Raw genomic sequence first — 72,089 nt, 5'->3', positions numbered from 1 at the left:
ATAGGGCGTACACACGGAGCCGTTGGACCCCCCAGAGCGTTGCGTATGCCGTTCTATGCACCTTGGGACCCGTTATCGTTTCCTCAGTCGTTTAGTGCCGTATTCGGTCGTCCTCGTGTGGCCGAACGGTCTATATGACACTAAACAGTAACGCAAACGACCGTTTTCGTCCTCGTGTGGCCGCAGCCTCAGTGTGGGATGAGTGAGGATGACTAAAGAGTCCCAGTCCACTCCTCACTGCCAGTTTGCTCCACGGCAATAGAAGTGAAAGCAATGATTTTTTTTGGTGCTTTGGCTTATGCTGGGGTAACTGAGTACTCTCCAGTAAAAAAAACTCACAGACCAATGTCTGGTTCGCCTTTTAATGCAGGTTCACAGATGAGTGATCACATTAGAGCTTTAAATCACTCATATAATTACATATCACTTAATTATAATAACTATGCTGGTACGAGTGTGTGGTTTTACAGCTGTGAGGTTATTACAGTACAGGGTCAATGCCTCTGATTTGCGATGTAACAGCACTGAAAAGCTGACATTGACTACCAACTATTAAATAAAATATTTCATGAGGCAGTTTTGCTCTAGTTCTTTATGTCAACAATAGGCACATTTAAATTCAACCTATAAGCTCTATCCAAACAGTTTGCCTCTGTTTTTGCTCACGTGTATTGCTCATTAACAGAGTAATTAATATCAAACAACTCAGGGAAGTAAATTGCTGGAATTATATCAGCGTAGATGCATTTTATTAGATAACATTGCAGGAAAGGTGAATGATGTTAACCTTTTCTCTTATCAGCTTTTCAGGGACAAATCAAAGGCAGCTTTCTGTATCTTTGAAACCAATCACTGATAAATACCACCAACTTCCACATTGTTGTGATATTGAACTAGAATCTCATTGTGTCTTATAGAAAATGTAAAGGCTCAAGTTGAATAAATGATGGGATAAATATTCCAAATATTATTTTACAACCCCTAATTTGACGACCAAGGCTTGACTTACATATTAAAAAAGACATCAAGGCAAAGGTGAGATTGTGAAATGCCAAACATATCATAAAACTGTTACGTGTGAACTCTTCAATAGCTGTTATAAAACTGCTTTTGGGTGATTGATGCTGTTTTAATGGTCTAATGCTGGCAGCAGAACTTAACGGACGTCAGCAGTTATTTTGCTTCGTTGATATTATCTAAGACTCAGAGTGATGATATAGCAATGATCAGCGAAGAGGATGGACAGATGTACCAGCAAGCTCACACAAAGTGTGATTTCTGAATAAGCACATTCTGGTGGGAAAGACACACGGCCAATTATAATATGTCTGTTTTGGTTTCAGTAACTAAAAGCTCAGTCTCCCAAACTGTTGACAGTAAAGTGGCAAAAGTGGTACATTGTGACCTGGTGTCTTTTACTTTTCTGCAGGGGCAGATCTAGACAAATATTCATGGGGGGGCAAGAGGGTGGCAGGAGATTTTGAGGGGTGGCATCCCCTGACAGAAGTATATGCTGCTTTAAATCGCAATCATATCAATCAATTAGGGGTGTAACGGTACACGTACCCATACTGAAATTATTCGGTACGGGCCCTTCGGTTCGGTACACGTGTGTACCGAACGAATATAGCGTTAAACGTACAAAATTGAGAACATGAACAACGTTCTGGAAGTAATCTCAGGTATATATCATAGAGCGACCAAGTCATTTCATTGGACGAGAGGCATACTATGAGAGCTGGTCACAGGGATGCGTTCAAATGTAGTCAGTAATTTGAGGAACTGTCGAAATGGCGAATGCATATAAAGTTGAGCTGAAAATCCTCCAGCATCATTGAAGTCTCCGGTTTGGGAACATTTTGGTTTCGCAGTTACGTACAAGGATGACGGACAAAGACAGGTGGACCGAACCAAAGCTGTTTGTCGGCATTGTTCAACTAACATTGGTTACGCGGCTGGCAATACATCACACTCATTTGAAAAGGCATCACCCGAATGTGAATATCACCGGTACCAAAAGAAAAAAGACTGAAGTGCAAACCCAACTCCCGCTAGCATGTAAGCCTCCACCACTCGCAGAAAGTTCAGACCGAGCCAAAGCTATTACAAACGCCAAATATCCTTATGTTGCCATGTTAGCAAAGCGCTACCTGGCTGTATCTGCTGCCACTGTCCCTAGAGAGGGTGTTCTCCACAGCAGGAGACATTGCTAGTGCCAGCAGATCTGCCATTTCAGCAAGCAATGTGGACAAGTTCATCTTTCTTTAAAGGAATGGTCCACTCATTAGATAATTAATCAAAACTTCAGTATTTAGTGAAACGTTATGTTTAAACCATACCCTGACGAAATCAGCGATATTCCCCGGTAAATAATGATTTTATAGCTCTTTTTTATCAAGACCTGTATATTCCGTCTGGCCGCCGCCATGTTTGCCATTTTCAGTAGTCACGTGATGGTCGTGACGTCATCCATGCGTTCACTTTGTCAACACACGGAAATATGGTGGAGTATTTCAGTTCGGACTCGTCAGCAGAGGAACAAGTTTTGACCAATGTGAAGAGATTGGATGGGGGAATTCAGCCATACATATCAGTATGACAATACGACACCCTCTGTCCTAAGACCCTCACATCGTACAAGGAAAAACTTCCGAAGAAAACCCACAGTTTAAAGGAAACATGGGAGAAACCTCAGGGAGAGCAACAGAGGAGGGATCCCTCTCCCAGGACGGACAGACGTGCAATAGATGCCGTGTGTAAATTGAAAAGATAATACATTTGCAACATAGGTAGTACAAATGTTTGGAAATGCATGTGTGTATAATGGGAAGATGATATAAGATACTATATGTATGCATGTAGTACCACCCTTGCTAGCGATTCCCTCTCTAGTTTAGCATACTCAGCTTCGTTGTCCCTGGCCATAGAATCACGATTTTATGGGGCCGGAAAAAACTGGGGTGAAATACACACTAGCCGGTACTACGCTATATGGAAAGGCCACCAAAAACTGTCCTGGCCTGGACGCTAAAGGACGTTAAAACGGGGCTAGCCGCTGCAATGGAAATGCGCTATAACATACCTTATTCTTACTCCGAGCACTACTTCTGCTCCTCCGTCGCTTCACACTTGCAGAGGGCGATTTCTCAACTGGCCGAACTGGTGTCCTGGTCGGTGATGACACCAGAAAGACCGATGGTACTGCATCTCCATTGAGTAATGGTTGTTCTTTAAATCCCATGTTATGTTTGATCATACTCTCAGAGTAGTCGTCCGGAAATGTGAAATGTTCGCTGCATACATGAGCCTGTAAATCTCTCGGTTCGGGCCGGCCACATTTCGCTAGCCACTGCCTCCGAATGTACTTCTTATGCTTACCTTTTGGCAACAGATGGAACCGAGCATTCCGTGGATTGTTCCTATCCGAATTATGGCAATATTTCGCGATACAGTGAGGCATATTTGAATAGAGAAACTACAGTAAATAACATGGAGATCAACGTGTCTTCGAAAACCAAACGCATGGATTACGTCACGTCCGGGAAATGGCGGCGCCCACAGTGTTGATGTTATTTCGGTATATAATCAGTTTAAAATCACTGATAATGTCATCGGATTAAAAAAAAAAAGAGAGAGACTGGCAGAGACTGGTCTGTTTTATCGGATGATAATTTAAAAAAAATGAGTGTCATGAGCATACCATTCCTTTAAACAACATGAAAATACAATGACAAGCAAGTCCTAATGTCAAGCTGGCTGCTTAGGTAGTACAGTTCAAATACAGATTATTTCAGTTCATCGAAATGCTGCACCTTAATGTTTATTTTATTACATTTTGTATTTATTTGAATACATTAGTCACAGTTTAATAATAATTAAAAAAAAATATGTAATGTTTTGTGATAATTTTTTCTGCTGTACCGAAAACGTACTGAACCGAACCGTGACCTAAAAACGAGGTACGTACCGAACCGAAATGTTTGTGAACCGTTACACCCCTACAATCAATGTTAACTTGGAAAGCCACAATATTAATATTTTAACTCAATCACATAGGTGATATTATTGTGGCACATCAGTAAAGCCTTACATATAAGGTGGCAGACGTAATTTAATGAATTTTAACTGAACAATAACTGAATGAGTTTGTCTCACTCTTAGACCAGCAGGGGTACCAAATCTCAACACACTCTCACTCCCTAAGCGTCCAATAGCGACGTTTGGTCAGTGTCCGTGGCGTCCAATTGTGACGCTCCTAGGCTCCTTCAGCGTCATAAAGGGACGCAAATAGCTTTCAACTGATTGCAATGTATTCCCATCTGCGTCGGGATTTGACGCTCATGGAAGCACGGCATTCGTTTATGCCGGCTGCCCTTAAAGGCAATGTGAGCATCCATTCCCATTGGATAACGGAGAATTTTACACCCGGAAGTAAGTACTCCTCTTACTGTCGATTGATTTTACAGTGATATCTGCACTACTCATCGACTAAAAAACACCAGATTATCCTTGTTAATTACACAACATTGATTGGTTTAAATTGTGTGCAATGCTTTTGTATTTTTCCCCTTCGATTCGGAGAAACAAATATGTTTTCTGAGTAAAGGATGGCAGAAGACACTACACTACCCAGAATCCCCAGCTATCGTTTGGCCTACACCATGTGCTCTGTTTGACAAACCCCGTTTTTTTCACCATTAATTCCGATGGCTGGCGTCTATGTCACGTGATCTTCAAATTTCTCCCTGCAGAAAAAGAAAACATGGCCGAAATTCGTTTTATTCTCGGTAGAAAATGCCTATTTTAAAGTTAGTTTGGCCATTAAAATGCGTTTTGATGTCATTTGATGCGAGAAATATGAGTTGTTATTTCAGATTATGTGTGCAGTGGATGTACATGATCTTTAGTTTGCTAGTTATTACGAAGATTACTTCAGGAAATCGCGACGTTTTCATTGTTACCAAGGTGGTTGCTAGGGACGCTGCTATCGATATTATTTCTGTTATGTTGTGTAACTGTTTAATGGTGTTATCTTTATTGCTACCCCCTTCGCCGTCAATGTATAGTGTTGGTCCACAGCCTAAACATATTAGTTTAACAAAATCCGCATCTAAAGATAGCCTACGTTATTTCCCCCCTGTGCAATTCCAGTCTCACATCTCAGAGCACATCGTCATTAACAAATACCGGAAACAGACCAAAATAATAATAATACCTTATTCCGAGTGTGCTTGCTTTTCTCTTTGAAAGTCATCACATAACGGCATTGTAATACACGGTTCGGCTGCATTACATATTACATATCTGCCGTAGTTCTGTATTTATAGCCCTGATGAGAAGACAAACATGAGGAACTGAAAACGTGACGTGGATCATAAATATATCAGCCATTAAACAACATCTTACATTTCTTTTCACACAATACGTCTCCTTGCCGTATCAACACTAATTCGGCTCACTTTTATATTTGATCCAATTGGTAGATAGGCTGTATTTACACCATAAAGGTGCACAGCTGATATAAAGGGACACCTGGTGGTTAAAGCATGTTATTGAATTTCAATATTTTTATTATTAGATATTAATACGATCCCTATAAAGTATATTCATTACTCGTTATTCTCTACTAATTGTTAATTAAAGACTGTATATAATGACTATTTTGCACATCCCTTTCAAGATTTTCTAAGGTTTATTGACATATCATATAGGCCTACACAACTGTGGTGTAGTTCTGCACTGAATGAAAAACTTGGGTTGCAGGTTCCTCAATAGTGCATTACAAGACATCTATCAATATTTGTGCATACCTCCAGCAATGTTAACTATGTTGAAGCACTTATTTTAACTGATATTATACATAATGTATTATACTCTGAGGCCTTTGAGGCGGTGGCCCCAAGGCTTTGGAACAAACTCCCCCAAATAATAAAAACCTCGGCCTCAATAGAGATTTTTAAGGGGCGGTTAAAGACCCACCTCTTCCGACAGGCCTTTGGGTCGTCGGAGGAGGTGAGTTAGTGGCTGTCTTCTTTTTTTCTTATGGGTGTTTTGTCGTATGTTTTATCCTATGTGTTACCTGCTGCCGTTTTATGCCTTTTATTCTACATTTTATAGTTGGACTGTGAATTGTGTCCTGTGTACTGTACTGTAAAGCACTTTGTACATCCGTGTTGAGAAGGGTGCTATATAAATAAAGTTTTACTTACTTACTTACTTACTCTTATAAGATGTATGTAGATATTTCATCTCCGGCCTTGTCAGGTATTGAACAATCAATAAATAAAGAACACAGACTTGTTGAATATAAAACACAGAATTTATGTGATTATACTAAATGATTTACAAATAAACACCACTGCATATTTAACTGTTACACATGCTGATGTAACGCAAATGTTCCAACTTGGGATCAATAAAGTATATCTTATCTTAAGCTGATCGATGGCTACTGCCATATTTGCAAAATGTGCCTCTGAACCTTGACAAGTGCATGTTTCAGGCTTATCAATTAATGTAATGTAATGTTATCACAGGGGTCACACCAGGGCCGTATTCATGGAGTCTACATTGGGGGGGACCAAAAATTCAATAAAAATTTGAATACTAATTTCCTGCCATTCTAAAGGAAAATACATAAAAAATCACTAACATATTGGATACTTTAAAACCTGTTAAACCCCATGCCCCTGCCCGTGGGGGCAAAACACAACAATAGTCACGAAACTGTGTCTCAGGCATGGGTGTAGGAAGCATCCTCAATGTGGGTGGGACAATTTGACGGGGGGTGTGGGCGGGGGGGGACCTAACCTCCTCTAGGGGGGTCTGGGGGCATGCTCCCCCGGTAAGATTTGTTTTTAAATGTTGAAGTTAAAAGCATCAATCTAGTGCACTTTGAGAGCAACATTAGGGACTAAATCTATGGATACATCTCAACAACACCCATTTGAAACAGAACTGAACAGATTTACTTTTTCTTTATGCATATTTTACAAATCACTCCCTTTTTAAACTGTAGTATGAGTTGGAATGATTTCGTTATTCTGTTATTCTCTTATTTTGTATAACTATAATGATCATATAAAGGTGTGCCTTGTAAATACTTGTTTTGCATCAATCTTGATACAGGGTACTTATTATATGTTGTACTTTGGATTCCTAAAGCTTTTAGTCTACTATCCCATCATTCAAGAGTGGTTTTCACAATAAGTAATGGTTTATTTTTTGCACGGACACTATCATTTACATTTTTTTACTATTTTCAATCTGAATTTACTTTAAAAACATCTATATTGATTCTGACTTTTTCTACATCCAACTCACAGGTTTATCATTGCTTTGAGAAAAAAGATTATTAGTTTAACCATTTTAGAAGTGAAGATATAGTCAATTGTTCTGGGAATGTCATTTTCAAACCTGAGACCTGAAAAACAGGCTTGGGGCTTAACTGGTTAAAATGTTTTACCATAATGTCTAATTGTGCATTGTATTACATCGCCCTATTTTATCTAGTTTAGCTTTTCTTGTTTTGTTGTTTGTAATGGCAGAGATTAGGGATGAATAAAGTACAACTATAACCATAATCACATTAAAGCATTTCAATCCATAGAAAGGTCTGTGCCACGCAATTTCAATAGAAACAGGAACACTTTATTGCCCTTTTGTTTTACAGCCACGACTCGCACTAGCTGCTTGCCGCTCATTCAAAATCAAAAAGACCCCCAACTTCCTCCCAGACACCCGCCCAAAAAGCCCAACCCTCAAGTAAAGGACCCAAAAGCCTTTTTGCGCTTATCGTTGGCACTGATAAAAGACTGGCATATTCCTTCAAGGTCCAGTCTGTCCAGTTTCTTCTGGTGCACATGACATATGGCCACATTATTCAGCCTTGTTTGACTCATCGATGATCTAAGCCATGTCTTAAGCCTCCTCAGGGCACTAAAACTCCTCTCAGCCTCTGCAGAAGAGGCAGGGACGACCAACAGAAGCCTTACTAAAGCTTCCACCTGACCGAAGAGACCTCTCACCTCTGGCACCATTTCCCGAATAATGCTAGCAACATCTGAGCTTGTTTCATAGGTGTAATTAGCCTCAAACATGGCCAGCTGCACCTGCAGTAGTCTTGAATTCAATTCAGGATACTCTTCTACCACCTTGTCCATGTCTCCGTGTAGCAGCACATTTTCAAGCTGCTGCAGCTTGTGGAATCCAGCTTGTTCAAACCTCTCTATGAATTGAGTATTCACTGTGTCCAAGGCATTGTAGAATTGGACTCTGTACAAGGACTGGGCATCGGGATGGATATGGGCTGCAGCCTGACCCGTGTAACGCTTTGTAGGTTTGCGGACATGAGGGATCTGAATTGGTTGTAGGTCCAACTTTGTTGACACAGCAGTTGCTTTCGAGAACAATACATCAAAATGCTCCTCCGTTCGTTTGACCTGCATGCTTGTTTTGACATGGTCTACAGCCTCCAACATGCCTGAAACGGTCTGTTTCCTAAGCTGCAGGGAGGTGTTCAGGCACTCCAAATCCCCCATCAGGTCTTCAGCCATTAAAAGGCCGAGCACAGTGTTCCCTTTAAGAAATGTTCCATGAAGACCATTGGCCTTGGCTGAAGTTTCAGGTGAGCTGCATGATGCCATTTCTTCAAGGGCCATCAGCACTGACTCATACTGCTTGAGAACTGAGCGGATGGCAGGGGTACGTACAGTCCACCTGGTGGGACAGAGAGGCTTCAATGAGGTGAAAGTTGAACCATGCTCTGATTTTGCGATATTCTGGAAAATTAACTTGAACTTGCCAGATTGATTAAAGAAGCCCCCCAATTCATGGACCAGACCCATTGCATCTCTTACTAGTGGAGAGGCTCCACAGGCATCCTGCGTAATTAAGTTCACGCAGTGGGGACCACAGTGACAATACACAGCCAGCGGTTGTTCTTTCCTTAAAATGGCTTGTACTCCCTGCAATCGTCCAGCCATGTTTGCGGCACCATCATAAGTTTGTCCTCGGAGTTGAGACAGAGGAAGCTGTAGGCGCGTCATCACATCACATGCCATCTTGGCTATATTTTGCCCTGTTGTTGATGACACTTGGTAGATTCCCAGGAATTCTTCCTTTGGTTGTAGATCTGCATCTACAGAGCGCACACATATTGACTCCTGCTCAACTCCTGATATATCTTGGGTGCCATCAATGATAATTGCGAACTGGACCACTGGCATTGATGTTATTTCCGACACAATTTCTTTGACGATTGTATTGGCCATCACCTTCAACAGTTCGTTCTGCAATTCCGGACTGGTGAAATCGAGGGGACCTTTTAGCCAGGAGGTCAGCTCTGCATCGCCCGTTGCCTTGTACTTTAGAAGCTGGCTTAGATTCCCACTCTCCTTCTGATCACCTCGAAAAGCTAGACCTTGCCGCGCCAAGTACCTCACACCCTCAACAATCTTCATCAGATTTCTTCTTGCTTGTTGCTGCCGTCTTTCAAGCTCACGTGAAAGTTGCACATTAACAGGCTCTGGCTCCTGAATCCTAGTCATCACAGCTAATTTGTGACACTGGCTGTGTTTATGCACACTAAATTTCTCCAGTGCCTTCTTCCAATTGTTAAAACCAGTCTTGACAAATGCTGAATCTGCTTTTGACGCAAGCTTAGACTTTTGTGCTGCAAAGTATTTAGCACAATAGAAACAGAGGACCCCTTTTACAGAGGACCCCTTTTACAGAGGGGCTGTAATGGAGCCATGTATGATCTTCAAACCACTTCTCCTGAAAGTAGAGTATTCTATTTGATAGGGTTTGACTGGGTATGACTTTCACATTTGGATGATTTGGGCAAAGTCCAAGCTCCTCCCCTTCCTTTCCTGTACCTTCATTTTCGCCTGCCTGGCTGCTCTCTCTCCCTGCTTGATGGTATTATCTGAAATACATATGAGGATGATCTCATTTTAAATTAACATTAACATTAGACTGCTATGTTGTCATTATTCTGTCTTAACCATCAATATAGCTCCTTTCTGACTTACCTCCATGTCACCAGCGCACACTCTCCCTGTCTGGTCGCCATGCTCACATTCTCTCTCTCTTTACTCTGAACACACCAGAGTGAACATGGAAGAAATATCAGTAAACTATTGACTAGAAAGACTGTTGATACACATTATACATATGGGGGGACACAGGAGTCTGTACATTAAAGTGGACCTATCATGCTATATTTGAATAATATAGTGTAGGACCATACCTATATAAGGCATATTTATACTTTTTTTTCTCAAAATACCAAACAGATCATGCATTTTAGCCATTCCTCATTTCGCTCAAATTAACACTGAGCCTGACATTTTGGATTCAGTGAGAACAGCACCATCTTTTGGCCTTTTAAATGTACTACAGCTTCTACAGCGCTTTAGAACGGCAAAGCACGTGGCTATCTCCTCCTGATTGGTGTAGTTGGCCCAATAGCCGTAGCGCCACCGTCCTGACATTAGGACAGTTCTCAATCTGGATCCGTTTTTTTCAGATCCGTTGTTGCAACCCCTTTTTTAGAGATTTGGGCACAGAGGAAAATAGAGAGGGTTGTGTTTTCTGACTCTTGGTGAGTTCCTTGACACACCGGGGACACATTCATGTTTAAAAGACGTACAAAGGTGCATATTGCATGATAGGTCCCCTTTAACATTAGACTGCTATGTTGTCATTATTCTGTCTTAACCATCAATATAGCTCCTTTCTGACTTACCTCCATGTCACCAGCGCACACTCTCCCTGTCTGGTCGCCATGCTCACATTCTCTCTCTCCCTCTCTCTCTTTACTCTGAACACACCAGAGTGAACATGGAAGAAATATTATCAGTAAACAAGCTATCTGACTGGAAACAATACTCACTTTCTCACTGCTCTTAACTTACTTTTTTTCTTTTCTGAGGCTGCCCAAAAAACTGTCTAATGTCACTGCCACCCTTCCTCTTGCTCATGCTTACAGCTTGACCTCGGCGATCTGCAGTTGCTGATGTGATGAATACGGGTCAGCAGCGCTGGATATAAGATCATTAAACATGTTTATTAGCAATTCTGAGCGTTCTAAACCCAGCACAAGCTATGATGCACACTGCAAACCTCCTGCGTGTGAGTATCTTTTAAATGCTTCTGACGATTATGAAATACTATTTCATAATAATTGTAGAATATTTATTATTTAATTAATTCTGGCACCTTTGGTATTCCATAGGTGTCTCACATCACAGTTTTAAATCTTTCCACACCCTACAAATTACAAAATAAAATAGAAATAATCCACATGAATAAATATCTATTGGATTACATCCAAAACGACACCGTCATTTTCCACATAGCTGACACTAGCCCGCCAAACCCTGGCTAACAACTGAAACCAGCTAGCCCACAGCTAGTTAGCTACTATTCCTGAAAAGTTCGGTTTTAACATCAGAACTACAAGTTACTTACACAAAGAAGCTAAACGGAGGGTTCATTAACATTACCATTACGAAATAAAATAATATAGATTACTTTAGGGCTAACTAGAAAAGATACCAGAACTGATGGAGGGCAAATTAAAACATGACTGACCTGCTTGGAGCATCAAGCTAACTGAAGGTGGACGCAGACGTGCAACAGGGAAATACACCCCCGGGTACAAAATAAGGAACCAATTTACATATGAAAAGAAATATCATTTTGGTGAAGTTCACAATAACAGAAAATATAGATTTTCAAGTATACAAATAACCAAAATAAAGAAATTATAGAATAGCAATTTTATTTTAATTTTAAAAATCAAAAAATTTAAACTTTTTTTTTTGTTGCTATTTATTGGGGGGGACATTTTGAGTGTATCTGAATATTGGGGGGGATGTGTCCCCCCCAATATATATGGTGAATACGGCCCTGGGTCACACACATAAGACCAGCTGTTAAATAAAGCTCTTCTGACCTTAGCTGGCATGTGGGTATATATATTAATACTGCCCATAATGGGCACAAGCAATTTTCACCCATTTATTAATTATTTGTTTTAAATGTGAGTGTTTCCTGTCCCCTAAACCTCCAGGGATGTACACAGTTTAATACTGGCAACTTCTTATTATGGGAAATACGAAAACGTCTTTTAAAACTACAACTCCCAGTAGAGACGTGCCATAGAGAACATGTTGCGAAACAGAATAGCCAGCATGTGTAGTTCTGGGGACGGGGTGGGGGAGGGGGGACGCGGTGGACACGTTCAAATCCAGTTTTGGACAGTCTGCCGTGGTTCCATCCCATTTCAAGTGCTGTTCGAGAATCGGCTTAACCCTCGGAGCACACTCTCCAATCACAGAGCTTGAGGACTATCACGGGGTTTGTCAAGAGCACATGGTGTAGTCCAAACGATAGCTGGGGATTCTGGGTAGTGTAGTGTCTTCTTCCATCCTTTACTCCTGGGAATGGACGCTCACATTACCTTTAAGGGCAGTCGACATAAACGAATGCCGTGCTTCCATGAGCGTCAAATCCCGACGCAGATGGGAATACATTGCAATCAGTTGAAAGCTATTTGCTCCCTTTATGACGCTGAAGGAGCCTAGGAGCGTCACAATTGGACGCCACGGACACTGACCAAAGTCGCTATTGGAGGCTTAGGGAGTGAGAGTGTGTTGCAAATCTATGCAGACTGCTGCAATACGTTTTTCATTAATTAACTGTCTCATCGATGTTTGTCTGAATGAATATGATACTATTAACAATCATATTATTCCTATCAGCTGTCAATCACTGTTAATAAATAATAATAATAGATTTAATTTGTTAGCGTTTTTACAGGTGCTCAAAGACGCTTTACAGATATAGTGAAGAACTGTTATGATTCACATATTCATTTATTATTGAATAAACTATATTTTTTGGAGGAGTTAATAATGAATGTTCATCAAGATGCTTGCTCACCCTCCTCCAAATTTGAAAAACAAGTAATGATATCATTATTGATATACAGTTACAACCTTGACTTTACATCAGAAAGAACAAACATTAAAGAAGTGACTAACTGCATCAGTTAGGGTTAACAAACGTGTATTCAGCTAAAACATATACATCGCTGCAGTTATTATCCAGTGGAAGGTCCTTACCTACTGGCCTAGTTAAATCAAAGTGGTTACTTTCTGTTGGCTGGGCAGTGTAGTTTTACACACCGTCTTATTTTACTTTTTCAGGACTTAAAACAGTTTTTTGGGGGCAGACCCCCTCAAAGAAAAAAATATATACACGCATACAAGGTCATCATCTTAACAGTTTGTTATTCTCATTGAGTCATCCGTGAGCAGAGCATCAAGTTGGCATGTCTATTACAGCTGAATGCGGCGATTACTATTTTACTATTTATTACTATCAGCAAAACGCCTCACAAACTTATTAAGATCAACAGCTGTAGTGTATGGGGGTTATTCCCTATCTTTATTCAAGAGCGTGGTATTTAAATTTGAGAGCATACTTTATGTATTTATTTCCCTCAAACTCTGTCCTCGCACTCAAATAGTGCCTGCTTGCACTTAGATTTGCTCTGCTTGTGCTCAAACTGTACGCTTGCACTCAGATATATTGCTGCTCAGAATTATTCTGTGCGCGCTCGAAACTTTTTCTGCTCTCAGAATTATTCTGTGCGCGCTCGAAACTTTTGTGCAACAATCCTGTCAAAATCCCTCAACCAATAGGAGGCCAGGTGTCTTTGCGGGTGCGTTCGCTTTACTTATTACAGCGTCCCGTCAGGGCGGTTACTCTTTGGTTTATAAACTCCAGCCCTCCACGGCTTTATAACATGTACTTCACTTGTTTGATTTACAACTTTTTTTGGGGGGGGGGGGGGGGGGAGCACAGTTAGTATATATATATATATATATATATATATATATATATATATATATATATATACCAGCACCTTACATAATAGCTACGTTCAGTGGCGTACTGGGACTAAAAATCAGCCCGGGAATCTCGACCGGCCCTCGTTATCGCTAGTAAATTGTCAACGGGGGGAGGGGGCAGCGCCATGAGAGCTCTGGGAGGGGGGATTGCAAGTGAATTTTCCGACCGGCCCACTTCTTCCTCCAGACTGTTGTTCTGCTCCAGCACTGTTGTGCTACGGCTTGGTTCGGCCCGACGCGAAGCGGAGTGTCGACAACCATATTGTATAGATATTCGTATATCACGGCCTGAAGTGAGCTATTGCATTTATAAAACGGTTACCACGTGTGGCTGGCAATGTGAAAGAAAAATACACACTCCAATTTAAATAGTTTTTATTATTAAATAATGATGTTCAAAATAAAATAGTCCCTCCGTTGCCTTCTGCATAAAACATAGTGCGAGGTGGTTGCTATGCAACAACACTAACAGCTAGAGAACATATTAGACAGACAACATTGTCGTCGTTTAGGTGCTTTTTTTTTTCTGGAGATAGGCACTTCTCAATCCACTCCTCCATAGTAAGGCCACCCCGGAGGTCGAAGTTAACCTTAAATGTTTCCATTTTAAGCTTTGTTAGTTAGTTAGTTTCGTGACGGACGTAACGTAACAGTTGTAACGGTTCTCAGACGCGGAGGGATACTGACTTGTGAAAAGTAACTACAATTATACCCGGGATATACGCTCATTATATCACGACTAAGAAACATCAGATTGCTTGATTTGAATTGTCCGTTTTATAAACATGTACTAACTGTGTTCCCCCCCCCCCAAAAAAAGTTGTAAATCAAACAAGTGAAGTACATGCTATGTTATAAAGCCGTGGAGGGCTGGAGTTTATAAACCAAAGAGTAACCGCCCTGACGGGACGCTGTAATAAGTAAAGCGAACGCACTCGCAAGGACACCTGGCCTCCTATTGGTTGAGGGATTTTGACAGGATTGTTGCACAAAAGTTTCGAGCTCGCACAGAATAATTCTGAGAGCAGAAAAAGTTTCGAGCGCGCACAGAATAATTCTGAGCAGCAATATATCTGAGTGCAAGCGTACAGTTTGAGCACAAGCAGAGCAAATCTAAGTGCAAGCAGGCACTATTTGAGTGCGAGGGCACTATTTGAGTGTGAGGGCAGAGTTTGAGGGAAATAAATACATAAAGTATGCTCTCAAATTTAAATACCACGCTCTTGAATAATAACCCCCATAGGCAGGGAGCTCTGCTCTGAACACCTGAACGGCCCGTTCTAACAGCTGTTCACCAGCGGTCCAGTCTGTGCCACAGTGACTCCGGACAACACAGTTAATATTAACGAACGCACCCGTAGGTAATGTAGCTGCTGAGCTAGACACTCATCGTGGAGCAGCAGAGCCTTATTATACATCCATGAGCAGAGCCGACAGGCAGGAAGACTCGAGCACACAGCTCACGCTTCATTATAATATATAAAAAAAGAACACCATGCGTGTCATGATGGCACATAGCAGTTTGCGGCCGCAGATTACTCCAGGTCCCAGACCCCCCCTATACCCCAAACATATTTTTATTGCAGATCTACATGAATCACACAAACGACCTATTTTGGATTCAAAACGGCGAATTTCGCCGAAAGGTGACAAGTTTGCATCCCTAGATGGATCAGGTACCAAAAAAAAGAAAATATTTTTTCCTGAAACTTTCCGAATCTCTTGACACATGTTTATGTATACTATAAAGACATGAAAAAGTGGATTTTGCTTAAAGGTGACCTTTAAAGTTTGATGATAGAAGAAAAACGAGTACAGACAGAAGTTATACCCCATCTCATCATCCTTTATTTTTGTTCACGAGCAAGCATCAACTTCACTACAATTTGCCTTTCAACGTGTAGAAAAGTGAGAGCAGCTCCAACAAGCACAAAGGAAGCATTCAACCGTTCTGAAAACATTGTCACCTTTCATTTTGAGCACATTTTAAAAAGAAAAGAAAAAAATATATATCTGGAGTGTTGTGGACGTGTGAAACAGACAATCTGATAATCAGTAGTGTGTTTCTTGTCGCACAACCCCACATGGAACGTACACAAACTTGTGGTTCATGCAAAGTAAATTCCCCTTAAATCTGAGTGTTATTACAGTATGGCTGCATTTCAGTTTGTTAGGCAGTGACATTCAAGTCAACCAAGTTACACTTAACGCGAGGGCTGATCGGAAAGCGTTAAACCCAGAAAACTGGACATGGTGGCATCACCGTGTGTCAGTGTGCACATATCAGTGACCCATGGTATTGTACTTTAGAATTGTAGATGAAATGTGGACATTAAGTGTTTGACGAAATGAGACAGAGAATTGAGACAGGCTTATACTCTGGTTCTTGTGAATTTCATGCTGCCCTCAAAATCATTTCCCAACCACTCAGGCAATAGGACACTGTTCAAAATGACCTTCCACTATATGCAAATAGACCAGTTTACAGTATACTCATGTATGCTGCCAAAGCAATTTCATAATGTACTGTACATCTTTTTAAAGGTGGACTCTGTCAATGATTTAGTACAATTTCTATAGAAGATACAATATGGATCTACTTCCTCTACACAACATGGACACATGACATCTATGTAAAACATTTTTTCACTTTAATAAACCTAGCAGTGGACTATTGTTACAACAAACGGAAACAAAATATAATCCCCAGCTCTGTAAGAAATCTAGCATTAAACAAATACAAATAAAAAACAAAAATGGCCACAAATAAAAAGAGCACAAATGAGTGTTTCTTTTGTTAGACCTGCTAATTGCGCTATGATCGGAAAAAGGCACTCCCATCTCTGCCGGCTCTGACCTGGCCACCTTTTTATCTAAAGTCCAAGTCATCATGGAGGGGAGACTGTTACTACATTTCCAACACAGACCTTTTAAAATTATAAATTATTTCAGCTTAAGAAAAATAACTGTGTGACTCAAACCCTCAACAGAAGCCGGGAAACCGTCTTTAAGAAAAAGAGCCTTGAATGAGTTCAATTGTGGCCTCCAAAAATAGATTTGCATGCAAAATACGAGACTCAAATCACAAACATATTTCAGGCGGATAATGCCACGTTCCATTCACTTTGAAGCTCCCAAATTTGTTCCGCTTTAGTTAATGCAGGTTTGGGAAAGGTTAACATTTTAACTTGGAAAACAAACACTAAGCGTGAGGGAATATTTGTATCTGGTTGTGTGAAAGATGTATACAACAGTGATGGACAATAGTGTCTGAGAGGAGATACAGGTTGCACATAGTTTCCCAATCAATTGTATAAGCTTTATACTAATACCAGAAGGAAAACAAGTTTACCAAATGTAAACAAATATCTGTAAACAACTCTACAGTACAGTTTCATGTACGATAAAATCTGGTGGTCTATGACCAAAATAATTCCTTTTAAGATTCAAACAAGAAGATCAATTTTAAAATATTTTCCTTTTGTAGTTTATGCATTTCAGGTGTAAGTCCTAAGATAAAGACTGTACAGATTTTGCTATAGGAAACCGGTTTATTATATCAGGTTAAGAAGCCGTGAAGAGACGTGAAAAATAAAATTGCAACAACTTCCTGAAATGTACTTTCATTTAATTTCTCCCCTCCAAATAAAAGCCAGTGACTGCACCACACATCCAAGCTGCACTAAAGCTCAGTCTCTGCTCTTTCAGGAGTTTAAAGGTTTATTTCCTCCCTACTTCCGTCAGTGCAGCAGGACAGGGTTACAGACACAGCTTTTATAGCAGCTGAGTCCAAATACACGGGCAGATAAATGTTTGTACCCATATTTAAAACCGCCCACAGTACCTGCTGGCCTTGTGTTTGTACCGTTTTACACTACATGTCCATTTGTACATTAGCTTTTCTCCAAGTATTATTACTCTGAACAAAAACAAAATCCCTTCTGTACAACAGTGAGATCTTTTGGGAATGAAATACACTGACGCCCGGAGTAGAGCATTGCTACCTGTGCAAGCAAAGCAGGGCAATGTATGAAGCTAAAACCATCCACCAGTCCTGCCTACCAGAAACAGAAATAAATGATTTTTCTCTTTGCAAAAAAAGACAAAATGGCCACCACTTTGTCATGGAAACCTCCGCTCAACAGTCCTGGGTTTCTCATCAAGAAGCAGACATTTTTTTTATACAAGCATGATGGAACAGCTTTCGCGGAAATTTAGCGACATGCTACAGCCTGTGTGACACAAATATTCTACATTACGAACTGCGTCATTTTAGATATTGGACCCCATTGAGTAGGCCTTCACTAACACATCGACTAATTACATGGTTTCTTTATATTTACAAAATCTTTAAAAAGCAATGTATTTCTCTACACATATGACTTCTCAAATATGCTCATGCATTAAAAGAATTTTAAAAAAGAAAAGAAAATGCGTTCTGCTCGTTGAAAGCATTGTTTTGTTTCGCTGCGGACTACAAGTCAAGAGAACTCAGGTCAAGCTTATACGTGAGATTAGCGGCGAACAAATCTAAAAGCATTATGCAAAGAATATACATTAGGGGGGAAAAAAGTCTCCATATGATCGCTTTACGTCTGAGAGAAAACAAAAAAAGTGCAGGGTTGGCTTCCTCACACAGTTCAGAACAAATGTAGGCCAAGCTTTCCTGGGAATTAAAATATAATAAATACAAAAATAAACAGTAAAAATCAGCAATCCGTGATGACTAAACTACACTGAGTACCACCACTAAGATAACAAAAGGAAAGCCTTGACCATATATACGCAGAAGGGAATTTTTCTTTAGCTTTTCTTTTTTCACATCATGGCTCCTTGTAGGGGGGGGTGTGTGGATGTGAGTGTGTGTGTGTGTGTGTGTGTGTGTGTGTGTGTGTGTGTGTGTGTGTGTGTGTGTGTGTGTGTGTGTGTGTGTGTGTGTGTGTGTGTGTGTGTGTGTGTGTGTGTGTGTGTGTGTGTGTGTGTTTAGTAGGTGAGGGTGGAGTCGTCCCACTCCAGCTGCTGCTGTCTGCTGGCCGCCTGCTGGTCCTCCGGCTCTGCCCCCTCCTCGTCTTCGCTGCTCTCTGACTCAGCACTCGTGATGTCATCTTCCTCCTCTCCGTCCTCGCTCTCCTCCTCCTCTTCCTCCTCCTCCTCGCTGCTGTGCTGGTCCTCGTAAGTCTGTGTTGAAGACAGAGGAAGAGGGTGGGGTTGTTAGTGAAGAGACACGAGAATAGATATATTTATAGATCAAAACCGCTGCCTGCCTGGATGTAGATTCACACATTTAGACCAGTACCAACTGACTTAGTAACACATCCTAACATCCTGCTGTAAATGTGTCGAATATGCAATTCTTAGAAAGTAATTGAGGCAATTATTTTAATAAAATATTAAAACCCCTCTTATTAAAACCCTCTTCCCTCTCTTGATTTGAAGTGAAATTATCCCAGGCAGTCTAAAGGCTATCATTTTTTTCTGACAGTGCTAAAAACACAATCCATCAAACATGTCAGGGCAGGGGTAGACATTAAGGGTAAAAAGCCACTGGCCCTCCGGGCCGGTGGAATTGTATTATCACTGGCCCCACCATTGTAACCACTGGCCCGGAGCATTCGTCCACCAAAAAAAAATCGACTAATGAAGAAAATTAACACATTTGTTGCAATAGTAGCCTAATGTATGCACTAACTACATTACTACTTGTACTACAACATTTGAACAATAAGTTTTTCCTCTTTTTCCTCAATTGTTCATATTTGGTTTATTAAAATAATGATATTGTGGTCATTGTTAAAAAATGTCTGCTATTATTATGAGTATTATTATTTGTATAATGCACTTTCTGCCATCCTGTCATTAGGAGTTAGACTTTATATATACAGTCTATGAGTTAGACATGTAATGGCTATGTAATTGATTTGATTAGAACCTTCATTATCCTAAACTGCTGGGACATTTCGCCAATACCTTTATATTGTCTACTCTTCACTTACTTGTCAGCATAAGTCGGCATTAATGTACAGAGCCGACAGAAGACCTTGGTTATACTGGCATCATATTGAGAGGTGCAGCCAGTGACGCGTCCTAAAACCAGGAAGTAAGCTGCTGGTTCCCTCGACAAAAAGCAATGGGATTTCTCCACAGGGTTTTGGAAAATAGCTGGAAATATATGCACGTTTTGTTCAGCCGGATAATCTCCACATGTCTACCCTACTTTTAGAATTTTCGAATCATAAATCTAAATCGATAGATTATAAAAGGGTTTTAGGACGCGTCACTGCACCACTAGAAGCCAACTCCATCGATCAAGCTGGCTGAAACTTTCTCTCCCTCTTCTTCTCATACTCCCTGTCACTCTCCTTTAACTCCTCTGGTGACTTTCTTTTATTTGAATATTGTTTTTTGCCCGGCTACCGCTGGTATTAAAAACATTTTGGCGAATGGTTAGGTGGCACGATAGTCTGTAGTGAAGGAGCGCGCTCACGGGAGCCTGCTCGCTCTGTGCTCCGCAGCAAACAGCCGTTTGCTTTTCACCCAACAACGACAACCGACTCACAAAACGCTATGTTGTAGCGTTAATAAATGAAACAATTTAACCAAATTGCTAGTCAAAATACCAATACCACAGGAAACATTTTTAAAGCAATATTTTTAGTGGCCCGAGTGGGCAAGTGGAAAGTACGTTATGCTGGTGTCTAAATAGTGCTTCCGGGCCAGCGGGCCATTTATAATGTCGAGCCCTGCAGGGTGTCCCGCCTTTTCCCCAAGTGCATTCACGTTGACCTGATGTAATACCATCATTATTTTTAAACAGTTTTTTTATTTTTTTTTCATAACCATAACTTGTTTTCTTGTATTAACTGATAACTGTATACTACAACTAGCCGTCTAAGAACGGCACATAAATATCAGTAATAAAACATATGCATTTGATCTCAACCTGACTGCTTTGTGATGCTTAGGACAAAAGAAAGAACATTTCTTATGCTAAATTCAGCATTTCTGGTTCTCACTAAACACTGTGTAAGATACCTTTGGATTTTTCTCATCATTTACTGCAGTTGAAAAAGGCTAGATTCCCCACAGCAGAGTTTAATTTGGGGTTCAAATGTGCGAGTCTCACTAAACAGGGATGTGATGCTCTGTTCTACTGCAACCAGTGATGTGATTCAGGCTGACAGTTCAATTTCCCTAAAGCAGCTGTAAATACTGCAGACGCATTTCTCTAGATTAGAAGACAGTAGTCAAAGAGTACCACGACTATTTTTGGAAAATAGTTGGCGATACTGCATTTTGTTTTCAACGGCTTTAAGCTGTGAACGGAGCCTTCATCTTCTCAGGATAAAGAACCAGACAAAAATGCAAAGTGAAAGCGAGGGTTAGAGGGAACGAATCTAAATGACAATGTGTCATCATTCTATCCATTACATTGTGCCTCAAAGTCTACTTCTTAATGACCAAAACACGTACTACTGCAACTTTTATTAGCGAGATAATGCTCCATAAATATCTTCGACAAAGTCTCTTCCCCCATGCCCACAGGGCTGCCAATCACAAAAGCTCAGATGAAACTAGGCCACAGTCACAGCATCAGCCCGAGCATTAGCAGGTAGAAAGCTGTAACCCGACCACATTTTGTTGAGAAGTGAAATACTCTTCTCCTTTGCTCAGGCTAATTACCAGATTTTTTTTAATGTGTTTGGAAAATACTGAATGTACTCTTCCAATATCAGAGTAGCACATGATAATAAAAGCCCTACGTAGCTGTGTACGTAACAGGATGTATGATTACCTAGTTCAGAGCGTCAGGACACACTGTTTTAGGCATATGATAGCAATGTGACAACGATTAACATGACGATTCAGCCTCTAGAGGGATAGGCACATGACTGTCATGTTTATTGCTTACGCAGGCCTTAGCTAATCTGAACTAAACATTGAATACTGCTTTGAACCGGTATTCTGCATTCTGCATTGTGACTGTAACACTCTCTTGTATATAAGCATGTCAAGGACACTATTCGGGGAACTATTTGTCCAACGCAGCTCTGTGTGACTACTAAGGATAATAAATACATGTATCCTGATATTGAAGACCAAGCCGGTGACGAGTGATATTTTTCCTAACAGAATGTATTTGTACCTCCATGGGGTTGACGGTGATGGTGAGGGCTGAGTCGTCCCAGTCCATCTCGTTCTCCTTGCCGCTCTCCTGGTCCCTCATGGTGCCCTGGTGTGCGGCTCGGACGCGGAACACGCCCAGGATGATCATAAACACCAGGAAGCTAACGCACACCACGATGACAATGGTGGCTGCGCTGGGAACGACTGTGATGAAGCAAACACACAGAATAAAAAGGTTAGATCATTTTTATTTGCACATGAAAACCCTGTTACAGCTCAATGTGTGGAGTCACGTCTCTGAGGAGTGTTTTAAGGGCTTCAGTTTCCCAGTGAGTCAGCCCTGATGCTAATGACTTCTTACTAAACTGCGGATGAATGCTTTCGGCAGCTCTAGGTGTGTGTCTGTCTTCCATTAAAACGCTTTTTTTCTGTCTCCCTCCAACCTTCTCCACTTTACCCCATATTAGCAGGACGGGGCCTCTCTGTGTGGCAGGCTTAGTGATCCTGACAGCCCAGAGGATTAGCCGGGAAATAAAAGGTTGTGCTCAGACCACCGCGTGTGCAGATGTCACAGACAGCACTCAAGTGTAATCCCTTAACTTGTGCCATAAAAAAAGGCAAATAACCAGTGTTTTCCTACGTGCCCTATTTCTGGTTAATAGATTGTAATCCATCCGTGAGCAAAGCTTGTTACACCAGAGGCCAAATGTGTTTCCTACAGCAACAACAAAGAGAAAAGATTACTAGTTGATTATTACGTTTGTTATTCATTTAAACGTATGAGTGGAATGCTGTTATAAGGTGACGGTTCAGTCAGCAATAGTGATCAAGTTCAACTATTATTTAACAAGATGTTGTTGTTTTCAGTCAAGATGTAAAGGATTTCTACATGTTGCAGCAGAATTTGTTAAGTGGCACTGAAACGGAAATTAATTTGTTTTTGTCTTCTTGAAAGGGAGGATCATTTCAACAAAATGGATGCATTAGGAGAGGTAAATAAAACGGTGGAAACAGTGTTGTTTGTATAATGCAAAGGACAAAGGCAGAAATGTTCTGTATTGTATTCTGAACCCTAACGTTTCCCATGTTGCAGTACCTGAGGCCTGGTGAGCGTTGACCAGGTTGTGCCCGGACAGATCCAGAGAGGCGTGATGCACAGGGTTGATGAAGTTGGGCTGCACCATGGCGTTGTTGGCCTGCTCCACTGGATTAGCTGTGTGGATTACATTAACCTAGAAAGAATACAAACACAATCTTTCACAAAAAGTTGCCGACAAATCTCCATTCGAGATGTAGCTCGAGCCAAATTAATGCTTTTTGGAACATTAGCGGTGCATGAGGTGGAAGAAGTATTTAGTATTCATTCAACTTGTATGTATAAGTAGCTTTACTATAATGTAAAATAGTCCGTTACAAGTCAAAGTCCCGCATTTACAACGTATTACATCAAGTTATACTTGAAGTAGAAAAAGTAAAAGCACTCATTGTGCACAATGGCCCATTTCAGAATCATCTAAACATGATTACACTGAATTATAATTGATGCATTTATCTGTTCAATACTTAAACTGTTGAAGAAAAATTAACTGACACAATATCTGCCTCCAAACTGTAGGAAATGGAAACAGTTAAGTGCGACTCCGTCAAAATTGTACTTAATTAGAGTACTTGAATGTGCTTAGTAATTTTCCATCACTGCTGCTTGCACTCCTCTTTGTGAATGCGTCACTGTTTTGTGACGTAGCTAACGCATGCTCAGTCGTACCTCGACCTTGAAGTCGTTGCTGATGTAGCGGCCGTTGAGTTCAGAGCAGACCAGTTTGAATTTCCTGTCAAAGAGAGCCTCTGTGTGCCAGTTCTTGTAACGGATGAGATGCAGGACCTGCTCGTAGTTTGCCATGGTGTTCACACCTGAAACACCCAGAGGAGAGCTCGTGTCAAAGAGAAATACGATCAGCAGTCATCAGAACGTCTCAGAAAAAGCTCTGTTAAGGAGTAGAGAATTGTTGCAGGGAAGCATGTTTCTAAAAAGAATGGGGTATATTTTAAAATGTATCTTTAAAAATCATAATCTGAGAGACAGTAGATTTGGTAACTATGACCTTAAATCAGTCTAGTTAACAATGCGAGTGTCTACGTTTTAAATACTTACACAGGTACATTATACATTTGTTCACATGCGAGTCCTTAATATTACTATTTTAAAGAATGTATTCCTTATACAAAGCCGATACGTTCATGTCCTGATATCAGTGCTGTGGGCTGTGTGTACCGGTGATGACGAGGCCCAGGTTAGAGGAGCTCATCTCCAGGCTGTGCTGCTGCAGCTGAGACATGTCCACCTCCAGACCCTCGTGCTCCCCGTTCAGCTCGTCTCCCACCACGCTCACTTCACAGGTGTCCAGGTTGTGCATGATCTCCTCTGACACCACGGTCTCTTGGACTGAATGAACAATGGAGGGGAAATATTCAGATGTGAGTAGGGATCTTCTCGAATTGAGGAGTGTCTGTAATGCAAGTTTGTTGTACGCCAACATCAATGTTGTAAGCTAAGGACAAGTACAGTACCCCAAACAACAAATATCGAAATGTTTCGCTACAACAAATAAAACAGTTTTAAAAAAAAACATTTAGAAAATAGAAAGTAGGCAAATCAGTCAAAAACTGTAAGGGTATTACTGAATAATTATATAATCAGCATAGTTTGGTTCAAATTAGGACACATCCCTTATCACCATCTGTTGTTTACAAAGTAGTTTGCAAAGTAATAAAGAAAAGGCTGCCATTTTGTGTAAAAGCTTTCTTTAAACCCTTTCAAAATGTACTTATTGTTTCCTAAGGATATTATATATCTATTTGAGTCAGAATGTGATGAGATCTTTGATTCTTGCTCATCTGCTTTAACATCTAGTTTCCTGAGGAAGGTGGGGCAGGGTAACGCAGGTAACAGCAGCAGATCTCAGGGAGTCCTTTTGTCCCATAATGCCTGCTGTTCACCACAGGACATTGCATCTCACTGTATCTGCGTCACGTCTATTGTCTGTGAACGTCTTAGCTCATATACGAGCAGATGGCTGGCTGCTCACAGCCCCTCCCATAAAGTAGTAAACAACTTATCTTTGCACCCTCCCTCTCTACTCTACCCAATCCATTCCGCCTTTAGACTTAATCCTCCAGATCACCTGCTAATGTACAGCTACACCACTATCAAGTGTGCAAGGTAATTTAACTAAAGCAATAGATGGAGCAATTAATTAATCACACTGCCTAAGACTAAGATTACATATGTGGCAGTATTTGTTAAGTAGAAATCAAACTTCCTAACAAAGAATACTAAAATGGGTTGGCTTTATTTCCATGTTCCTTAAAACAGAATCCGGTGTTAAAATAAGGGCACGAGTGCATTTCTCATACCTGTAGGGTCATCATCAGTTCCCTCTGCTGCTTCAGATTCAGCATCAGCCTCCACCTCGCGGGTGATGGTGCTCACGATGCGTAGCTCGGGGAACAGCGTCACACCTTCCTGGCTCTCGAATTCTGCGGCGCTGCGGGCAAAGTGATCGATCCCGCTCAGGCTGATCTTTGGCTCCTCGGGCTGCAGCACCATCACATAACCTTCAGCATCTGGCACTGATACGCAGGACTCCTCGTTGAAGCATCTGCGGGAAGATTTGAGTTGAAATACTTGGGAACCTGGATCTTTGACACTTTTTTATTAAATTGCTGGTTTTCCCTCTGCTTTGAAAGGCAAAAAGGGGCATTTTAAGAATCTTACAATCTAAAATTGGAGTCAATTCTCATTTCGCAGTTATGCAACCCATCTACCTATAAACTGCTCATTATACTGTGTCTCCACGTTTGTTAAGATGTACACAAACAGCTGGAGGGTTGCATTCACAGGTAGAAACTTAAAGTATAATGAAAATTGAAAAAGATTGCCTCATTTATCATTCCACGATGCAGATCTTTGCATATGCAAATAAAAAAAGCAGCGTTTCTGCAGCACTAACTGGAACGGATCTTACTGTAGGCTCAGCAGAAACCTAGGTCTGAATAAATTGCTTTCATACATCATTTGTAAACACGGAGCAGATTTGTTATTCACAATCCAGTCTCTGAATACATGATTGTTGTTAAGAAAATCTACATCAAAGAGAACTGAAAAACTAAATGCAAAATCCTACAGCTCATCTGTCATTCTCCAAGCCTGAAACATTTGTATGTGTTGTCTCTTTGTTATGGAAATTACAAAAAACTACTGACCTCTATTTTACCTCATGAAACCATCCTCACATTTAAAGCAGAAAGATGAACCCTCTCTAAACCTGTCACATACTGCTGCTGCTGACTAACAAATGACTGACATTGAATATGAAGTATTTTTGGGATCTTTTTGGCTACTTACTTGACGGTGGTGGAGATGCGAAGGTGCCTGATACCAGGTGTGGGAAACTGGCGAGAGTTCAGGTAGGAGATGTGCTGCATGACCTTGTCAAAGGCATAGATGTCGTCTCCCTCCACGGTCAGAGAGGACTGGTTGGGGTTAAACTCAACCTGAGAGGAGAAATTAGGTGACTGAGATTTGAGGCAAGAATGGTTAACCCCTCAGTGCTAACCTTAGAGCTGAAATGTTAAATTCATGTCTAACACAGTTGACTTTTCTTTGCTTCCCCCACTAGGATAACCTCAGAGGTTGACTGGCTGAGTGTGTTTTGTGTCTCTAAATCACTGCGTTCTGCTCACCTTGACAGCTGAAGCTATCTCCTCAGGCAGCTGCACGTCCAGACCTTCCTTGCAGGTGTACAAACAGTCGATCACCTTCTTGTTCTCCAGCTTGCCAGAGCGGATCATCAGCCCCGCTAGGTTGCCCCGGAAGAACTGAGCCATCTTAGCATTTCCACCTGGACATATCACAACAGTGATGTGGAAAGTAACACACACACAAAGAGTTACTCAAGTGTATATTCCACAGACTTCACCATTTCTGGGCTGGTGATTGAACCATGCCATCTCAATGTGCAATGCTGGCGTGAATGGCGTTCATGCAAGTTAGTATGGGTGCCCTGGGGCCACGAAAAGGAGACAGTGGGGATGATGGATGAGCTTTTACATGCCTTAAACATGCAACATCTGCATTAACAGGGTGAACCGCTGCCTTACTGTGAAATAAAAATGACTGGTCACAGCCATCCACAGTGTGTGTGTGTGTGTGTGTGTGTGTGTGTGTGTGTGTGTGTGTGTGTGTGTGTGTGTGTGTGTGTGTGTGTGTGTGTGTGTGTGTGTGTGTGTGTGTGTGTGTGTGTGTGTGTGTGTGTGTGTGTGTGTGTGTGTGTGCACTGCAGTAGCTCTGTTATCTGATATGGAGGAGTTGCTGCTTCTGACCCAAAGGTCATGTTATGAAAGAACAGTCTGCAGGAGCAAAATGCTGCAGCCAGGTCAACATGTCATGCTCATGTAATCAATGTTCTGCGCTGCTTGTGTATCTGGTTGATGTAGTGAGAGGAGTGTATGAATGAAGAATTAAGAAAATAAAAAAACAAATGCAATACACAGGCAGATAAAAGGACAATCATCCATGCTGCATCATGCTCCAAACATATCTGTCTGTATCTAGAATGTGTAAGAATCATTCTAGTCGTAATGGTATGATAATGCAGTTAGCATGGTGGGACATTGTGGACACATGGACATATTTAAGGAGTAAGGGAAAGATTTGAGCAACCTGAGGTGGGCTCAGAGACTGACTCAGTGTCATTGTCATGTCCTGAGTTGTCTGTAAAGGACAGAAACAAGAGAGCAAGGAGAGACAGGGAGGAAGGTTGAGGATCTGTAGCAGAGACTTCAACGCTAAATACAAAGCCACGGTGCATCATTTGAGAAATAATTCATACAATAACGTGCACATCACTAGCACTAATCAACACATATAATGACAGATTATCAGGTAGAATTAAAGCTTTTACTAAATCTTTTTAGTAGCCACCAAAAAAGGCAAAATGTTACACAAACCACAAAAATGCACACATTCTCTAGAATGTATTTGTGCTTCTGACTTGTTTATAAGTTAATACACTTTATCCCAAAACTGAAATATGGTTAATTTAACGTTAAAGCATTCCTCCAACAAGAGATAGTGAAGAGTGTACCTTGCCAGCAGGCACCGATGGTGAGCTGGGATTCGATCTTGGAGGAGTGCAGTGGGTAGTCCTCTGTGACCAGGAAGGGCTCGAAGGTGGTCCCATCCACAAACAGAGACACAGTGGGGAACTCGATATTCAGCACATAGTGATGCCACTCTTTGTCACAAGCCTGCGAAGAACATGACGGAGGGAATTAAGAACTGTAAGATGGACTGAGAATAGCACACCTACTCTTAGCGAAATATCGCGTAACGCTATCATTCTCTAAAGACAATGTTTGGTGTTAGCAGCAGCTGACCTGGTCGAGCTTCCAGTGGAACTCGGCTGGTTTGTAGTTCTCGGCCTCTAATGGGTCCTGGCGGAGGAGCATGATGAGCCTGCAGTTGTGGACGTACAGCGAGTAGTGGTGTCTGTTCATCTCTGCAGGGGAGAATAAAGAGAGGAGATTAAGATATGAAATAGGGCTGCAAAACAAATTAAACCGGTTTTATCCTTTTTAGACTTTGAGCGTGTAATTCATGCCTTTGTTTCTACGCGTCTAGATTATTGTAATGCACTTTATGCCGGCCTAAACAAGACCTCGCTGGCACACCTGCAGCTTGTACAAAACACTGCGGCTCGGCTGCTTACAGGAACACGTAAGCATTAACACATCACACCAATTCTGGCTTCCCTCCACTGGCTTCCTGTGCATTTTAGAGTTCATTTTAAGATGTTATTGTTTGTTTTTAAATCGCTTAATGGGCTGGCCTCTCTACATCTCCGACCTCCTACAGGTGTACACCCCCTCACGGGCTTTGAGGTCGGCTGATCAGCTGCTGCTGCTAGTAGTCCCTAAAACCAAGAAAAAGACCAGGGGAGACCGAGCCTTCTCAGCGGTAGCCCCCAGGCTCTGGAACGACCTGCCCCCCCCATGTCAAATTGTCGCCCACCCTCCAAACTTTTAAGTTGCGCCTAAAGACCCACCTCAAGACCCACCTCTTTTCGAGTCAGTTTGAGCTATGCTCTACCTATTTGTATGCTTTTATTGTCTGTCCATAGCCTTTGTGTACCTTGTATTAATTAAGTGTGCCTTTTATCTTTTCTTATGTGTGCCTTTTATCTATTATTGTAATATTATATTTTATTATAATGTTATGTTTGCTGTGAAGCACTTTGGTAAACCCTCTGTTTTTAATATGTGCTATAGAAATTGGATTGGATTGCAACAAACGACAATTTACATTATCGATTAATATGCATATTCTAGAATCTAGATTGATTGATTAATGGTCTGCTCAAAAATAAATAATAAATATCAGAAAATATCTATCCTAGTGGCAGTCCATCAAAGTGTCTTTTATATGTTTTGTTTTTTCAGTCTAAAACCCAAAGAAAACTGAGGAAAGCAGGAAATCTAAAATGTTCTGCAAATTGTTGTTAAAAGTTACAATAAGGATTTATAGGATCATCAAAATAGCTGCAGGTATTCTTTTCTTTTTTAACTGCCCCACTTCAAGAGTAGAAAGAATGACATGTACATGCTTCAGTACTTTTCAATCAAAAGTGGTATAACTCCATAAAAGGCACTGAGAAGCGAAAACACAACTGAAACATATCACATGAAATTGTGTAGGCTATGGTCCTTTTGTTAATTTAATGTTAACAAATGATGACTAAACAAATGAGGGCAGTAAATGAGTCATGGTAAGTTACAAGCACAGACCTGTCGCCGTGAGCTTAATGATTAAACACATGATTGCCATGGCCCTCCTTGTTCTTTTGATTGACAAACATGCCTCGACAGGTTCTCAAAGTGGCAGAAAAGATCTCTTTGAAACCAGTTCCACGGCCAACAGATTTTACCGTATGGATTGTTCTCTGAGGAGGAAGTCAAATGTCACAGCTTATCTGCACATGAACACAAACTGGCTATTAAGCAGATATTTACAGTACTTTTCTCATTATGCATCGATAGGCTTAGTCTATTGCAATATCTGACAAAAATCTGTGACATTATATCCAGCACTATAATTAGAGAGCATCTGCTATCGGTTCACAATTTCAAATGGACGGCGAGGTTCCTCCATTAACAGACTAAAAGGCTGAATCTCCCTTTCATTTAGATAAATAATATCTAAGCGACCGTGATATATATCTAAGATAATCTACAACAGCAACAAAAGGCCACCCTTTTAGGAACATCACTTTTTCATTTTTCAAAATGAAAATATAATTGATTTGCTGTTAGTTGACATATTGATGAAATGTCTCATACTGGACTACAGGTAATTCTTCTTAAGTAATGTGCTACATTTCACCCAAGGCAGGGATGTAACTACATAATTGCCCTCTAATATGGATAATTTGCTATATTTATATTTTATATTATCCATATTAGAGGGCAATTATGTAGTTACATCCCTGCCTTGGGTGAAATGTAGCACATGACTTAAGAAGAATTACCTGTATTCCAGTATGAGACATGTATTCAATTTCTTAACTAACAGCAAATCAATTACATTTTCATTTTGAAAATTGAATGAAAAATGTTTATGTAAAACATTTGCTGGACCCAAAATTACAAATGTTAAGGTTCATGCTTTATTCTGCTTGCTTTTTTGTCATAACAGCAATATTTGAGGGTAATGTACGTGGCTGGTGAGACTCAGACACACTGAGGCATATTAAGCTCTCTCGTGTCCTCACATGCTACATTATTTGTATAGATTTAACTGAATAATACATTTATATACAAAACAACAATTGTGAAGAAAAGATGAATTTGATAGTGAACATAATTGATACCCCCATTCATAGGGGGTATTATTTATAGAGGTCATATTTATGGTCCAAATCTGATGTCCACGCTTCGCAGTGTCAGTGTTTAATATAAAGTGTCTGTCTTAAGAGCTAAAGACTCAAATGAGGAAGAAATTAGCTAAATGTCGAGTCACTTCTCTTTCTGTGGCACTGCGCTGAATGTTATGAATGGTGCTTCGATCACGGGTGAGGGAGCTTCCTGTTCAGCGCACAAAGGTTGTGATGTAATCCTTTATTATATAAGCGGTCAAACAGAAGCTGATGAATGGCCTCTCGCTGTCCATGGCAGAGACTTTACAGTCAATATGAAATAAGAAGCTTGTGACTGCTTGCAAAATGTCCAACTGGTGACCAATAGGAAAAGGTAGGAAGTTTCCATGTGAGCCAGCTGAGCATCAACACTGATTATAGCCTGAAGTTACAACATTTATTTTATTGGCACATTTTCAGACACCATATGTGCCGCAATAATGAGTATGCCACATTGACAGTCTAAAACGATGCATAAATACATTTTATGTTTTTTTTGTTCCGCTTCAATGTGTTTCTGGCATTAATGTCCAAATACCAATCTGTAGTTTTTGAGTGTATGAATATGTTAACATAAAAGTTAAACGTTTTACTTGAATTTGATAAAAACTAAATAAAAATGTGTTGGGCTATGTAAACAGCCATCAAACATGGTACGATGTAGCGATACTCTATTTGAATTAGTACAATTCTATTGCCATTTAATGCAGGAGTGATAGCAGGTTTATATCTATACCATCTATATGGTAGGTTGGCCACTCTTGCCTTTTGCTCTGCATGTTTATTGTATGTTTTGCCTACAAACCCATACCAATTTATTAAACACTGATTAAATGGTAAATGGACTGTAGTCATATAGCGCTTTATCCAGTCTAACATACGACAAGACATCATTCACTAATGTGCCCTTTTGCTCAGATCTGGGTAAAGTATCGTGCCCAAGGATCTGCACAGGGCTGGGATCAAACTCACAACATTGCAACTGAAAGGCGACTGCACTCCCTCGCAGCCACAGTTGCCTGAAAGCCAAACTGGGGGATTTGATCAGTACAAATGCATCTAAAATCAGATATATAATATAATAATATCAGATATAATATCAGATTACCATCGTCACCAGGATGTTACCTGTCTTGTCAGAGTTGCAGAGGATAGTCTCCTTCTCGTGGGCCCCGGGGCCGTGTCTCATCCACACAGAGATGGTGAAGGGCTCCTTCAGGCTGGTGCTAACCATGCCTTCGGGAACCTTGATGGCTTGAGTGCCGTTAAACTCAAACACCTGGTCGCTGTCGTGCCCGTTGTCTGTGGGCAGGCCGACGGTCCAGTTGGCGGCGCTGCTGGGTGCAGGCAGAAGCTCCATGGTGCCGGTGCTGGCTCCTAACAAACCATCAAATAGCACAAAGGCAATTAGAAAGATTAATTAGTATTCATTTTATAAAAAAGGGACTCATTACCGGTAACCATTTCCAGTGGCACAGGTACTTACCGCACAGCTTGTGCAGTGACTTCTCAGAGTAGGTATCACGGTCACAGCCCTTTCCAATATGGTTGGTTTCCAGTTCAATGCTGGCTCGGATGGACGTGATTGGCTCATCACAGGTCTCCAAGTGCATGCTGGGGAAAAGGGCCAGGCTGCCTGTGCCAGGCTCATATTCAATCCTCTTATTGAAGCCTTTTGGATGAAAGCAGAGAGAGAGAGAGAGAGAGAGAGAGAGAGAGAGAGAGAGAGAGAGAGAGAGAGAGAGAGAGAGAGAGAGAGAGAGAGAGAGAAGAATGAAAAGATGTCCTTCAGCACAGCACCGCTATCGCGTGAGCTGTCAATATAGGGGCTGTCAATAGCAATTACTTTATAAGAAGTACTTCCATTCTTACAAACATGATAAAGGCCTTGAGGCTTAAAGGAATCAAATAGCCTTGTTGTCTATGGCATCCACCTAAACAGTGATGGTTGGAGAGTAACAGGGATCAGAGGAAAGCTTTTATACCTTGCCAGCTGGGTTTGCAGGTGGGCTTGACGCTGATCTTGACCAGAACATCCTCGGAGGCACGGTTCTTTCCACAATCGTAGGCGGTCACAGTCAGCTTGTACATGCGCTCCTTGCCGTAGCTCAGTTTCTCTGTGTTCTTGATAAAACCTGTGTGAAACAGAAAAAATGAGAGAGCGCCCTTTGTTTAATGCTCCAGCTGCACGAGGAAAGTAATAAAACACAATTTGGGCTACTGAACAGCATGCCAAAACAAAGTTATTTTAATTATTTTAAAAAGCTGCCAAATTCAAATGTAATTTTCTGTCAAGCTGAATGAAAAGTGCAATATATATTATTGACTTCTCTTTAGGGCCACATTAGGATATTTTTGATTTGCCTGGTGTTCTTCAAGACGCTATATTGAGAGTCACCAAGCTAATGTTTATACAGAGTCTGATTAGCATGCATGTGATTAAAATGAAGTGATGGAATTTGTTTGAATACGATTAGATCTCGTCTCAGGTCTTTTTCCTTCCAGCACTAATTAGCTGTCACAGTTGAGCACCTTCATCAACATTATGCACCCCACACCTTTTGTTCTCCTCCTATTATAACCTGTCTGCATTTCCTTTTCTATCAAAGCCAGGTGTCACATCCACTGAGCCTGGTTATCTGATTTATTTTTAACTGGATCTTTTAATTTTGTTTTACAAGACACTCAGATTAATAATCCTTCAGTCCGAGACAAACGAGCAACCCCGGAGACATTTCAAGGAGACGGTCATCGTCTAACAAGACAACAAGCAGCCTTGAATTCCAAATGACTTTGTTTATACGGATCAATGTGATGTGTGTCAATACAATTGTGGCTCTTAGGCATGCACTGCCGCTTTCCCTCAGGCATGGACAAACACAAGGCTGCAAAGTGTGAGTTCTCACCATCTTTGTCGACGGTGAAGGGCACATCAGGGGTGACGATCTCGTAGTTGCAGATTTGACTGAACTGGAAAGAGCAGTCGGCGTCCACTGCCTCCACCTTCAGGATGCTGTCGTACTTCTTTCCCTCGATAACGGTGGCTTTGTAGGACTTCTCCTTGAACACCGGTGCATACTCGTTGATGTCGTTTACCTGGATGTGGACGGTGGCCCTAAAGACACACGCTATGTTAGGACCATTTTGGCTGGGGATGTTTATTGACATTTGCCTAACCACAGTGAAATATGCTATTGTCCCACTTCAGTCACATAGTCAGCAGAGGGATTCAATAATAGTTTAGCTTGGTAAATCACACATCTACTGTCATACCATCTGAACAATCCTGTGGTTGATGTTCCGTTTTATTTTACAGTTTGTTTTATGTAAAAGCTTAGTTTATATGAACCATGCCAAAATAGGTTAGGTGTGAAAGCACCCTAAATGATGCAACATAAACTGTTTGTTTTTCGTTATCTCTTTCTGTGAGGGGAACTGAGAACCCTTTTTATTGAGAGAACTACCTCTGCACCCTGATTGGGTACAGCTTTACAATAAGACTACCCTTATAAAGGATTGATAAAGGGTTTATAATTATGTTATTAATTAGGTTGTAAACACTTCATTAATCATTAAGAACCATTTATAAACCAGTTCTAACATAGTTTTCATACATCAACACAGGCTCACTATTTGGCAAGATGACTAAGCCTATTGGCTACCTAGCTTACTTCCTCTTCTTCATCAGCTAACATCCTTGGTATCTGTTGTTCACCGAGTTGATGCTCCTCTTTTCCATCTTGATGTTTCTTGGCATCTCTTTATGACCATTTATTTACGAGTTACTAACATTTATAGCTGCCAAAAGGGAGCCTTATTGTAAAGTGTAAAACACATTCCCATTTATTAATGAGTTACTACCATTTCTAATAAGGCTTAGCAGTACAGATCAATGTGGGCTCTCTATTTGGCAAGCAACCGGTCGCAGTTGCCCTGTTTATCTTACGTCTTATAAAAGCTTATTAAGGATTTATAAAGTGTTCCCAACCTAATTAATAAATTAATGACAAACTATTCGTAAACCCTTTATAAGGGTAGTCTTATTGTAAAGGGGTACCGGCACTTATACTGGTAGAGGTTGACTCACTTGTGGGATTTCTTCATGTTGGTGCCATCAGGACCCTCTCCACAGTCGTAGGCTTGGATGGTGAAGGTGTGCTCCTTCTGCAGCTCACAGTCCAGCTTGTCCTTGGCCCGGAGGACCCCCTCGCCAGTGGACTTGTCCAGGACCACTGCCTCAAAGGGGACATTCTGCCCATGAATCCTGAAGCCGCAAATCTCACCTGAACACGTCAAGAGCCAAAAGAGAGTTTGTTCAAAATAACTGACATCAGGAGAGACATTTTCTCTTCAAATAATATTAAAAAAAATGTTAAAAACAAAACAATAAATTCACGCAAAAGAAAAAGATCAGCCACAGGTTTTGGGTGCCAGGGAGTTGTAGATTGGGGGTGGGTGGTGTCTGTGGAGGAAGCCCAAAAGCACTGTCATATGGGTGAGTACTTGAGGGGGAGTTGGGAGAGGGTGTGGGACATTTAGTATCATAGAAGACGGAGTGTCTTTTCCAAGCCACTTGAAAACATTGCATCCAGTCATGCAGGCAGAAACCGAAAATATATGGACAGGCATTTTACAAAGTACTTAAGATATTAGAAATCAAATTCATGAAGCCTATAAGAAGATAGAAAACATTATTGGAAGTAAAGATAATGTATTTCTTTACTAAGGTCTATTGTATGATAGAAACAATAATGAAGATAAATGCATACAAATTAATAAAAATATTTGAGCATTATAGCGTCACGATAGGCACCAATTTACTCGTGAAACAGTCTGAAAAACAAACAAACTCTGAGACAATAAAATGTGTTTTTAAAGAAAATCATTTCTTCCTGTGTCATTTTGCCTTTCACCCAAAACGACTGCAAATTAAATCCAAATAAAACTAAATAATAAGAGAACTTCGACTATAACAGTTTAAAACAATCAGCACTGGATGTGAACTGGGGTTAGAAATATCAACTTGCTTGACATCCACATCAAATGACAACTGCAGCCATGCTAATGGTGGAGATTAGTGGTGGAGAATTAACTCAAGAGATCCACTGAGGCAAAGATGCGACAACAGAAACTTTGTAGCAGAGAGAGTTTGCATTAGTTAACAATCTCAGCAGCTTTCAGTGTAAGACTTTAATGTCAGAAAGTCCACAGGAGTCACTGCACCTGCATAGATCTTATAGGTCACAGAGAGGCACCACCAACATAGATGATGCCTTTAAGATGCTCACATATACAGAGCTTTTATCCTCTTTAAAACACCCATTTTAGTATACATTTCTGCTCCAATTATCATGGGTGTTAAGAGGTTGTCAAATCATCATCTCTGTCCTTTCAGTTTTTTTCTATCTTGTAATCAAATGTCTCCGAAATGAGCTGTTCCTTCCATTTTCTTAATTGAAGAATTGGATTGGACAAAATGGCAGCAAAGTGACTGAAAACTCCTGTTTTAAAGCAGCTTTCTGTTTCTTGGTGACAGCTGAAAAACTGTTAGGGTCTGCAAACTGCAATGGATGTCTCATGCACAGATATTTCTAAGTACAGTCAGCCCCACATCACACTTTTCATCCAGCTGTTGGAAGTCCAAAAAATTAAGGGTGAGAAAAACATAAAATCGAGAAAACCAAATGGGGAGATTACAGAGCATGGCGGGAGTTTCTGTGTAAAAGTGTGAATGCTGGTTTTTTGAGTTAGTGGGTTAATAGTAAAAACTAAGCACAAGGCAGAAGAAAGAGCCCAAGATCACCTTCTTCAGTGAGAGTCACCTCAAAACTCTCTACAAGGAAGGGAGAGAAAATAAACCCAGATCAGTTAAAAGACAAGTTAGAATCTCAGAGAAAACACAGAGGAAAGAAAGGAAACATACTCTTGCTTACAACATGACCGACAGAAAATATGTGGTTTCCCACAAACAAAAAGTCTTCAGCCAGTTAAAAGAATTGAATGATTAGATAAGAAGCCAGTTGGGAGTACAGATAAATGAAATGATGAAGTGTATGACAGGGCGTTCCAGAAGGATATGGAGAAACCAGCCAGTGGGTAAAAGTAGAATCACCTGGATTGAGTTTGCCTGCCTATTGTTTGCCTACATAAACAATCAATCAATTATTGTAAAGGACTAGGATATTCAAAAAGTAAACCATGGATACCATTCATGAAGGAAAATATATATAAATCATATATATCACTTCAGGATATTCCATTACCCCATTAAAAACCTAAATGCGTGACCTAGGACATTAGTTTGCATAATTTGTAAAGAAAAAAAAACAGAGGGTTCCAAGACATTTTCAGCTGTAAAATGACATAGCAAACTGAGGCATTACCTACACTTATCATAACATAATCCTGTTCATTTGAAAACAATGCCTGTTAAAGTGTGTGTTTTTAATGTGTGTTAAAGATGGCTCTGCTGTCAAAGTAAATACACATAAATGTGTTTAACGGCTAGCCCATAAAGGAATGTGCTGCTTATATGAAACATGGCTTGCTTTTAGTGGAGTTTTTTCTTAATGCTTTCTGTGCAATAGTTGTTTGTTTTAAAGCCCCGTCAGGTGGGTTGGACCGGGTCATTTTGTTTGCACCTACTAAACAATTAGAAATGGATTTCACATTAGGGAGTGCTGTTCAGGGCCAGTCATGCAGTGGGAGTTACGAGCCTCCGTGTTCACCCCAGCTCTAATGACCTGCTCACACCAGGGCTTCAGGAATTCCTCAGCTCGCACAGGCCTCTCAGCTCGGGTCAGCCATCACAAAGATGTTTACGAATTTGACTTGACCTGGAGCTATCATTTAACGATTGGCACTAAATGCATACAGTGAGTACGAATCTGAGAATATTATTAGCCAATAGATCAATATGCTGTACATTGTCTGGCATCCATTTGGAGTTACTGTGTTACAGAAACAAGGTCGTCTTATGTTCCTATGTGAATCATATAACCCATATCTAGTGTTTAAATGCTCCCTGCTTTGTGTTCCTCACTTCTTTAGGGCACATTCCTCAATGAACACAGAGCTCATTTTCAAGTTTGTAACTATTTCAGCTCCAATCATCCTGACTGAACTCATCACAGAGACATACACACTTAAAGCTACATCCAGTGGATCCTCATTCATGCTAGATATTCACCTTGTGCACTAATCTGACTTGTGATTGGGTTTCTTTGGCCCTGGAGGTCAGCTTTACAGTTAACCTTGTTTTTGGCACAGATGGAGGGAGGACGAGGCGGCTGGCAGACAGAGCTGGTCACCCCTGCTGCCACGTGAAGCCAGATTGCTCGCTCTCAGTCATGAGAGCTAGTTCACAGGGACATGCAATGTATTCATAAAGCCTGGCTCATCATAAAGGGAGCCCCAGCTAAAAGAAGTGGGAACACCACGCTCTGTATTCAACACTAATTTACTGTGAAAAGAGACACACATCATGCAGAGAATGGGCCTTTAATTCATATTCCTGCCCTTCAGAAACGATGGAACTCTTGCTGAAGTTGTCAACTTTAAAAACTGTGTCCTGCCAGGTCGACTAGCTCTTGGAACAATCAGATTCAACATAACTTTGTGAAGAATATTACATGTATTCATCTCCTCTGACAAATGGGCATATGGATGTTAAAGCATTGCTTGCTAAATCAGATAATTCCAATGAGATTTTAGAAATGATAATATCAAGTGGAGTGTGAGTGCTGAGTGTAGAGGCGCTCGCAGACACAAGATCACACACCTCGTGTGATGTGAATTTTCCTGAGCTGAAGTGCTTTGAATCCTGGCCAGAGTCAAGCCTGGTGTGATTAAAAAAAAACAGAGCAAATGTTGCCTTGGTACATAAAGCACGTTAGCTGTACCTCTCCCCTGGGAAGGAAAACACATGAAAGAGTGTTTTGATCTGAATATCAAAAGGGCCAATCTGGAGGATATGGTATCCGGATGTATGTCAGTATGACAGGCATGTCATAAAGATCTAAAGGTCCTAATGTCATTGAGTCACATATTCTCTACCACAAGTGCATTAAATGATTATTCAACAATAAGCAGAGTTGTTCTGTCCTTCACTACGGAGTGACATTTTTTATTTGAATTAAGATTTGATTTCTAACAGAATGCTGCATGGATAACGTATTTTTGAAAGCCAACCAGGAAGTTAGCATCCCCCTGGTTCCCTCGACCATAAACTACTTACAGTAAATCATTCAAAGTTCACGAGTGTAGTATTTACTGACATATTTTTGTCATAGAACAAAACATGAACATCTATTGTCGTGTTGACTGATTGAAGCTGTCTAACCAAAAACAAAGAAATTGAAAAACATTAACTTTGAGACGAGTAAGTAAATAACTAATCTAAACTAATTTAGCAAACTCATTTGTGGTTTAAGGACTCCTCTCTGCTGCCGTTAATACCATTTTTACCACAGAATGAATGGAACACCATGAAGAAAGAGAGGCCTTCCTATACTGTACTCGTGATTTTAAAAGCATGATGCTGTGGTTACATTTGGTGTTTTATGTCTATGATAAGTTTAGCTTTTTTTTGTTATTGTTTGAATACCAAAAATACCCAAAATATTTCAGTTAATAAAAAAGTCCACTGTCAATCTGAAATGAAACTTATATAATTCATCGATGAACAGTTTTACTGCATCCATAATATGAAACACATTCTCAAAGCTTTGATGGTACAGCGCAGTTAGTGTGCGTCCTTTTTCCGTTGTAAATGAGTCATTCCAAGTGAAGTGAAGCTGAGAGAAAATGAAAAGCAGCAGCAGCAGCAGCATTAAACCTCCTCTCTCACCTGCGTAGCGTAGAGGAGCATCCTTGTCCAGTGCAATTAGAGGAGGGTCCAGCAGTACTTTATCATCGTTTTCCGTTACGATCCCATGGTACGTCGTCTCGATCCATGGTTTGTGCTTATTGACTGTGAGGAACAAAGAGAGGAAATGTCAGTGCCTATTAAAAAAAGTCTACACAAATAATTTCTGTCCTGTGTTGAGAAGTTCCAAATGGTATCTTCATTTTCCTCTCACCGGCACTAATTATCAATTTGCATATTTGTTTTGTCCTTTTAATAACAATGTCCTATTTTGTCTTTGTCTGAATGTCCTGTCGGTCTGTAAATGATGTTGTATTGCTGTTATTTCTTAAGCAAGTCTGCTTTTAGAATAAAAACCCCTTTCTCAATTACATTAGGCGACTGTGGCTGCGAGGGAGTGTGGTCGTCTTTCAACCAGAAGGTTGTGGGTTCGATTCCAGCCCATGCAGTTAACATGTCGATGTATCCTTGGGCAAGATACTTAACGCTGAAGTTGCTCCCGATGGCATGGCCAACGGTGTATGAATGTTAGCTAATGGGTGTGAATGGGTGAATGACATGTAAAGCGCTTTGAGGGGTCTTAAAAAGACTGGATAAAGCGCTATAAGTACAGTGCATATTTTATGAGGTTTTGGAAGCTTTAATATTATTGCAGTGTTGTAAAGCACACTATTCTCCATCCTACAATAAACTAATGTTATATGTTTTGATGTATCCAAACTGAAGACAAGAGAATGTTATAATATAGCTTTCTTCTTGTAAAGTTACAAGAAATAGACTAAACCACCATCCATATCAGTTAATGGATTTCAACAGGGGCATCAAAGGGATGATAAAGTCTATGGTTATGACATTTGGGCCGGCTTGTCGAGCAGTAGTTTAGCTATTTACAGTTTTGTGTGCTAGTTGGCCTGGGAAGCATCCTAGCTGCAGACGGGGCTCTGTGGTAGCTGGCGTTTGCAGAAAAAGCTGCAGTGAGTGACAGATTTGGGCTGGCTCAGAACACAGCATTGACACAGGGGATATGCAGCTCTCTCTTACAGCCAATATGTGCTCACTCCAGAAAAAGAGGAGATCATGGCGTTACTGTGCTACTGATCTGCAAAAGTGATGCTAACTCTGGCTGACAGAGCGTTGTGGGAAACAGAAACAGGCAACCTGAACAGGCACATTTCATAAAAGGCAGGAAGGTAACAAAAGGGCTGGAACGTCGAAATCTGTATAAAGCTCTATGTTTTAATTTAAACTGCATTTATTTGCAGATTTTACTTTTGCGAAAGGATAATTAGCTATACAGTAACAGGCATGTGCTTAGTCTTTATTCATCATAGCTACCATGTATTAATAATGTCATGTGGCATACACTACTTCTGTTGTCTCAATTATAAACTGTGGTTAGAATAAAAGTTACTTTTCCTTTATAGTTTATGTGAATGGAAATGCACAGCATGAGCAGCTTCATTACAAACTGAAGCACATCCTCCAGCCCAGGTTTATCTCATTCCCACACAACGACACACTCGAAAATCCATCTCAACAAGCAACATTGTTTAACTAGAGGGTGGATTAATACAAAAGGCATTTGCTGAGGCTACCAAACTGTACAGTTGCTGTCTTCCATTACATCATTTAACAACTACAATTCTTCTAAGTCGTCTCACATCTCTGACCCAAAATGCTCGCAGAAGAATACATGGTTAAATGATCTCTGTGGGGAGGTAACCAACAATTCTAATTAAAACATGTTTTGCAAAGTGAATTCAATCCATTGTTGTGCTGCAGTAAGCCTCAACATTACAGATGTATCATCTGACTAATAGAAAGACGCCCCGTGTTCAATAACACAATATGTGCTACAATTACATTATGAACTTCAAACAGAAACCAGATAAAGACAAACAAAAACATGATGTGGATGTTCTAAGGCGACTCAAATTCTGCTGCTTATGCCTTTACATAATTTAGTATAATTTTCAGTTATTACATGATCAACAAAGAATAATTATAAGCTACTTACACAGGATTGGAGGCAGGGGTAGACATTAAGGGTAAAAAGCCACTGGCCCTCCGGGCCGGTGGAATTGTATTGTCACTGGCCCCACCACACTGGCCCGGAGCATTCGACTAATAATGAAGAAAATTAACACTGCAATAGTAATTTATGCACTAACTACATTACTACAACATTTGAACAATCAGTTCTTACTCATTTTCCTCAATTGTTCATATTTGGTTTATTAAAATAATGATATTGTGGTCATTGTTAAAAAATGTCTGCTATTATTATGAGTATTATTATTTGTATAATGCACTTTTTGCATTCCTGTCATTAGGAGTTAGAAATGTAATGGCTATAGATTTGATTAGAACCTTCATTATCCTAAACTGCTGGGACATTTCCCTAAAGCCAATACCTTTATATTTTCTACTATTCACTTACTTGTCAGCATAGGTCGGCATTGATGTACAGAGCCGATGGAAGACCTTGTTTATAATGGCATCATATTGAGAGGTGCAGCCAGTGACGCGTCCTAAAACCAGGAAGTAAGCTGCTGGTTCCCTCGACAAAAAGCAATGGGATTTCTCCACAGGGTTTTGGAAAATAGCTGGAAATAAGGTCTGTGGAAAACAAACCTGTTTGATAAATGCACGTTTTGTTCAGCCGGATAATCTCCACATGTCTACCCTACTTTTATAATTTTTGAATCATAAATCTAATCGATAGATTATAAAAGGGTTTTAGGACGCGTCACTGCAGCCAACTCCATCGGTCAAGCTGAAACTTTCTCTCCCTCTTCTTCTCATGCTCCCTGTCACTCTCCTTGAACTCCTCCGGTGACTTTCTTTTATTTGAAGATAGTTTTTTGCACAGCGCTTGGCCGGTTACCGCTGGTATTAAAAACATTTTGGCGAATGGTTAGGTGGCGCGATAGTCTGTAGTGAAGGAGCGCGCTCACGGGAGCCTGCTCGCGCTGCGCTCCGCAGCAGACAGCTGTTTGCTTTTCTCCCAACAACGACAAGCGACTCACAAAACGCTATGTTGTAGTGTTAATAAACGAAACAATTTAACTAAATTGCTAGTCAAAATACCAATACCACAGGAAAAAAAACGTTTAAACAATATTTTTAGTGGCCTGAGCGGGCAAGTGGAAAGTACGTTATGCTGGCCCGGGGTCTCTAAATAGTGCTTCCGGGCCAGCGGGCCATTTATAATGTCGAGCCCTGATTGGAGGGGATGTGTGCATCAAAATGATTTAGTAAATTTTCTTAATGAGAAATATGTGCTTATGGCTTAATAAACAACATACTTTAACATTTAACATAGCTTTAAATCATTTAATTATGTTACAATCAGGGTTCATACACTTTTTCACCAATGATTTTCAATGACTTTTCCATAACTTCTCAATGACCTTTACCTCATTTTCCATGACCAAACAAAAATTACCACTGAAAATTGTTTATTTGAACATGTAACAGGAAAATAAGGTCTGCATATGAAACATGTAGTGCCTATCTAAAACAAATCCAATAGTAGGCTTACTAGCTTCTACACGCTGAAGCAACTGTAGTCAGGGAGGCAAACTCATCTACTCCTCTACAGTTCAGAGGTACATGGTGTACTTCGACTCCACTACAGTTCAGAGGTACATGGTGTTCTTCTACTCCTCTACAGTTCAGAGGTACATGGTGTACTTCGACTCCACTACAGTTCAGCGGTACATGGTGTACTTCTACTCACTACAGTTCAGAGGTACATGGTGTACTTCGACTCCACTACAGTTCAGAGGTACATGGTGTACTTTGCCTCCACCACAGTTCAGAGGTACATGGTGTACTTCTACTCACTACAGTTCAGAGGTACATGGTGTACTTCTACTCCACTACAGTTCAGAGGTACATGGTGTACTTCTACTCACTACAGTTCAGAGGTACATGGTGTACTTCGACTCCACTACAGTTCAGAGGTACATGGTGTACTTCGACTCCACTCCAGTTCAGAGGTACATGGTGTACTTTGACTCCACCACAGTTCAGAGGTACATGGTGTACTTCGACTCCACTACAGTTCAGCGGTACATGGTGTACTTCTACTCACTACAGTTCAGAGGTACATGGTGTACTTCGACTCCACTACAGTTCAGAGGTACATGGTGTACTTTGACTCCACCACAGTTCAGAGGTACATGGTGTACTTCTACTCACTACAGTTCAGAGGTACATGGTGTACTTCTACTCCACTACAGTTCAGAGGTACATGGTGTACTTCTACTCACTACAGTTCAGAGGTACATGGTGTACTTCGACTCCACTACAGTTCAGAGGTACATGGTGTACTTCGACTCCACTCCAGTTCAGAGGTACATGGTGTACTTTGACTCCACTACAGTTCAGAGGTACATGGTGTACTTCTACTCCACTACATGTATTTAATACCTTCAGTTACTCTACAGATGTGGATGAATGATGTGAAATATAATAAAGTGTTAAATCAGACTTTAGTTCCACCTGGAGTAAATCCACCAGCTACCCTGCAGTATACAAAGTCATTCAAACTAGCTACACCTTTACCAGCTTTGAGAACACTTTGATGATCAATCATTATAAAACACATCATATATATTATTCTGAAATGGACCAATCTGCACAACGACTACTTTTACTGTCGCTACTTTCACTATATTTTGATGAGAATACTTTTCTACTTTTACTTGAGGAACATTTTGAATGCAGGACTTTTACTGAAACAGAGTATTGCTACGCTCTGGTACTTCTACTTTTAATCAAGTACAAGATCTGAGTACTTCTACTTTTACTCAAGTACAAGATCTGAGTACTTCTACTTTTATTAAGTACAAGATCTGAGTACTTCTACTTTTATTAAGTACAAGATCTGAGTAGCCTACTTCTACTAAAGTACACGATCTGAGTACTTCTACTTTTAATCAAGTACAAGATCTATACTTATACCACCTCTGTTTATAGCCTATGAAAAAAACTATTAGAAAACGAAGGCTAAAGCTAACGTTAGCAGATAGTGACAATGTATGCTAGCTAGCTAGCTCAACGATTCCTTAAATGATATTGCGACAGAAAAACTTTCCAGTTCACATCACGCTCTGCCGCTCTGCTCTGAACACCTGAACGGCCCGTTCTAACAGCGGTTCCAGGCAGGGAGACTCGAGCACACAGCTCGCACTTCATATATTAAAAAATAACACCATGCGCGTCATGATGGCACATAACAGCTCGCAACCGCAGATTATTTCAGCTATTAGATTAAATGTAAATTATATTTGACGCAACTTTAGTTACATTTCCATGACTTTTCCAAAACTTTGGGAAAAATATTGTTTTCCATAACTTTTCCAGGGCCTGGAATTTGCATTTTCAATTTCCATGACTTTTCCAGGTTTTAAATGACCGTACGAACCCTGTACAATTGTTCATTCTTTATTCAAAACCATGGATGTACAATGTTTGCTCGTCTTGGCAGGAAATAGACATTATGCATTAAATGTGGTGAGAACAAGTATTTTTGGATAATCTTGACCTACACAAGCAGTGCTTAGTAAGAACGTGTTGCTTTGTTTACCAGTGGTTTAGGATTGATCCGTCCCAATACATGGTCTTTACTGAGCGTCTTGTGACCTGAAGTGAAGTGGATGTCTTTAGAGAGATTGCTAGGCCCAACTACTATAATAATCTGCTTTAGCCTCCACCGAGTCAACTGTTTGCCAGGTCTAGGGCTGCTCAATTAAATCGTATATTAATCGCAATTACGATTTTGGCTTGCAACGATTACGAAAACAACGTAATCGAAATAAAACGATTATTTATTAATTATTTTTTATTGGTTTTTAAGTTGAATTATACTTAAAGTTCAGGGTAATCAACTGTTAAAAACATAGTGTTCAAATATTTTTTTAAATAAATGGATGTTTTCCAAATAATCGAGATTATGATTTTTGCCATAATCGAGCAACCACATGATCACATGTCACATGTGGGCCTCATACTCATCAGTCGCTCATGGCCTTCAGCACTGACGAGGGGTGAACCAGGGCCGGAGCTGAATGGTAAAATGTCAAGCCGCATTCTCAGAGCTCCTGCAAAACATTTCATCCTAATCTTTCCACCAGGAAGGACGGCTGCCTGCCTGTATTGTGTGTAGTTTAATATAATTTCCCATAGTTTAAAAAGCCTTATGTCAATTTAATTAGCACCTTTTTCAAACTTGACTTAAGAGCAAGGAACTACAAAAAAATACCACTTTAGAATGTGCCTGTAAAATAAAACTGCTGCAAAGTCTGACAAAGACGCACCAATACCCAAGACTGGTTTGAGATGGGCATCACAGATCAAATCAAATATCACATAATGCAGGTATCCTCACAGATGGTACACTCACTGCTGAGCTGAAAACATGACTTAGGTGTATGGGAACAAAGAAGGCAGACCCAGGAGGCTTTTGACACATTTAAAAAGCATACCGCTATACCACCGGTTGAATTCAAAGCCTCTTTCACTCACACAAACCTCTCAGGAAATGGCATCTAAAGCGCAGTTTTATTTAAAGCGTGAAATTCTCGAATACATTGTGTGAAATCGCCAACAAGGCCCTTTTGATAAGATGGCTTCATCATCTCACTGCAAGCCCTCTGAGCATTTGTTGCCCTGTGAACATTTGACAGAGCAGCAAAGACATTATTTTCACAAATACTGAACCATCCTTGTTTTGGAACCAGTTATTTATAACACACTATCAACAAGTTAGGATTGCTGCGATTATAAAGGAGAGACTCTCTGTAGTGTAAGGGAGGGACTTTTTTCGTGAGGGGAGGCTTTAGTTTAGGATTTAAAATGGAATGAAATTAGTAAAGGGGCTTTGAAATGTTTGAGGCAGTCTAAGGAGGAAGACGCTGCAGCAGCACTGAGGATGCAAAGTGTAAAAGACTGGCATTTTCTTAATCTAACTTAATTAGAAAACCAATTCATCTAATGCATTGCAAACCCACTACTGGCCCAATCACAACCAGCAGACTCAGCTCTTCTCTAACTGTACATGGAAGCAGATCATTCAAGAGGATCTCTTAACTTCTAGCAAATAATCAACATTAAACTGATTTAAGATCCTTCTTACGTACTGCCGAAGATGCTTGAGAAGATTTGTGTGTTGTGTCTACTGTAAATGTACCATTATTTTATTAAAATAGGCCTAATACAGACGTGTGTCACGTGTAAATATTCATTATAACCCACTTTGTTTGGCTTCATTTATAAAAAAAATGAAATAGTGACAAATATCCATCACAGGAGACGTCACAAATGTACGTGTTTTGTTTGAAATTCCAAAGCTGAAACAACTGAAAGCAGAGAATGGGTGGCTGGCCATTTTTGCTTGTTAAGTGGCTTGAAGAATTTATGAATGATACGTTTTTGAAGATTATTCTTCTAAAAGATGTATTGTTTCAGCTCTAATCTGACGAAGAATGGCAAAAGAGCTCACAGTGCCTAATCCTCACATGTAGAATTTAAGGAGGTCACAACAATGTGGGTCAATGTTAAGCCAAGAAAAAAGGAACGTTTAACAGTGTTTAGAACAGTATCATCTCAGCATACTTGAACACAATTAAAGATAAAAACAGCAACATTAAGCTGTGAAAATTGGCCACCTAATAAATCTGTAATGGAATATAAGTGTTGAAAAACAATACATTTTCAAGTGACTGCAAGACTCCTTCAGGAACTAACAGTACGGATGAAGGGGTGAAAAAGCAAAAAAACAAACGATAAAGGGGGCATGCTACAAAGAGCATTGCACAGCATACTGCGCACTTTGTGGGGTTAATGATTTGACTTCACAGTGACTCACCCATATTTCTAGCACAGAGCAACCACTGACCTCTACATAACTATTAGATGTATAAGAATACAAATACATATATAATAGGCTGATGTTTTACCTCTTGATAAATTATAGATATTAACTCGGTAGAGTATATGAAGAGTTTGGTTCCAAAACGCTATAAATCCATTTAGATTAATTTGAGTAAAAATGTATTTTCTTTACCAAGAAAAGTGGCAAGTGAAAACCACTATTTTGTGTTTCAAACTTTCACATAGCATTTTGAGGTTATAAATAACATTACAAATTAAAATCCAGAATTTGATTTTCAAAGATTTATTTTAAAAACTGATGCAATAAAATGCAATAAATCCATGACACGTTTTTTTCCCTCCAAAATGCAATAGATCCATTTTATTTTTCATATTGAAACTGTGCAAAAATACATAACAGTAAGTAAGTTGATACATATGAAAACCTCTGAACTTGGTCAATACTAAACTTATATATGGGCACTGGGCCAAAAATACATCAATCATCGCTCCCAAAATGTATTTAACGGGTCATCTTGTTAATGCTACACATTCATTACAACAATAAAACATTACATGTGAGGAAAATGTATCATGAACAACAATATCACATTAGACCACAGAAATTCCAAAATCACATTCATCTTTGCCATGTTACATTCATATTAGTGCTGTACGTTGTACGATTGTCTTGTGCATACTATACATCCATTGCATTCATATAACTATATCTGTGTAAAGAACTGTAAAGAAGATTGAAAACTGATTTGCACAAGTCTTGTGCATACTATAAATCCATTTAATTAATATAACTATATTTCTGTGTAAAACATTCAATAACTTGCCATTCATTAAGAGTAGAATGGCCACTCTCAAAAGGCTGGCACAATGGGCAGCTACTCTTCATGACTGTCACAGTCAACCTCATTCATCTGTGACTGAGAGTGCATCATCATAGAAGGCACGCACATTGTCACTCACACCAATTTCAGAGAGCAAGTTCAGGACATCCTTCCTTTTTTCTTCTTTCACTGTGCTTTCTTTGGGAAGCTGACTTGGCTTGAAGTTTGCCCACTTCTTTCCTCTCTTCAACACTGAGTGGTAGCAGTATTCACCGCTATACACAGCCTTGAATCCTAGTTTCTCCTTCCTGAATTCTTGCTTCACTTAGCTTAAATGACTTCTGTGACTTTACAAAAGCCTGTGTTTCTGTTTTGAAATCATAAGCCTCCCAGTCTTGACCATAGACGTGTACATTGCCATGACTGCGCAAAATCTGGTAGTATTCCTCTGGCATAAGAATGGTGTCCTTCTTTCGAAGTCGAAACACAGTGTAATACAGGGAGTAGCTGACTACATCATGGTTTTGTTGGTCGAATAGCTCGTGCATTCTTTTCACACTGAGGTCACAGGGTAGGTATTTCCGGCCAGGTGCTCCCCTTCTTCCATAATGGCTAGCCCTACATGTAAACGTTTTGATGTGATCCATCACATGCTGCTTCTTGGCATCATTTTCTGCCACCTTACGAGCACCACCCCTGAGTTCTGGTCTGGCTGTAGCGTTGAGTGCATAATACCGTGCCACTCGAGACACACGATCCTTGCCAATACCTGCAATGACAGAAAAATTACATTTTGTTTGTATGTATGTAGGTGTGTTTGTAGTATGTATGTGTGTATGTATGTATTCATCTATATATTTATTTATCTATCTATCTATTAATTAATTATGTCATCCATTGCTTCATTTATTAATTCACAGTATCCATTCACAATGACAGATGACATGGCCAAGAAGGGCATTTGTGATTAAGCAGTGCATCAGACAACTAAATAGCAGTTATTCATACATTTTAAATGCAAACCTATAGCCTGATAGTCCTATTTATGTAGCCTATGTATTGTGTGTGTAAGTACCTACTTAGGCTACTGCCTACTTTTCTACATTAATTAATCTTGCAGTAGGCATATTTATCAAATAACAATGGCAGATGACCAGCCAACTAGGCTAGGACATTTGTGCCCAAGCAATACATCAGACAGCTATAGGCTAAGTGATACTAATTCCTTAAGTAGGCTACAACATGAAAACAAACGAAAAAATAGCAAGAAACTTAAACATTAAAGATTCAAAAGAAAAGCTTAATTGTGCCTTGTTCACTTCATGATATAACCTAGGCTACACATCAGTCTGCATTGAAAAGCCAGTGATGTGCTTGTTGTGAATTAAGCTGTCATTATCTAGCCTGTGTAGTCCAGCCTATCACATCAACATAGCGTCGTTTAATGATCCACACGTTTTAAGAGCAGGCAGTCCTGTATGAATAATGTAATTCGTAATTCAAAATTAAACTCACCCAAAACGCTGCAAAAGGTGGCCTTGCAGACAGGAATTTGTGTGGGATGATCTTCGGTCAGCAAATGATATTCATTAGTGACCTCCCTATCCTTCTGCATATCGCTGTTGACAACCTTTGGACGTCTCCGCTGAACTTTTTTGACAGTGATCAGCTGCAAAAGGACTTGATCCTGCTCGATTTTTAGTAGATCCAGAGTAAAAACACTGAACGTTTTTTTAATAGATCCCCTGGGGTCAATGTGTCTGCGTGACAGAAGTTTGCTTTTGTATGAGAATGATAACAAGCGACAGCCGGCATTTTTTCTCCTCCCGAGTGTCTCATTTTCTTAATCTCCTCACGTACATGATTACATTTCGATGGCTTGCGTTTCTTCCCCACCGCAGAAACCACCACAGGTTCATCAATGCCGTAAAAAATATTCATGTTTTTATTGTTTGACGAAAGCCGGTACATTCAGGGTGCCGGCATTATTGTTTACACTGCGTGGAATGCTCTGTGATTGGTTGAGGTGCGTGGAATGGTGCGCTGTGATTGGTTGAGCGGATGTATCGCATTCTGTAGAGAAGGGAGACTGGCGTTTGTCGCAGTTTGGAAAGAAAGTGAGAAAACAGGACAGAATAACACGGCGGATATCGCGTTTTGCGGAAAATTGAATGTTGACTTTTCAATACCGACCAAATACAATACTGATTTCGGCGGGAACTAATTCTTTTCAAAAGTGGCGTTTATCGCGTTTTGGAACCAAACTCTTCATATACTGTATCCACTACCAAACAAATGAAGTCACAACAAAATAATTTCAGATGCTTTTAAGAAATGATTGATGTGACAGAAGCTGCAGACAACATCACACGCACATACACATCAAGCCCTTACTGCACTAGCACAGACGGCTGGCCTGGCAACACACTACAGTATGTGGTATGAAATCCTGTTACGCAGCAAATAAAGCCACTGACACTTAATCCCATAATGGTAGCGGTAGGGAATCATCCGGTGCTTTATGATCAGTTCACCTATCGGGATACAAACCGGAGGAGCCAGGCATGGCGTCAGCCAATCAAATCCCGCTTATGCAAATCTGCCAGTACAAGCGCTAGCCAATCAAACCGCATGTATGCTGGGAGAGCCAGACCGCAGTTCATTTCCTCATATGCCAAAAAATGGAGGAGAAAATAATCGTAGCGGTAGGGAATCACCCGGTGCTTTATGATCAGTTCACCTACCGGGATACAAACCGGAGGAGCCAGGCATGGAGGGAGGTGGCAGAGACAGTGGGTGAAACTGGTAGGTTTTCGCCTGTTTGGGGAGTTTATATCCAGTGTACTTCGTTTGAATGGACAGCTAGCAGGCATAGACAGTATTTAGCCAGCATGGAATGTTGCGTAAAATAGCACCATAGACATTAATGTCATAAATGTTCATCATATAAAGTGTGACATGTAAAACCTTTTATGCAATTGACAGGAGAGATTCATGTGATTGGTTGTTGGTCGCGTAAACTCCCCAAGCTCAAGACACGCCCAGTGCCAAGCGACAACGCACGCCGCCGTGTGTAGGGGCGACTTTCTGCCGCTTTCCTCCATGGTGCAGTGCTGATGGTTTCACCACACTTCACAAATTGCAGTAGGCTACCCATAAGGAGCTGTACAAATGCCGCAGTTTTTGCGTGTCTTTAGTTGAAAGCCCAGTGGCGATCTGCTCATCTCATCAAAATAATATGCTACAAAAGGGGCGGACTGGCCATCTGTGTGTTCTGGAGAATCACGGAACGGACGATCGTCCTTATTATTATGCCGTTTAAACCAATTATTTAAATGTGTTTGTTAAATTCGGAATCATGTAAGTTGCGCTGACAGGTCCACACACTGCTTCCCCGCAGCGAGGCTCCCCCCGCCCTCCTGTTGACAGTTCACGAGCGTCGAGCTCCTCACCCCCCGTTGATAATTCACATTCGTTGGCACGCTGATAAATGTTTTATTTTAAAAATGGCACTTCATATCAAAAAGGTTGCCGACCCCTGGTCTACTTCATTCAATGACAAGGTCAAGTGACTAGCAAGACATCAAACAAAGCAAATTATACTGCCAAGTTTTCATTATGCATATTATCTGACGATGAGCATGTAACAACGAAATGAGTTAGAATGTCTATCGGCGCAGTTGTGGCAAAATGTCGTTCCTCTTTTTTCTTTTAAACAGCTCCTTATATCCGTTAGCGCAGCTAGCTAGCACCAGATGCTAACAACAACAATGCACGTAAGGTCTCTCTCTCGCTCACTCTGGCCACACATACACACACCCTCCCGGTCCTCCAGATGGCCAGTCGGTGCCTGCCGGTGAGCGTGGAAGTGTGGTCTGCCACAAGCGGGCGGCAGGAGCGGGGCTGTCAGCATCAGCTTGTAGATGGTATTTTAAACTCGATGCGCTCTGAAACTACGGGGCGGCCAAGGAAAAAAAATACACATGCGTTAATCGCGTTAAAATAATTAGTGGCGTACATTTTTTTTTATTATCGGTATCGGTCTTGAGAAGCAGGAAGTTATCGGTATCGATTTCAAAAAACCAATATCGTGCATCCCTAGGAAATATCATTATCATCTGTCCTGATATCAATTAACGCCAAGTTACCAGTTGATCAGGTTCACATAGTTAAACTATACAGACTAATACAACAATCCTGCAATAATCTGTTTTTTCATTTGATGATTGGCAGTCATGGAAACGTGCACTTAGACATAGGAAAAGGGCATTGGTCTACCTTTGTTAATATAAATGTACAGTGTACCTAATACAGTGGCAACTGAGTGAGGGTTTACTTTAAAGTGGGGAAAGCTACTTGCTTTATCATCTTACCATTAATATTTTAATGTCATTTCCACAATTATGATCCTCCTGATTGTTGTTGTATTTTTTTGTACTTTATTTTAACCATATCCTTTGCAATAAACAACCCCACTCCAAACTAAACCAAGCCGAAATGTCTTCCTTCATACAATGTTTTTTCCAGTTTAATTAATGTAGCACTGCAACTTTTGTGCTAGTCTTGCAACTGATTTACAAACAGGGACAATACATAGTCTTGTCTTTAGGCTAAATAGGCCTCACTTCTCTTCATAGAAACATTTTTTGTGAGTTTTCCCCCAAATATTGACCATAAATGATATACAAAAAAATATAAACTATAAAACTCCCAAGTTAATATTGTCTGCACAGGGCTCCCAGTGATATGCCATGGACGACTTCTCTCATGACCCACAGAGAACCGGGTGACCCCACTGACCATTCAACATGGACACAAAGACAAAGCACCTATATGGTTGCCCAGCTCTTTTATTGATGTGTAACTCTTACAGTTTGACCTATTAACCGTGATGAAACACTTCCTGCGAGAATTTGAGTACCACAATAGGTCCTGCTAATCCTGAGGTTCAACAGGAAGCCGGTACACACTCACTCTATGCTATTGCTGTGATGTCTCCTCTTCATGGAGGGGAAATTAAATCAGCCTGCCTCCACAACGCTTGTTAAAAGCTTTGCATGTGTACTGTAAACCCTCACTATGGCCATGGGCTTAACCAAATACAATGATAGCAGACTGTTCACAGGATACTGGTCACCCTGGGAGAGCCAGAGAGCTAAACCACAGCTGTACAGATTGTAGCAGCATCACTGCAGCAGATGATCGCTCTGTAATTATCAGATGAAGCCTGATAATGCCTGGGAACCTCTGAGGGCATGTTGTGTAATCATGATGGTGCAGCCAAGTGTCAGGTGTGATGGGTTGAGGAGATCTGCTTCATCGATTTAGCTAATATTTAACCTTTAATGTCTGACAGCCTGCAAACCTTTATCATGTTTGATTACATGCAAATGTGAAGCTGCAGCCCACTCTAAGGCGGATCAGCTACTGAGCAACACTTCACTTTTAAGTGCAATAATTCAAGTTGGTATTTGCAACCGTTTTATTACCTGGTGATTTACGTGTTGATGTCTATAGAGATTTCAGATAATACATTTTAGTCCGTAATTTCTACTAAACATCATACTGCCTGAAAACAGTGTGAAAATGTTAGCCTGTACATGAATCACAAACTGAGCAGCTGGTGCATGTGTTTAACTTTGATTAATAATACTGCATAACCAGTTTACTCTCTGCAAATGTTTGATTACCCGAAATTATATAAATAACTAGGGATGCACGATATTGGTTTTTTGAAACCGATACCGATACCGATAACTTCCTGCTTCTCAAGACCGATACCGATAATAATTAAAAACAAAAATACGCCACTAATTATTTTAACGCATGTGTATTTTTTTTCCTTGTCCGCCCCGTAGTTTCAGAGCGCATCGACTTTAAAATACCATCTACAAGCTGATGCTGACAGCCCCGCTCCAGCCGCCCGCTTGTGGCAGACCACACTTCCACGCTCACCGGCAGGCACCGACTTGCCATCTGGAGGACCGGGAGGGTGTGTGTATGTGTGGCCCGAGCGAGCGAGAGAGACCTTACGTGCATTGTTGTTGTTAGCATCTGGTGCTAGCTAGCTGCGCTAACGGATAGAAGGAGCTGTTTAAATGAAAACAGAGGAGCGACATTTCGCCACAACTGCGCCGAGCACTTGACTTTATGCAGGAAGCCAGACAGTGGGACATTGTACGAAAAGTCAGCACACTCAGCACGGATACATGAACATGATTGCAGCTTCCAGGCAGCTCCGGTTCGAGCATATGCCTTGAATTTACACACACACACACACACACACACACACACACACACACACACACACACACACACACACACACACACACACACACACACACACACACACACACACACACACACACACACACACACACACACACACACACACACACACACACACACACACACACACACACACACACACACACACACACACACACACACACACACACACACAGTATTGTATTATTGTCTTCGTACGCTATTAACACACCATCGTAGCGATGGCGATGTTTCAGGTGACTGATCAGGTTCGAAGTATTAGGGAGCGCTGGATTTGTGAAGAACTCCCCTCTTCCTAAACCACTAATACCACAGTACTGGCAAAACGGCAGGAGCCGAGTGAAAAACAAGCGCCCCTCATCCCAATCCACCCACACCGCAGTATTGTTTTCTTTTTTTTTACCCAAAAAATATATTGTATATTATCGGGGCTATTAATACTGTTATCGGGTTTATCGGGATGACGTCATAATTCCTAATATCGGCCCGATAATTATCGTGCATCCCTATAAATAACTTAAAAGATTATTAGCAAAACCTGCCAATTACAGGTAACATGAGTGGCAGCATGGTCTACTACAAGCTGTCATTTTGTCTTTGTTTGAGACTAAATAAAGCCTCTCTGTTGCCACAATATTTTTTCACATTTGTCCCATAAGCTACAGAAGAATACTGGGAAGCGAGAAAGCAGTGCCTGTGCTCAGGTGATAGTCAGACATTGAGGAGTTTCAGGAGGAAAGCACAAAAAACTTGAAGAATTTGAACAGCTCCATGACAAAAAACAAATACAGAGAAATATGCAAAATGCACCGACATCAAGTGACTCAGAGTGTGAGAGCAGAAGGCAATTACAGCTGTGGACTAACTGCTCAAAATCTCTGCTTGCCAGAAGGAGAGCTTTCAACCTCCACCACAGGGCCTCTTCATGGTTGTTTAGAAGGCAGCTTCAGGAGTATCAAACAGAGAACAACCGAAGCTGCAGCCAAGCGGGTCAACGTATGAGATGAATGCAAATCTGATTAAAGCAATGACTTCAATCATGCTGGCGAGTGGCTCTCTTAACTCTGTGGCTCGGGAATAATCAATGGACAATTTGCTCACGGTCTGAAACAGACGGCACACTTCTCTGTTTGTCTTTACAAGCTCCTCAGCTTGTTGACGCAAGCCACCTCCATCACAGACTGGGGACTGTTCTACGGACCCTTTTAAAAGGAAACCCAGACCTCAGGGGCCCTCACTCCCCAAACACCCTGCTCACACAGACAGGAGAGCCTCTCAGTTTCCCTGCCAGGCAACAACATTTGTTTGTCCTCTATAGGCAGTCTCCAATGCCCAACAGAACGAACACACCCTCTTTACGGCAGTGGTGCTCCTCTGAAGAGGGGGTTGGGAGACGCAGAGCCTCGAATGCAACTCAATCACCTCTCTGTAGGAGCCGCACAAAAGAGCCAGTGAGAGCGCAGAAGTGAGAGTGAGACGGGTAGAGCTCTGCGCAGGGTGCAGCTGACCTGCTGCTGCAGGTAATGCGCTCTTTGGTTACCCGTTTCCCAGGGAGCATGTATCATTGCATGCTTGGAACACCCAAATGTGAATCCCTCTGCAGTGCCAGTATTTACCTGGAAACAATGAGACTTAAGGGAGCAGGTAACACAGCCATGTTTAAAACCGGTTTGCTCCAGTATTTGTTACACTCAGTAATACAAATAAAACCAAAATGACTTTCTTGTGAATTTGGATGGTTTATTGCAATACCTTCAAAATATTCTGATGCAATTGACAAAACTTGATTAAGGACGTTTTAACTAATCCATACAAAATGTGGATGGACTCATTAAAATCCTGGATTCTGATTATTTCTCATATTGTTTTTTTCATATCTGAATTACGCTTTTGCTTTACCAGAGGCTCATGTGAATGCTATCCCTTTTCCTGGTGGCTAACACAACTTAATATTCACAACTGAATGACCCATTCTTGACAGTTCACTGACTCCATTCAGTCCGCGAAGGCACCGATGAGAGGAAAGTCACCACCGACCCGAATTGAGTCCAGTATTCTCATGGCCTCATCTGTCCAGCACTAAGTGGCAAATTACCAAAACGAAATGCTTCAACAAATTAGCACTTTCGGGGATTATCTCATATACACATTCTTGAGGGGCTTCAGTCGCAATCCTCCGAACAGTGAACACATTGTGATGTGCTTAGTCAACATCCCGACCTCTGAAGTCTGGCCCTAAAAGCCCTTTGTTCCTCTGAGAAATCTCTGAATAAATACTGCAATAATGTAAGAGTTAAACAGTAGGAACAGGGCCTCTGTGTGGGGCAAGCAAACTGTAATTCAGGAAAATACAGGGTGAAATGTTTGGATCAATTTATTAATGCAAAGTTATTTCATTTCTAAGTCCTGGTTGTCTGTTTTTCAAAACAACATCTAATCAAATACATAACAGATGTCAGTTAAAGGTGGGGTAGGTAAGTTTGAGAAACCGGCTCGAGATCGCTAGAATTTGAAAATACACAACCGGAGAAAATCTGCCACTTCCTTATAGAGCCCCTCCTCCAACACACACGAACGCGCACATGACCAATGAGGGCACGAGATAAGTTTGTGCCCCGATGGAAGGCGCCCGGCTAAACGGATTGGTTGTACTTTTTACAGTATTACGGCTTCTACAGATGAAAACATTTTTATGGATTTTTTTGTCAAAGCACTTAAGATATTCATTGCTATCAGGATGTTAAGAGCATTCCATGGAATATAACAAAAAGTGTATCTCGAGCCGGTTTCTGAAACTTACCTACCCCACCTTTAAACTAAGTGTAAACATACGCAATGACCCCAAGAGTCAAATTGTGAATCAGAAATCTTGTATCATAGAAGATTTTGAGGTCTATTTAAATGCCATCACTTACTGACAAGGGTCTGCTTACTAGAAATTCTGCTAAATTAATCTTTGAACAAACCAGTTATATCGGCTGACTTGAGGTATTCTTCCAAAATCAAAGCTGCCATCAATAAGAACCAAGAAAGCAATAAAGTGATGTTGCAAATGGTGCGCTCCGAGTCCTTTTGATATGTCCAATGACTGATTGTGATAAAGCCATGAATCTTGTAGTGACCGACACTGTGGAATACAGAGCACATCACTTAAAGGAATGGTCCACTCATTAGATAATTAATCAAAACTTCAGTATTTAGTGAAACGTTATGTTTAAACCATACCCTGAAAAAAATCAGCGATATTCCCCGGTAAATAATGATTTTATAGCTCTTTTTTATCAAGACCTGTATATTCCGTCTGGCCGCCGCCATGTTTGCCATTTTCAGTAGTCACGTGATGGTCGTGACGTCATCCATGCATTCACTTTGTCAACACACGGAAATATGGTGGAGTATTTCAGTTCGGACTCGTCAGCAGAGGAACAAGTTTTGACCAATGTGAAGAGATTGGATGGGGGAATTCATCCATACATATCAGTATGACAATACGACACCCTCTGTCCTAAGACCCTCACATCGTACAAGGAAAAACTTCCGAAGAAAACCCACAGTTTAAAGGGAACATGGGAGAAACCTCAGGGAGAGCAACAGAGGAGGGATCCCTCTCCCAGGACGGACAGACGTGCAATAGATGCCGTGTGTAAATTGAAAAGATAATACATTTGCAACATAGGTAGTCCAAATGTTTGGAAATGCATGTGTGTATAATGGGAAGATGATATAAGATACTATATGTATGCATGTAGTACCACCCTTGCTAGCGATTCCCTCTCTAGTTTAGCATACTCAGCTTCGTTGTCCCTGGCCATAGAATCACGATTTTATGGGGCCGGAAAAAACTGGGGTAAAATACACACTAGCCGGTACTACGCTATATGGAAAGGCCACCAAAAACTGTCCTGGCCTGGACGTTAAAACGGGGCTAGCCGCTGCAATGGAAATGCGCTATAACATACCTTATTCTTACTCCGAGCACTACTTCTGCTCTTCCGTCGCTTCACACTTGCAGAGGGCGATTTCTCAACTGGCCGAACTGGTGTCCTGGTCGGTGATGACACCAGAAAGACCGATGGTACTGCATCTCCATTGAGTAATGGTTGTTCTTTAAATCCCATGTTATGTTTGATCATACTCTCAGAGTAGTCGTCCGGAAATGTGAAATGTTCGCTGCATACATGAGCCTGTAAATCTCTCGGTTCGGGCCGGCCACATTTCGCTAGCCACTGCCTCCGAATGTACTTCTTATGCTTACCTTTTGGCAACAGATGGAACCGAGCATTCCGTGGATTGTTCCTATCCGAATTATGGCAATATTTCGCGATACAGTGAGGCATATTTGAAGAGAGAAACTACAGTAAATAACATGGAGATCAACGTGTCTTCAAAAACCAAACGCATGGATTACGTCACGTCCGGGAAATGGCGGCGCCCACAGTGTTGATGTTATTTCGGTATATAATCAGTTTAAAATCACTGATAATGTCATCGGATTAAAAAAAAAAAAGAGAGACTGGCAGAGACTGGTCTGTTTTATCGGATGATAATTTTTAAAAAATGAGTGTCATGAGCATACCATTCCTTTAACATAAAATGAAATGGTTCCTATCTATCAAAACCACTGATGCACTGTTGACATGTTCTGTTTTGCTAAACCGGATAACAAAAGGCATGTACGAAGGAATGCTTCTGAACCCAACTCTATCATTCCCTTCTCACCCCGTTGATATTTAGTGATGTTATTTCTGAGGAGATATAAGTCTGTAAACTGGCACTCAATGATGGCATACAACAGTGTTAGAGGATCTGCATGGAAGAGTGGAACAATGCAGACATTGTCAGCTGTGTGCATCCACATAGTTTCTGTTTGCCATAACATAGCAAAATGACTTGCATAACACAGATTGTTGGGAGGTTAATGGTTTAAATTGGGGGATCTGATTGTCTACAACAAATTCAAAATGGCTGACATTTTGATGGGGTTAATCTTACATTTTGGTACTAGAATCCTTTAATCAATAGATGTAGCAGTGTTGCGTTATGCTTTTCATAAGCCAGACAAAAGGTTTCAAGCAATATTGGTTTTTGAAGGCTAATATCAATAATGTATGTTCGAGTATGTCACTGATGGCCACTTGCATTGGTGGAAAAGCCTCTGAAAAGGCATTAAAATGATCCCAAAATTGTTATGTACATTCATAAATCAGTTTACATAATGATCATTGAAATCATTTTTTTAAGAAGAAAGACACTGTAGAGATGATGAATATTTTTAATGAGGCCATTATCAGGGAGGAACCTCAGAGGTCCATTTCACAATTTAAGATGAAAAGTATTGACCTGATACATTGCTCTGACCGTAACTGACGTGAGATTTTCAGTGAATCAATGGTAGGCTTCTCCAATGAATGCAAGATGAGGAAGACGTGAAGAGAAAACTTGCATCTATAATGTGTACTTTACTGCAATGTGAGGGGAACGCATATGTTAACTCAGCACCACAAAAAGCGAGGCATCCAATTTGTTCAACTAGAATTACTTAATTCAATGATGAATGGGCCAAGCAACTTCCCAGCAGCCAGCTTTTCCTTTGTCTGGCTTTGTCTGGAGGAAGCTCATGGATTTGAGCAGACTTAAGGTTTGACTCTAGAACATGAAGTCACCGAGCAGCTGCTGCTCATAACAGCAAAAGGAAAAGATGACATGATGGGTGAGAATTTGAAAACAAGAGATAAGAAACGTTATCAAAATAAGAAGAAAAACATTACCAGTGGTGGTAAAACACCAAAGAGTTAAAAGTCTAACATTCTGTGAGGCTTCAACAGTGTGCCACAGAAGATATGTGTTTGCACCAGTTTTACACACACTGACATTTCCTTGCAGGCACTGTAATGAATCATAAAGGCTAGGTACAAATGTGTGTATCAAGAACATATTTCCCCAACCGATCCACAAGGGTTGCCATGTCATCAGTGATGAATATCTGTAGGCGAACAGCTGAGCAGCAAAACATCTCTTGGCAAGGTAAATTCACCTGAATGTGCTTAAGCTCAGTCTGTTTCTGAAGTCATAAAATCAGATGGATTAACCTGAAGAGTACACAATTCATTATCTGCTGCACGGTAGGGCTGTGCAATTAATCGTATTTTAATCGCGATTACGATTATGGCTTGCGACGATTATGAAAACAGCATAATTGACAAAATACGATTATTTTGCTGGGTGCGCTTTCGCCCCTCCCTAAAAGCCCACTCGGCCACGTGGGAGTGACATGTGTTGTGAGTGTTCAGCGCGAGCGAAGATGTCAGAACAAGAGCAGCAACTCGTTAAAAAGAAGGGTAAAACTATTTCCACTATTTGCAAGTACTTTGTCATTACATTTCACATCGCTAAAGATATGTGCCCAGTTAGCACTGTTAGCAACCAGGGCTTTAAGCAACTTGTCAACACGTTGGACAAACATTACGCGATGCCGTCTCGGTATTATTTCAGCAGGTCTGCGCTGCCTGCACTATATGACAAATGCCGTGGGGAAGTTGAGAGAGATGTGGCTTCAGCTGACTACTTTGCTACCACAACAGACCTATGGTCTAGCCCAGGGGTGCCCAACCAGTCGATCGCGAGATGTGTCTAAAAATAGAACAACAATATTCTGTTTTATCGTTAATGTCCTGTAACATAATCTTCCTGTGCCAGAATAATGCACTTGAACGCATCAAAGCTTTGTGATTGGCCGGCGTCACCCCATGTGTCGGGGCGTGGCTGAGGGTCTTCAGTCCAGGTGGCAATATTGTCACCTGCCTGCACTCATCTCTGAAACCAGACCATGTCAACAGGCTGGTGTTTCTTGCAAAAAATCTTTAAGAGATGACATGAGCAGCCCTACCAGCATTTGCCATGGTGGCCTAAACATTTTTATTTGGTCTTAAATTGTAGTTCAACATTTATTTCCTGTTACTTCTGGTCCATGACGGTTGGCCAGCCTTCAACGTTTAACTGAGTGGAATATGTTGAATATGTTTTACCAAAATGTTGGCTATATGTTAAGGAGTTTTCAGTAGGTTGTGACAGTGCACTGCATCATATTTGATTTAATTAATTTTGGTCTAATTTATTTTTATTTATCATATTAATAATATATGTTTAGTATGGTTTTGGAAGTGCGCTCCAACATATTTGTTGATCTTGTTTATTGGTAAAATATTATTTGTTTTAAAGTTCAATAAATGGTCAATGAATAATCGTCAAAATAATCGTGATATCAATTATTGACCCAAATAATCGTGATTATGATGTTTGCCATAATCGCACAGCCCTACTGCACGGTGGCCTGTATTACAGAGAAATAATCAACAAGCCATGAAAACTTTAACCAAGACTGAAAGTGACAAGAGGTGACGTACAAAATAAGCTGGTGACCTTTGGTCATTAAAGATAAGCCCTCACCAAGATGGTGGTTTCACAGGTCTCCAGTGCTGATAAGAGCTGGGAAGTCAGCAGGTGCACATTTCAAACACACTTACAACAAAGCCAGATTCTCACTGCTTTAGGCCTTTCATTTCCGATAGATGAGGAAATAAATGAAGTTACTGCTTTACAAATGGAAGGCTCCCGGTACTGTGCATTCCCAGCTGCCTGACATGGCAACAGGAACAAATATGTCTGGATTAGATGCAGTAAAATGTTATGGGTATACATATCCTTTCATGGTCGGTTCAGAGGGAATAAAACGGGGTTTAACATTTGAAGAACACAAACTGGCCTCCAGCAATAGTGGCTGCCCAGACATGCTGACATGGCCAGTGAGTGACTAATATGCACCTGCCTTTACACACCCTGAAACAGGAAGCTCTGGGGAGTCAGTGGATTGGGTTTAACGTGAAAACACAGTCTATAAATCCATGCAGTGAGGGTGAGCTGCTGAAAGGAGGGAGGTGGACCGCCCTGCAGCAAATAAAGGCATGTCTCTCCTCAGTGTGGGACGAAGTCCATCGGTGACATAGCAAAGCGCAGTTTCACTTTCAGCTATTATATAGTCTCTGATCACAAGAAGGCCAAGACCTACAGAGAGGTGTTTTACTTAAGCCCGTGATCACACCACATAAATTATTAAACCAATCGACAAAACAGGGGCTGGTGAAGAGGATCTGCAATGCGTAGCCAACTGAGCTCCGTCCTGGTGCGACCACACAACGGTGCCAAACCTAGCGTTAGGCTTAGTAAAGAATAATGAATTGTGTTTTAATAACACGACATCTTGAATAAAAACGGGTTCACTTAACATATCATCACTCGCCTTAAAAACAGGAGTACTCAAATAAATATATAAAAAAACGAGATGAGTACAGGAAGTACCAGACACAAGCAAGTTATAAAAAATAATTGTATAAACTCTGCAGAAGGTGAATTTGTATCTCATGTCAAATTATTAAGAAACGAGTGAGACAACCAATGGGCCAAAAATAGATTAAAGCAATGACAGAAGGGGGTCGTTTCGTGGCCTTATCTTTAAAGTAGACTATTTCGGGTTTCCACGCTTTATTAGTAAATCTCACACATATATAATAACAGTAACTGTGATAGTACAATGTGTAAATGAGGATTAGTAAAAGGTTAAAAATTATGCAGTATCGCGGGATGCACTTGCTCCGCCGGGGTGCTGCGGCTCCAGAGATGACTATCCCTGAGCAGGTTCCTGAACATCCCGAAGCAACGCACCGCCTAACGTTCGTTTTAAACCCTTATCGCCTGACAACAACCGGAGGAAACGTTACATTTTGACCGTTTCCAAAAATAACCCAGTGTGTCACGGACAGGCAGACACAACCCAACGGGAGATAAATCCCAGTTTACCTTTAGCTGCCTCCACCGCACATAATAGTCCGAGGACCAGTCCGACAGCGGATGCAAATGGTGTATTCCCTCGGACCCGCATCCCGACTTCGAGTTCAACCACAGCGAATTAAAAAAAAAAATCTTCTTCTTCCCACGTCAGCCAGGCGGAATGTTTCTCCCACAATAAAAATAAAATCCAGAAGATGAGGTTACCACGGTAGCTCTAAGATGGCCGTCGTCGTCGCCGCCGCCGCTCTGCTCTTCAATCACCGCTTCTCTCGCAGTTTTGCAGCTCGCTGGGTTCAGGGACTGTTGGGCATTTGGAAGACGCGTCCCAATCGCACTGATTCATTCTGTCTGCTTGTTGGCCAGAGGTGGAGGAAGCACTCAGAATCAGATCTTGTACTTAAGTAAAAGTAGGAGTACCAGAGTGTAAGAATACTTTGTTTCAAGTAAAGGTTCTCCAATCAAAATGTTTTACAAAAAAGTATTAAAATATACTTGAAATACTAAAAGTAGGCCTACTTATAATGTAGAATGGCCATTTTCAATATAATATATATTATATGTTTTGATTTGAATTATTGATTCATTTATCAAAGCTTGTAATGGTGCAGCTAATTGTATCTTGATACTATTTATACTTTGCATACTGCTGGGTAGCTTGTATAAATTACTCTCTGCGTAACTCAATTCTTATTTAAGTGAAATGTCTTTAATTTGATATCAATACTATAACATTATTCTTTTTTTAAGATTGTATGATTCAGCCTGCCATTTCATCCGGTCAAACAGCAACAGCCATTTCAAGTAAGCTCCACAACATAAGTGCTCAGAAATCGAAGCTTAAAATGAGAACCTGAAGGCAACATGTGTCCAACGATGGCTTGTGACGTCAATAATGTTATTGTGGGAGCGCATGCAACTAGTTTAGCACAACCGGCTAAACTAAGACCGAAGGCGGGGGCCAAATGCCTTCTGGAGCTACAAAGGGGTCTGTGAGGAGACAGGCACCCAGTGATCATCACAATGTGAAGTGCATGACCGAATCAAACACTTTCCGATTAAGCTTTAATGCCAATAAGGATGCTGTAAGGTTTCTGTTTGTTTAAATACAAACACATTTTATTGTAGATTATTTCTACCTGTGGTCATAAATAGTTATAGACCACCAGATATAAGGTATCAGTCCCTTGCTGACAGAGCAGGGACCCAGACAGCATGCTGCCTCGAGGCCCTGGTTAGATAATCCAGGCATGGTATAATGGATATTTCCACAACATGACACTACTATAATGTGACAAACTAAAATGCGTGAAAATGCTTATGTGGTTCTGAAGCCATAACATAGTGTAATCCTTTGGTCCAGAGGGGCAAAATCAGAATTGAACATATGAAGTACATCCATGCATCAATGTCGCTGCAAGGTTATCACTAAGGTGCCATTTTAATACAAATCAGCCCCAGAGAAAGAGACATTATGATTACAATTTCTTAAAAAATAAGCATCATAGTGATCATGTATATGACTTAAAAACTATGCAGGCCATGCAGTACGACCACACAACACATGCGATGTGAGGAAACAAGAACTGTAATAGGTGGGGGCTGCTATCTAATCAACACCCTGAGATATGGATAGCACCCCTGAGGAGACGAAGACACGATGCAATCAGTGACTTACTACATTTACATCAGTTTTTTGCACAATACTTGATATGGCTGCTCCTCATGCAAATCCAGACATGTGTGACATTTTATTTGTTTTCGTACAAATCAAAAAGTTTGTTTAGAAAAGGTCACGAAAAGATGTTACTCCCTGCCACAAATGTATATTAAATCTTCTTTAACAGATTATTTTAAAGATTATTATCTTTTATTAACATGATTTTCTACACCTATTTATTGTGTATTGTGAGAGATTGAGATTTTAGATTTTCATTGCAACACCTTTTTCTCTGTAATTGTGCGTATGATAATAAAGAACAGAAGAGTCCTTAGACAAGCTTTGCTTTGTGTTCTTAGTGTTTTCCTCTCCCCAACCACTTTTTCACAAATAAAAAAGTGCAAATGACAAAAAGGACATTTGAAAGACTGCCAAAAAACACACTGCCCAAACATATACTAATGTTGCAATAACAAAAGCAAACAATCAGACCTCAGTGAAGACTCAATATTGCAATTATACTGGAGAAATACCAGAGAATGGAAACAGTGTGAGGCCACAATTAAGTGCTGTGCTATAAACATGGACAGTCTATGGACATCAGGGCAGCATCAAAGCTGAAGTACAATGCGTGTTTGTTTTCAGTTTGGCAACACTGACCAAGAGAAAGTGGAAGCATTGCCCCCTCCCTCACAGATGTCCAGTTCTCATGGGAAGAGACACAGTGGCCATTATTATTCCTCTGGGGGACAATAGCAGACAATAAGAGAAGGGCTATTGGTGGATAGGTGATAGACATCGATGAATGATCAGCAAGTGTCACTTCCTGCAGACCATCTCACCCGACTGTGACTGAGGGCTGCTCTTCAGTGATCTCCTTGACTGGAGAGGGTTTGCGGACACAGGCCTACTACTTGTGCATGTCAGGTTGATTTAATTGGTATGCAGCTATAGTAGTAAACAATTGTTGTCTCACTATTCTATTAAGCAGTAATTCTCAACACGTTCTTACTGCACACAGAATGCAATATTGTCAGTTCACCCTAAATTTCAAAGAGATACTTTTTGTTACTTGGTCCCAGAACAACCTGATCTCACCAGAATGCGTGACTCCACCACGACTCCTTAACACCACAATGCGTGGTGGAGTCACGAACTTTGTTACATTTGCGTGTCGGCACCACGCAAACAACCCCAATGTAAAGTGAATGAGGCTCCTTTGTCGTGGTGCACACACGCATTTCTACAACGTCCCGCAGTGAGCTTTTATTCTATACAACGTTTTTAAAATCTACTTTATAGCGTGTAGTAACTCACGGGAGGCTTCTTTTATTTTATTTGTATTCATAATTATTTTTATTTTTCGTCAGAATGTAAAAATTACATTAGTTACGAATTTGTGTTCTCAAAAAACAGTGCATTGTGTGTAATGCAACTGTGATTTTTATTAAATTAGTTAGTTTTTAAGGAAGGCCAGAGCTTCAGCTGTGTCAAATAGATTGTTCCCTTTAGTTAACGTTATTTAAAAGATAATTATCATGTCTTGTATTACGAGCGTCCATTCCCATTGGATAACGGAGAATTTTACACCCGGAAGTAAGTAGCCTATTCTCCTTACTGTCGATTGATTTTACAGTGATATTTGCACTACTCATCGACTAAAAAACACCAAATTGTCCTTGTTAATTACACAACATTGATTGGTTTGAATTGTGTATCTTCAGCTATCGTTTGGGACTACACCATGAACCCCGTGATCAGCCCTCAAGCTCTTTGATTGGTTGACCTCCAACTGCATTCCATATGAAAAAAAACGTTTCGTAAAAGAGAAAATCATACTTTATTCAGCAGTGCTTGCTTTACTCTTTGATAGTCATCACATGAATGCATTGTAATAAATGGTTTGGCTGCATTAAATATTACACATCTGTCTTAGTTCTACAGAGATCGGGTTTAGAATAGACCGGAAACTATTCTTTTACCGTTCTGTTTTAATTTCACAATAAAGTTAGTAGTAATATTTTGTTTTGATATTATTGTTTTTTATTAACTACTAGACGACTGGGTCATGTTAAGACCATCTTTTTTTGGTTGCTATGGATTTTTTCCATCGCTTTTGTGTTACAAATATCAAAACAATAACAAAATAATATTCGTCGTAAACTAAACCGGAAACAGCAGTATATTTTATTTTGTTAACACTGTAAACTTGACAGCCTTTTAACCTATGCTTTTAACCCAAACCACCTACTGGTTAAAGCACGTTATTACACGTTTAGAGTAATTGCAATGCAGGAAGATTGTGTTGCTTTTTAATGACTGTTTAAAAAGCCTTTTTCTTAATGTCTTTCATTTTTGTAACGCACTTTTGAATGTGTTATATTTTATGAAAACATTCAAATATTAAGAGTACATACAAAATAGTGGGAAAGTAGAAGGTCAATTATATAAATATAGAATAGAAAATATCAAGAAGATACTCAAATGATATCTAGAGTAAAACAGTTTAGTGCCTGATAGGAGGATGTGCTAACTAATAAGGCTTTATTTAAAGAAATGTGCAGAATACGACAGTGTAATGGTGGAGGTACACACATTGATAGATGTCTTGTAATGCACTGTTGATGAACCTGTGACCTAAGTTTGTCATTCATTGCATAACTACGCTATTGCGTATATGATATGTCAATAAATCTTAGAAAATCTTGAACTCTTGAAAGGGATGTGCAAAATAGCAATTATATACAGTCTTTAATGAACTATTAGAGAATAACGAGTAATGAATATGCTTTAAACGGATCTGCAGATAAATATTTAGTCTTCTCAAGCACCAACTATCAAATATCTCGCCTGATTGTTGGCACTTGACAATCACCTTCACTGAATTTCATTCAGGTGTAACTAAAGTCTGATTTAAGGCTTGTTTATATTTCACATCATTAATCCAAATCTGTAAAGTAACTAAAATAAATGTAGTGGAGTAAAAATACCAGGTTAACCTTAAAGAAAGCCCTCAGGATTATAAAAGACCACCATCACCCCAGCCACAAACGGTTCTGTCTGCTGCAGTCTGGCAGGCGGTACCACAGCATTCGGACTAAAACCACCAGACACAGAGACAGCTTCATCCCACAGGCCAGAAGACTATTAAACACCTGAATTTAGAAATAACATTCATCTGGCTGCTACTTAGAAATTATTTATCTAATATATCATATTCCAATCACTTGTATATAGACTCTTATTGCACTATTTCACTATTTTTTCTGTGTATCTGTTTTATTGCGTAGCACTGTTGGAGGAGCCTGTGACCTAAGGGGGGGAGGGGGGTAGGACACGTTCGATTCCTGTTTTGAATAGTGTGCCGTCGATGGGTTTCATTCCATTTCAAAGTCCTTTTGGACGCTCTGTGTGTAAACGTCGCGCATCCAATCACAGAGGTTGAGGACTGATCACGGGGTTTGTCAAACTAAGCACATGGTGTAGTTCCAAACGATAGCTGAGGATTCTGGGTAGTGTAGTGTCTTCGGCTATCCTAAAACGCCGAAAAAATATTTGTTTCTCCGAATCGAAGGGGGAAAATACAAAAGCATTGCACACAATTCAAACCAATCAATGTTGTGTAATCAACAAGGACAATTTGGTGTATTTTAGTCGATGAGTAGTGCAGATATCACTGTAAAATCAATCGACAGTAAGGAGAATAGGCTACTTACTTCCGGGTGTAAAATTCTCCGTTATCCAATGGGAATGGACGCTCGTAATACAATACAGAGGACATGATCATTATCTTTTAAATAACGTTAACTGAAGGGAACAATCTATTTGACACAGCTGAAGCTCTGGCCTTCCTTAAAAACTAACTAATTTAATAAAAATCACAGTTGCATTACACACAATGCACTGTTTTTTGAGAACACAAATTCGTAACTAATGTAATTTTACATTCTGACGAAAAATAAAAATAATTATGAATACAAATAAAATAAAAGAAGCCTCCCGTGAGTTACTACACGCTATAAAGTAGATTTTAAAAACGTTGTATAGAATAAAAGCTCACTGCGGGACGTTGTAGAAATGCGTGTGTGCACCACGACAAAGGAGCCTCATTCACTTTACATTGGGGTTGTTTGCGTGGTGCCGACACGCAAATGTAACAAAGTTCGTGACTCCACCACGCATTGTGGTGTTAAGGAGTCGTGGCGGAGTCACGCATTCTGGTGAGATCAGGTTGTCCCAGAAATGTATTCACAAAGTTATTTTCAGTTCTTTTTCTGCAGGTTTGAGATATCTCTCTGGAGGTTAAGATAAAATCTTGATTTTTGTTTATGCTGCCCATAGCAATGAACGTCAACATTGAAATCTGTGAAATTATGTGTGCCCAGCAGTAAGTAAGAAAGTATGACTATCTTGGTAAGTGGGTCAAATGAACCTTTAAGCAATACATTCATAAGCAAATAAATCTCCCACTGTTGAATTGAATTGAATTGATTTATTTAAAACAAGGGACAGTGTACATTAATCAACATATTAAAAACATGCAAAAGTACTCGAATTAGCCAAAAAGCTAGTTTTCACCGATAGTCCCTTTGCCAAATATCAACAGGGTGAAGGGAATGATAGAGAATCAGTTGAGTTCAGAAGCATGTCTTTTGTTATCCGGTTTGGCATCCTAAAAGCAAGAATTAAAATACCAACATTGTTATAACAAAAAATGTACATATTTACAATAGACGACATCACTGAATACAGGTAAGGAGCAAGTCATGATAATAAAGAAAACATTCACAATACGCACTCACACACACACCTACACCCACACATCAGTGCTGACACTGTTGATTATTAATGAGCCACTTTTTAACACTGTGATTGAATGTTTAGTAAGATGAGGACTCTCTCATTGGTTGTGGTTGGTTATTTAATTCCACTGATGGGATGCGTTAAATGAAAATACAGCCTGGCTAAATGCACTTTTCCTAAATAGGATGGTGCAGTCTCCCCTAGCCGCACTTCTAGTAGCCCTGGTTGAGGTGGACTTTAGGCTGATGAAGCCAGCCAGAGGAGGAGGAGCCAACCCACGAGTGATTTTATAAACTAAGCAGACATTTTTGTAAACTATTTTCCCAGATGAACAGATTATACTTTTTAACAATGTGGCAATGATGATACCGGAATGGCTTTTTGTCTAGTGTTTTGAGTGTTTATATAATGATTCCAGTGGTTTTAGAGCTTGTTTTAAAGATGTATTAAAGATACATTTTTAAAGTAAGATCTTAAGCCACTGTTACTCTTATGTTGTAGTCTTATGGTTCATAGTCATTTGGTTGATAAGGAGATCAACTGAAATCAAGCAGCAACTAATTAGATAACTGATGAATGATTTAAAAATAATTGCTGTGAGATGAGCCTGATACACGCATGCACTGCTCGCTCATAATTCGGGAGGAAATTCTTTACTTATTTAAATTCTCTATTCTTTCTAACAAAAAATCATCTTAAACTGATCAAGATCTCACTAACATACTGCAGAGGAGGCTTACGGTAGCACACGTGTCTGTATGTTGTATTATTCTAAATTCACGTCTTAATGATTATCTGGTAATATGAGCCTGATATAAATATGTGTACTTCATCCCATACTGGACTGCAACACATTACCTGTTTCAATAATTGTTGTTAAGCCTGACAGACCCCGGTACCGGGGCCCTCCCTCAACATCTTGCAGGAAACAGTGTCTGAGGGCATTTTCATTTAATAAACTATGAATGTTTTATATTCATGCAACGGTAAGAAACTCATCTAACTGATCATTTACATTTTTTAAAAACTCCACAATGGTAACGCTGAGCCTCTGAATTAGCAACGAGCGAAAAATGCTAACAGATGACTGCACCGAAATTCACTCACAAAACCTTATTCTTTATCTTTGCTGCACATCCAACACATCGTTTCACATCGTGAGATGACACATAATCGATGGGTGCAGACCATGGTGCAGACATTAGCACTCAATGATACGAATACGCGGAGATAATAACAAGAACAGACATCAAAACATATGGCGATATAGGTAGCTAAAAACGCTAACATGGCTCACCTGTGTCGTAGTCTGGTCTTCAATGGCCATTGACAATCCATAGGTTAATCCAGTGGTTCTCAAACTTTTTCTGTCAGGCCCCCCCTTTGGAGAAAAAGAAAAGTCGGGCCCCCCCCAACACAAATAGTCAGGCTCAGTGGCGGCACCAAAGATTTATTTTGGGGGTGCTGTGGGGTAGCTTGACGTTTCATAGAGGGTGCTTTTAGGGTTTCCCATTAATGTACCGGGCGCTACTGTGGAATTTTCTACTGCAACAATCCCCACGCACATACACAGTGTACCCGCGACTGTTACAATGAAGGCTCGATAATCAGCTCACGGCATATAGGTGTAAGCAGGGGTAAAGTGCTATTTTTATAGGTGGTGTGTGGACCTCACATAGGGGGGTCCGGGGGCATGCTCCCCGGGAAGATTTTTAAATATTGAAGTTAAAAGCATCAATCTGGTGCACTTTGAGAGTAAAATGAAGAGATCTATGGATACATCTCTCAACACCATATGAAACAGACCTGTAAACAGATTTACTTTTTCTTTATGGATATTTTACAAATCACTCCCCTTTTAAACTTTATTCTTTTTTTAATGTCATA

The 72,089-nt window shown here is 40.4% G+C and overlaps 1 protein-coding gene across 4 annotated transcripts; it reads right to left on the bottom strand.

The window, feature by feature from the left end:
• Window positions 1-15,750: 15,750 nt before the first annotated feature.
• Window positions 15,751-64,047, bottom strand: clstn1 (calsyntenin 1). Of its 4 annotated transcripts, XM_034086472.2 has the most exons (19): window positions 63,752-64,046; window positions 39,870-39,992; window positions 36,825-36,854; window positions 35,109-35,304; window positions 33,928-34,136; window positions 33,007-33,156; window positions 32,508-32,693; window positions 32,150-32,398; window positions 28,488-28,609; window positions 28,196-28,358; window positions 27,772-27,822; window positions 26,793-26,950; window positions 26,455-26,603; window positions 25,464-25,708; window positions 24,322-24,492; window positions 23,815-23,960; window positions 23,146-23,281; window positions 22,069-22,253; window positions 15,751-19,103 (listed from the first exon to the last, which is right to left on the bottom strand). In XM_034086472.2, exons 1-19 carry the CDS (start codon window positions 63,831-63,833, stop codon window positions 18,909-18,911), a joined length of 2,946 nt encoding a protein of 981 aa, XP_033942363.1. In that variant the 5' UTR covers window positions 63,834-64,046; the 3' UTR covers window positions 15,751-18,908. The 4 variants fall into 4 exon arrangements, with proteins under 4 accessions (XP_033942363.1, XP_033942365.1, XP_033942364.1 ...); XM_034086474.2 differs by lacking the exon at window positions 27,772-27,822 and having other exon boundaries at window positions 63,752-64,047; XM_034086473.2 differs by lacking the exon at window positions 36,825-36,854 and having other exon boundaries at window positions 63,752-64,044.
• Between the last annotated feature and the right edge of the window lie 8,042 nt (window positions 64,048-72,089).

This window comes from Pseudochaenichthys georgianus, chromosome 7, assembly GCF_902827115.2.
Source record: "Pseudochaenichthys georgianus chromosome 7, fPseGeo1.2, whole genome shotgun sequence".
NCBI lineage: Eukaryota > Metazoa > Chordata > Actinopteri > Perciformes > Channichthyidae > Pseudochaenichthys > Pseudochaenichthys georgianus.
Note: the sequence above shows the minus strand (reverse complement) of the source record. Positions and strands in the feature narration are given on the sequence as shown.

Bases quoted from the DNA above. Each gene is read 5' to 3' on its own strand.
- clstn1 (XM_034086472.2), bottom strand. From the start codon at position 63,833: ATGCGGGTCCGAGGGAATACACCATTTGCATCCGCTGTCGGACTGGTC. The intron at 33,157-33,927 runs GTGAGAACTCAC...TGTTTCACACAG, and splicing joins CTTCACCGTCGACAAAGATG to GTTTTATCAAGAACACAGAG. The intron at 32,399-32,507 runs GTAAGTACCTGT...ATGGTTTGTTAG, and splicing joins GTCACTGCACAAGCTGTGCG to GAGCCAGCACCGGCACCATG.